At 28.2% G+C, this 72089-nt stretch overlaps 5 protein-coding genes across 7 annotated transcripts in view; 3 read left to right on the top strand and 2 right to left on the bottom strand.

Annotated features, from left to right (window-relative positions):
* LOC113857970 overlaps positions 1–6955 on the bottom strand; it is an 8145-nt gene extending 1190 nt beyond the window's left edge. Inside the window, exons 1-6 of the mRNA XM_027490333.1 lie at positions 6514–6955; positions 5511–5665; positions 4917–5165; positions 483–617; positions 225–407; positions 1–43 (exon numbers count right to left, since the gene is read on the bottom strand). The exon at positions 1–43 is cut by the window's left edge and continues 119 nt beyond it. Coding sequence (XP_027346134.1) covers positions 1–43; positions 225–407; positions 483–617; positions 4917–5165; positions 5511–5665; positions 6514–6931 — 1183 coding nt within the window. The 5' untranslated portion in view covers positions 6932–6955. The remainder of the gene's footprint in view (positions 44–224; positions 408–482; positions 618–4916; positions 5166–5510; positions 5666–6513) is intronic.
* A 2067-nt stretch (positions 6956–9022) lies between these two features.
* On the top strand, positions 9023–11927 carry LOC113859425 (probable serine/threonine-protein kinase PBL15). The gene is made up of 5 exons (XM_027492204.1): positions 9023–9427; positions 10093–10228; positions 10517–10650; positions 11109–11232; positions 11461–11927. Exons 1-5 carry the CDS (start codon positions 9023–9025, stop codon positions 11925–11927), a joined length of 1266 nt encoding a protein of 421 aa, XP_027348005.1.
* A 15885-nt stretch (positions 11928–27812) lies between these two features.
* Positions 27813–30786, top strand: LOC113860121. Its single transcript, XM_027492775.1, has one exon. It carries the CDS (start codon positions 28756–28758, stop codon positions 30271–30273), a length of 1518 nt encoding a protein of 505 aa, XP_027348576.1. The 5' UTR covers positions 27813–28755; the 3' UTR covers positions 30274–30786.
* Positions 30787–30900: 114 nt separating this feature from the next.
* Positions 30901–35513, bottom strand: LOC113858949 (protein NUCLEAR FUSION DEFECTIVE 4-like). 3 transcript variants are annotated; one of them, XM_027491759.1, is made up of 4 exons: positions 35096–35498; positions 32289–32901; positions 31973–32192; positions 31068–31836 (listed from the first exon to the last, which is right to left on the bottom strand). In XM_027491759.1, exons 1-4 carry the CDS (start codon positions 35402–35404, stop codon positions 31356–31358), a joined length of 1623 nt encoding a protein of 540 aa, XP_027347560.1. In that variant the 5' UTR covers positions 35405–35498; the 3' UTR covers positions 31068–31355. The 3 variants fall into 3 exon arrangements, with proteins under 3 accessions (XP_027347559.1, XP_027347560.1, XP_027347561.1); XM_027491758.1 differs by having other exon boundaries at positions 30901–31836; positions 31973–32901; positions 35096–35513; XM_027491760.1 differs by having other exon boundaries at positions 31611–31836; positions 31977–32901.
* Positions 35514–54955: 19442 nt separating this feature from the next.
* LOC113859424 (zingipain-2-like) lies at positions 54956–57442 on the top strand. Its single transcript, XM_027492203.1, has 4 exons — positions 54956–55433; positions 56684–56919; positions 57013–57141; positions 57221–57442. The coding sequence occupies exons 1-4, from the start codon at positions 54956–54958 to the stop codon at positions 57440–57442; spliced, it is 1065 nt and encodes a 354-aa protein (XP_027348004.1).
* Positions 57443–72089: the final 14647 nt, after the last annotated feature.

Here is a 72089-nt window from a genome sequence, read left to right as displayed (position 1 = left end):
CTCCAAAAGCTTTTAAATAGTTTGAACTATCAAAGAGTCGAATCTACAAATACATTAAGCAAAAATTGTTACTTAAATTTGTTATTTGGAAAAATAGAAAAATGAAAAATATTATTTTCTGTCAAGGTCAACTATTGATTTGTAAATCTTTGCACCCCCATTCCAAAATAATAACAATAATGAAAAAAAGTAGCAAAGGTTGAGAGATCATCCAATAACAATACCTGTTTTGCTAGCAAAGCCAAGTTATGCTTAACAGCCTCTCTCCCACCATTAACTTCTGTATCAATGTTATTTGTATTGTAGGAAGCCCCCATATATTTCAAAACTGCACCAACAACTTCTCTAGGAGAATCAACCATTGAAATCCTCCCTGCAAGATCAGGCCGCCACAGATCTGCCCAGTCCTGAAATTCCAGTTGACATACACTCACAAATACTTTACAAGAGTTTTTTTAAAGGCCTACTAAAAAGCAACTTACCTCTACAGCAGCCAAGTTATGCTTTTGAAATTTATTTGTCTTGTATGCTATCACCATGCAGCCCCATCGATATGGAGCAGCCCAAATATCACCTTTAGGATCTATTTCTCCCTCACAGTTCCTGCGTAGGTATACCTGGAACTTTGTTAGAGAAAGGAACATATACTATTCAATAGACATTCCAAAAGGATAATAACTAACTAAAGATTGCATAAGCTATAATTAAACTCAGGCATAGAAACACAAATCAACGAAATACAAATACCAGGTTCTTACTATGGTGACTATCAAGAGACGTGTCAAAAGAATGATAACTAAACATTGTATACTATAATTAACCACAGGAATATGCTACACGAATCAAAGAGATATATGCCAGGTTCTTACTATGATGACCATCAAGAGACATTCCAAGAAGATAATAACTAACTACACAATGTGTATAATTTATCACAGGCATATGCAACATGAATTTGAGGGGGCTTTATACATATTAGGTTCTCACTATGATGCCTTGTTATCTTCAGAGGCAAATTTAATTTTGCTTGTGTTAGTTCAGATGTCACTTTACCCTGTCAGCAAGAGCTCAGTATGAATAGTATTCAAGTTGTTATTCCGTATTATAATGGCTACTGTATACTGAGGTTCAGAACAAACAGATGCCACCATATATATAACTAAATATAATAGTGGCAATTCTCTGTCTAAGATTAACTATACTCAATTTCACTCTTCTATTAGCAGATATCTTACCTATTTTGTGCTTCTTCAGAATTTCAAATGTTTTTCTCTAAACCCTACCTTTAGTTCACATAAAGGTACCTTTAACCCTTTTTTCTTTGAAAAAAAAAAAGGAAAAAATAAAAGAAATAAAGCAACAGCAACAATAAAGACTTATCCCCTTTTGGAGTCTAGAGTCAAGGTCTTTTGGTTAACATCTCTTGCAAAATAAGCTAGGTAAGAATCCTCTGTTCTGTACAAGGAACTTAACAAAAAAAATATCGTGATCTAAGCTCTATCAGTTTAGCACAAGCCTAGAATTATTTTTCATAGACCAAATTGAATCAAGTTTAGTATAATATTCTTTTTAACTTAATTCACTCAAAGGATTACAAGCATATATACACTAAACAGAAACAACATTACCTAACAGAATAACAATCTAATAACAGCTGTATTAAACTAACTAATAATGAGTAACCTATACAGTCTTATGAAAATAACTAATATAATCAAATCAACACCCCTTTGAAGCTGGATATCACAAGCACCCAGCTTGCCACAAATGTATGCTATCTGAGGCCCGCATAAAGATTTAGTTAACATATATGCTAGCTCATCTGTTGAACCCATAAAGGAAGTCTTGATGACACCTGAAAGAATCCTCTCTCTAATAAAATGACAATCAACTTCTATATGCTTTTGGTTGTATCATGAAAGACCAGGTTGGAAGAGCGATGCAACAAGGCTGATTGGTTATCATGTGCAAGCTCCATAGAGGACTCACAATTTTAACTCCTGTAGCAGATGCTTTTGCCACAAAAGTTCACAAGTAATGTGAGCCATTGCACGATACTCAACTTCTGTGCTAGATCTAGCCACAACAAGTTAGTTCTTGGTTTTCCACAAAATCAAGTTTTCTCAAATAAGTATACAATACCATGTACTGGATCTCCTATCACTAGCATCACCAGCCTAATATGCATTTGAGGGTCCAATAACATTAGTATGACCTTTATCCAAAAAAATAAGTGTTTTACTAAGTGATCCTTTGATATACCTCAAGATCTGAAAACTTGCTTGCCAATGACTATCACATGGAGAATTAAGAAATTGACTCACAATGAAAGCTGTAAAACTCAGAGAATTTGAGTAAACTCGTGAAACGCCTGTAAACTCAACTCGTAAACATGTAAGAATTTACCCGGTGTAATAATTTTCATCATCAAGATTTTAAGCTCTTCAGGTACTGTGGCGAAAGGTTTGGTGTCTTCTTTAGCTCCAACAAGGTGATGCTTAAATTTAAAATTTCATCTGCTAATAATTTTTAAACAATAATTACATTTTAACTCTTCTAGCATGTTATCAACATCTATCCTGTGTTTCCACCCAATATCTGATCTATTTCCAACAACATTATTTCTCTACAAAATGCTTGTGTTGCTTGAAAATTTTGATTCATCAACTTGAGACATTTTATAACAAATAAATTTGCAAATTTTCAAGTTAACAGTCACTCAAGCAAAGCACAGTGGAGATTTCCTTTGCTGCTGCCTCTACCACTTTTACAAACACATCCTTGGGCTCCTTGATCAGATGAATCAGAAACTAAAACTGAAGACCTAGAGCCTGTTTGAGGATCAGTTCCTAACGAAGCAAATGGAGAGGGAACTAGTAAGCAATCAATGAGCTCCTCTAATGTAGGAACAGTGGGATTTGTCAGGTCGGATTCTGAGAAGGTTCAAATTCCTTGTGCAGACCATGAATAATAAACACCATAAGCATGTGTCAAGCTTAGCAGTCATCTTCTTAGCATCATCACTTACCATCATCAACATGATTTCCTTTAAAATAGATTGCACTTAGTTCACATAGGAGGGAAAATCAAGTCAATCATTTAAAGTGTTGCTAAAATTGTGAACTGACATCTGACTCATGTTCATGTAGTCGTTGGATGTCATTGGCATAAGATTTGAGGACAAATGCTTCTCAAGAAGAAGGGAATAATTAGAATATCATACGAGCAGTCCAAGTTTAGCAAGGATCCTAAGATCCATTACAAAGCTTAGGAAGACCCAAGAAACTCTCAAACGTGCTGAGCTCTTCATTGGAAGCCCAAATGAAGTCCAATATTTGAAATTTTAGAATGTACACATACATAGCTCACTTGGAATGAATGGAGAAGAGCCTATGGCGTCAATCTGAAGACTTTTAATTATTTTTGAAAAATAAATAAATAAGATTTTTTTTTCTACTACAAGAAACTCAAGCACTTGAAGCTAAATATGTCCCCTTAACCACTGGAAAATATCAATGATGCTGGGGCTAAAGGCTTTAGTTTTGTTAAGTTCAAAAGACAAACTCTTAAACTAAAATGTACTAAAACACTTGGAGATCATTTCAGGTCAAATACACATTTTTGGAATAAAAATAGAGTGAGTGTTTCCTTTGATAAGGTTCTTCCTTGCAACCATTGATCTTATCAAGAATTTTCCCATTCTTGTGGCTATTTTCTTGGCCTATCAAGCATCCTTGTTTGTAACACTATTCTATCCTTATTTATGGCAATTTCCTTGAATTATCAACCATCCTTGTTTGTTACCATCTCTCCACCCTCTATTTTGTTCTTAAGTTAGTAATTTTGTTTTTCCCAATTTTGAATTTTAGGGTTCATAGCCTCTTAATCTTTTCTGTCCAAAATAATTCCCAATCATATCTCGCACCATATATATCCCTTTTTTGTGGTTCTTGTACCAAATTTATAGTTCAGAACGTGAACTTTTACCTCATTTTAGAATCACCCAAATTCAAGTTCTATAGCGCAAGTTACATCCTAGTTCTAGTTAGGTCCAAATTCAAGAGGCTTAAAGCAATCCTCATCGTTAACAATGGCAGAGCTCTATTCACTGGACACAAACAGTATGGGTCAGTGCTTACAGCAGCTAGAACCCTAACAGAAAAAAGAACAAAGGAAAAAGGAGGGTTCTTGATACCAAGTACAAGTTGAACAGAGTTCAATATACACTTTTTTACGTAGTTCAATATACACTAAACAGAACAGTACCTAACAAAATAACAGTCTAATAACAGCTGTTATTAACTAACTAATAATGTGGTAACTATACAATCTTATGAAAAATAATTAATATAATCAACAGCCCCAACATTAGCTTTATAAGCCATTATGCAAACATGGTTTGGAACTTGGAAGGCATCTTGCTGCTCCCCTCTCTATCCTGGTCTCAAGGTAGGCTGGAATTCTCTCTGTTCAAGAAATTTTTAAAATATTTCTCAAGCATGGAAATTTATACTTGTATTTTAACCTATAGTGAAGAGTGCAATATTCATTCTAACGATATTTTTGCCCCTTTCTTCTGTTTCTCTCTCCTTGTCTGTTTTAGTTGCACCAACATTTTTATGCTCAAAGAATATTCATATAGGAAAGGAGATCAATATCACAATTATGATTTCTTTGTTGGCCTTCATCTTATGCACTGTAAGACTTGTAAACGAGTGAAAATACAAATATGTCACATAGTCAAATGCACACAAAACAACTATGATGTCTTTGTTGACCCTAATATCAATTATACACCTAATGATGTAAGTAGATATATCTAGGTTCAGAAAATCAATGCTTTTGTTATAAAAGAAGCAGAAAACCAATCCTGAGAGACAAGTTCAAACGAGAAGAAATACAAAGCATAGGGTTACCTTCCATTTCTCATCTAAGCTTTTAAACCATTCTTGATCTTCTACATCTCTTATTGGCTCAATTATAGCTTTGTTAACAGCAAATTTGAGCCATGAATCGCCAATTCCAACAATATCTGCTGCCAAAGCAGATGCTGGGCCAATATTTCTTTTAGTAAAGGAAATTGATAGATCAGAAAAGATATTCTCAAGACTTGCATAATACTTAATGTTAAACTTCATTCTCCTCCCTTGACAATTTATGAAGTCCTAAAAGTGAAGAAAAAATTGAGATGACAAACTATTAAATAAGTTACTGCAAATCCAAATAAAAAATATTTAGCATCTATAAGTACGCTGAAATGACATGTCAAATTCAAAGGAACCTCCAATATGAACTAGCACACTCTAGTAAATAAACCACTAGATGATAGAGAAATTTTTATAACAAGGCATGACTTTATCCATAGATTTCAGAGAACTTTTGAGAAAACACATGGAGAAGAAAACAGAATGACTCTTCACAGGAAGCAAAGGAAGAAAATAAGGTGCATTCAGCAATTCAAAACAGTTAACTAATCACAGATAATAACTTAACGAATATATGTCACAGACCTTGATCCATGAAGGAGGTATAGAGCCACGGAGAGCGACAACTTTCAAAGGGACAGTCAACGCATATGTTTTAGATTTCCAGGTGTTAAAAGCTGCTTCTAACTCCTTATCTACTACCGACTCTTTGCTGTCATGCTTTCTTCCATCATGATCATCTGTGACCATAAAATAACAGATCACAATATCAGCCAAGCCTTTTGGAGAATTCTATTTTCTTTTGATAAAACCTTATAGTATCTTCCTGCAGAAAACCCACAACAAGAAAAAGGATAAATACGAGTGTAAAATGTATATACCCCTAACCCAGGTAAGTGGTTACCATCATGACTTCTCTCAACCTATCCCAAAACAGTCAAAACAACTGATAGGTGGCAACCGCTATTTGAATTTGATCACCAGATAGAATTATGGGGATCATAGTAAAATTTGTAAAACTAACTTCCTTGTTAAAAGGAAATTAGCTAACAAAATTTCTGAAAAGTGTTGCAATGCAGGAAAAAATAAAAACACAATTAAAAATGAAAATATACCAGAAAAGAAAGAAGAAATTAAATAAACAAGACACTCAAAAACCCTCCCCATTCTTTGCAGGAAATTAGCGTGTTTGTTTTGAAGAAATAGGGGATGCTTTCCCGTTTGTAAACAAGTTCTGTAGGATTTACTTTAAATCAAATTCAAACAAATTAAACTCATTTAGATGATTATAGCGCCACCTTAAAGGGAAGAAATTCTGCTAACATTAAGAATCCAAAGGTGCGTTATCTTTTCGGGAATATTTTCAGTTGCCATTTTTTTTTTGCATGAAGAATTACAGAAACATACAAAAATGAAATCACAGTGAAATTTTCATAAAGACTTGGAAAGTTTAAGAATGACAAAAAAAAACGTTCTAAAGAATTTAAGAAAGCTAAAAACCGCACCAGTATTCACCGAATTCAACTGTAATTAATCATAACACGAACAATAATATATCAGACATTTGAAGTGTTCATTTGCTTTGAACCTTGAACAGTTTGCTCCCCCATAACCGAAGATGAACCGGCGGCAAGAGCTGCTGCCGGCGATGAGACCGAACACACGCGAATGCCGAAGCAGAGAAACAGCACGGCGGAGACGGCGAAGGGCACGAAAGCCTTAAGAGGCGTCGTTTCCGAAGGTGGCGGTCGGTGGGAAGCGAAGGCTGTGGGTGACGCCGGCGAACGGTGTGGGAGACTCCGGTGACCTGAGAATCGAATTGTTGCATTGAATCGCACTAGGGATTTGGTGGATGTGGCGGGGCTTATAAGAAAAGAATGGTAAGGGTTAGTAGGGTTAGGGAATAGATAAGGATAGCGCGGTGAGTGTGGAGAAAGAGGGTGATGCGTTTGCAGCAACACGCCCATTACTGAGAGAGACCCAAGGTCAACCTGTGCAGTACCCATTTTGATATGGCATTTTTAACATCGTTATAGGGTTTTCTTTTTTTTCTTTTTTTCTAGCTTGGTTAAAATTTTAAAAAAAATACGAAAATAGAAGTTTTATGAAACATATTTTAGAGTAAATTTTTACATGTGACATTAGTATCATTTAGGTAATTGTTGAAATATATTTTTAAATATAAATATTATTAGCAATACTGTCAACACTTTAATTGGTTGAGATGCATTAATGATCAAGGATTGATGATAATACCTGGCAAAATCTAGTAGTGTCTGATATGTAAAGACAACTCTTGTGTACACACTGTTTGGGACGATACTTGTTATGAAAGTCTACGCAGGTCTTTAAATGGTTATGTGATAGTCCTCACTTTTTCCTTCTCCTTAATCTTTGTACTCCGCTTTGTCTTCATTTTTTTGTATCGATCGTTATTGGAGAAAAACCATAAATTTTTCTTGAACCTTTGTTTTAATTGCGAAGAACTAAGTTTTCATTAAAAAAAAAAAACCTACACAATCCAAAAATTTTGGGTTATAGTTTCTACATTTTAAAAACTTGTTCCTTAACTTCGTTTTAAAGTGCATGGACTGTTTTAAAATGTCTGAAAATGTTTTCAAATGATACTTATTAAAAAAAATTATTAATTTTACAAGGAAAAACATTTTAAACATATGACATCATATCTTTTTTATTATATTTTGCATGTTTAACTTTCAACTAGTTTAGTTTAATTTACTATTGAGTACGTTGATTTAGTTTAATCTATAATTTTAAGTTTAAATTTTAATGAATACAGTTATGATAAATACTTAGTTTAATTTAGGAATGTTAACTAAATTCCTTCAAGTTTAGGAAGTTTTAGAATTAAAGATTGTATCATAAAAAAAATTAATAAAAACTTTTTAAGCTACAGTATTTAAAAACATCCAAGAATACAAGTAAGAAGGTTTCATGCTCAAAATAATTCTCGAAAATTTGTTTACTTTAAAAGTTTGGTAAGTATTTATGAAATTATAAATCGTTATTTTCAAAGGTGGTAACAAGATCAAGAATGTAGTAACTTATGTACTAATATTATGCTTCAATTCACTAGTACACATATTTATGGTTAAAATATGATTAATTGCTCTCAAAATATAAAATTCAATTTTTTCTATAAAATTATATAAACTTTCAAATTTTTGTACAAATATCTTTGTTTATATAAAATTCATAATACTTAATATATTATTTCTGTTATTTTAAATTAAATTATATTTTTGAATTATTGTAATTTTATTAAATCTTTATATTTAATATATTATTTGTGATTATAGAGTTAAATTAAAATAATTTTTTAAAAAATAATATTTCAAATAATTTTATTGTATATATATATATATATATATATATATATATATATATATTATTTTAAAATAAAATACACGCGGATATCTAATAATACTAAATTCCCACTCGTGATCAGATCAGGTTCTATTAATTCATTCACAAATTTAATATTAGTCTAAATGTATTTGTTGCCTTTTGACACCTCATCTATATATTTAAATTAAGTGGAGAAGGTGTGATTTCAAGTTCTGATAATAATAATTTTGGAGAATATCCAATATATTGCAGAACTACTAAAATCTACTACGACTGGAATATAATAGAAAATCATAGAGAAAAAGATACCTGTGATACAAATTATAAGTATGTAAGGAGTTTACATAAATATGTATTAATTACAAGTTTGTTTTTTGTTCAATCAGCAAGCTAATAGAATTAAGTGCAGTAAGTAACAAAATGAATCACATACTTCACAATGAACTTCTTAAAATAGATCATAAATTTCAAAAACTCTGGTTAAAGCAATTATCTACATGGAAAAGGTAATGCCACAAGAATAACTTAATTAGCTTTACTTTTAATTAACTAAATAACTCAATTATCCTAACAAAGCCAACCAAGAGTGAAGTAGTTGAAGAAAATTTAATACCCTCTTCATACCAATTCCATAGTCTCTAGCATTCAATTAAAAAACTTATATACAATCTTTAAATTAAGATCTTGGTAGTCATTTGGCACCACCAGCTTGCTAATCTCTTAATACAATGAAACACCCATCAAAGCCATGGAGGCCATTGACCACAAACTGCTGCGCAATTGAGGACCAAACTATCTTTGAGAATTTTAGTGGCTGCAGGTCCTCAACCAGTTCCTACATGTCAAAGGATACAGCACAATTACCTTCATTTCATTGGTTGTCTTTCTCTGATCTTAGTCATTCCAATGAAGATCTTGCACAGTCTTTTGGCTCGGATTTGTACGATTTTCAGCTGAATGAGCTGCGTGCTGTTACTCAGAATTTTTCGAGCAATTTCTTGTTGGGTGAAGGAGGGTTTGGAACAGTTCATAAGGGTTATATAGATGGTAACTTGAGAAGGGGTTTGAAAGCTCAGCATGTTGCTGTTAAGGTTCTCAATACTGAAGGCTTACAAGGACACCGCGAGTGGCTTGTAAGTATATAAATATTTCAACTTTATATAGTTTCTTTATGATAAACAAAATTGAATTAAATTTTATTTTTTTTTACCCGATTAAAGTTTTAATGATTCTTTATTATAATTTTCGATGGAGGGTGTTGATAGAAACAAAAAGGTTTTCTCTAAGATATCCAATTTAGAGAATTATAATTTATTTATTATATAAATTTAATTAATTATAATTTTATTTGTTATTATTTTTAATCTTTTGCTTACCTAATTTTAATTCTAAGATTTTGAATGAGTAACCATTATCTTTAAAAAATAAAATAAAATAAAAAGAAAAAAAGTTGTAGCATCTTCATCATCAAAAATGATATTTCAAATTCAAGCAATATTTTTAATATAAAATTATATTAAATTTTTACTCTTACTTAATCTTTAACGTAAAAAATATATTTAAATATTAAATTAATTAACTTAGAAATATTTCAAAAAAAAATTGATAAAAGTAATCTTATAAATAAATTAATCAAGACAGATTAAAGTTTCATAATTTTAAGCAAATCAAAGTAGATTTCAAAATTTAGGTATTAAAATTAATGAACCTTTTCTTCAACAGTCAACTTTAAATTTGAAGTTATAAGCTTAATATGACTTGTTTAGCATCACCTACTTGAATTTTAAATTGGTGACAGGCAGAAGTGATATTTCTAGGGCACCTAAGACACCAAAATTTGGTCAAGTTGATTGGATATTGTTACCAGCATGAAGAACAGCTGCTTGTATACGAATTCATGCCCAGGGGAAGTTTGGAGAATCACTTGTTCAGAAGTATGCATTATATTATTACTTAATTTTTATTATTAGTTAAAATTTATTAAAACTATAAAAATTAAAAAATCTTACTCTTTTTATTTTCAATTTAATTGTTTTTTATAGTTTTATAATTTTTAATAATTTTTCACTAATAATTAAAAATGTGTTAAAAAAATACATTACTAACTCATGCTATGTGAAAGCATTGTTTAGTAGGGAGAGATTATTTGTTGGAACCATGTTTCTCTTTCTAAATAGATCATATGATGTAACTCAGTTAGGACACACTACATGTAATTGCAGGAAGAACATCACTTCCGTGGGCAACGAGATTAAAGATCACAATAGGTGCAGCTAAAGGTCTTGCCTTCTTGCATGCAGCTAAGAATCCGGTCATTTACAGAGATTTCAAGACTTCCAATATCTTGCTCGATTCAGTGTGTAATCCTTTTTCTTTTCATAAAACAGTAAAGGAACCACTTAGAATTTGTTAAATGTCATAGGCAATTTAGACTCGTCATTCTCAATTTTAACTAGCTTTGGACCCTACTCCAAGTCACAAATGTCTCTGTTCTTTTATTAATTGGACTTATGCTCCTTTTCCTGAAATTTTAGGTGTGATTCTGATTCAATATTAGGAAAAGAGTGAATTTTAAAATTGAATGACTTGTTTGTCTACGTGAAACTTTTATTACGCAATACTTGGAGTCTATTTCATTTAAAGTTTGATAAAATTGATTTTAAAATGTTAAATGTAATTAATGTGCTTAAATTAATTTGAACTACATATTTGTATTATAATGTGTTTTTCCTAATTAAAAAATGTGAAAATTGATGTTGTAAGTTTAAAACAAAAGGACTTGAGTATCATGTGGTATGGTTCTTGTTAAAACAGGACTTCACAGCCAAACTTTCAGATTTTGGACTTGCAAAAATGGTGGCAGAGGGATCAAAGTCACATGTTACGACCAGAGTTATGGGCACCTATGGATATGCTGCCCCTGAATACATCTCCACAGGTAATTGTTCATGTAGCTTATTTTGTGACCCTTTTTAGATCCTGTTACCCTCACTTGGGAAGATTAGTAATTCACTAATACACCAAGAGAAATAACCATATGATATTTGACTTCTAGGAAGAAAATTAATTGTGAAATTCAATAATTAATCAGTGATTGAGTCATTAATTATCATTTTTTGGCTCACATCGCTCTCTACAAACGCAATTTATGATGAATGGTCCACAGGGCACTTGACAACAAAAGGTGATGTCTATAGCTTTGGGGTAGTCCTTCTAGAACTGCTTACAGGAAGGAGAACAATGGACAAGAGAAGACCAAAGACTGAGCAAAACCTTGTAGATTGGTCAAAACCGTACTTGAGCAATGGCAAGAGGTTTTTGTGCATTGTGGATCCAAAGCTTGCAGGCCAATATTCTGTCAAGGGTGCAAAGGAGATGGCTTTTTTGGCATTGCAGTGCACAAGTTTGAATCCTAAAGACAGACCAAGAATGCAAACAATTGTTGAAACTCTTGAAAGGCTACAACAGTTCAAGGATATGGCAGTTTCATGGAGACACTGGCCATCATCACCACAATGTATTAGAAATAGACCATCCAATAATATAAAAATTGATCTTAGAGGCGGTGCAAACCACAGGCAGTTTTCTCCTCTAGTTTCAAACAAAACAACTGTAAGAAAACAGAGTATTTGAACAAGAGTATATTATCATACTTTTCATTTATTTGTACATACTTTATATAGATACAATTACATTATGTAAAATAGGAAATGTCCTGTTTTAAAGAAAACCAAATATCTCTACTATAAATATAAAGAATTTGTTAACTAATCAAATTAACCACAGCATTATTCTAACAATTACAGCAAATCATAATAATGATAATATATACAGCTCAGGCTAACAACAACTTGATTTTACCAATTGAAATGATTGCTTTTGAAGTTTGTATAAATTGATCTGCCCACACAAAATGACTATTGGCCACCCTGCATATAAAGTAGCATAAATTCAACACCATTTTTATGATCAATCTATTTTGTAAATATTTAAAAGTAATTTTTAAAAGGTGATCAATTTACAATGTAAATGTTTTGACACTTAAAAAAATAGACAATTTTATAGAATACATTAAAGGTATATTAAAAAGAGTATATTGCTAGCATTTATTAGTATGATATTCAATTTAGACAAACTTTATGTATAACTTAAAACATTGCTTATGCAATTAAGGGCTCCTTTTCAATTCAAGATAAAAAAGAGTAGATAATGGATTTGATCTTGAACAACATTTAAATGCTATTATAAGTATTGTTATACTGTATTTCAATTACGATTAGAGCTTTACCTCAATAATATATGTTGACATTTAATGTTAGTGTATTAACTTTTAATGTTAATCTTTATTACGTAAATTATTGAGGTAAAACTTTAAATTTGATTAGAGTAATACTATGAGTATTAATACCCTTAAGTTTTCTCTTTTACTTAAAATGACATCTTTCTAGCTTGTACTCAACATGTAACAAAGGTTTTCATCTAAATCAAAGATGCTTTCTATTCCCATGCAATTAATTATTAAGGGGCTTGGCATTAAATTGACCGTGTGGGGAGTTCAAGTTTGGGTGATGAACTTCCAACTTAATAAAGAATGAACTAAATGATCACTGATAAAAAACTTGACACAATGAAATTAAAAAATGTAGACGAAATCCTACTTTTCTGAGGAAATGAGACTTACATAAGACTTTTGATTTTTAAGGTTTTGGGTCAAGTAAGATGTAGACTTTTTTTCGGTTACATAGGTAAGAAAAAGAAAAACAATTAATAGCTAATATTTAAAGCTAAGGTTGGAAAAACAAAAAATATAGATTATTTCAAAAAAAATTGTAAAAAATGCTTTTTCGAATCAACGCAAGTTAAGTTGTCAGTTACGCATTTTTTACTCTTTGGAATAAGCCTAATTTCCACTTTCCATTTTCAAAAGAGCATGTTTTGCACATATGAATATCAAACTAGAAGTAAGTTATAGATTATTTGATTATTGCCTTTATATATATATATATATATATATATATATATATATATATATATATATATAAGTATATAATTTATGATTTTTTTCAATATCTTTGGTTACGAATATTAAAAAATTTATTTTATACTATGTTTTTTCATTTATTTAAACAAAACTATTAGTCGAATGATATCTTAATAATTTTAAAATATTTATTTTTGTGATAATAATATTAGACATTGTTGCTGTCAGAGTTACGATGAGAAACAAAAACAAATAAGAAATAAAAACAAGCTACTATTAATGTTTTTTTAAACAATTTTAATAACTTAAAAATTTGTATGTTAAGTCAAATTTAAATATGAGAATCTAATTATACATGATGTTAATATTAGAAAAAATAGATACACTAATTAATTGTGTAAAAATAAAGTATTTATTTTATTTTTACAAAAATAAGTTTTACTTGTAAAAATAAATAAAAATAATTAACATATAAAAATATGTATAAAATATTTATATATCTTTAAATATTTTGAAATAAAAGAAAAAATTAAAAAATTAAAAAATAGTTAGGTTCGATGAGTTTTAATTGCCACTCTCAAATGCAATGAAAAGATTTTTTAGTCGTGTACTTCTTAAATGAATTTATTTTAAAGGAATTAGTTTGAAAAATAAAAGGTTTAAAAAACCTTTATAGAAGAAGTGTTTAAAAACAAAATGAAACTTTTCAAGAGAATGAAAGAAATTTCTTTGAGAGTATTAAAAATGACTTCTATAATTTTTAATCCTCTTCTATGTATTTTTAATTGTAATAAAAAAATAAAGTTACATAATTTTTTTAAAAAAATTATTTTTAAAAAGTTTATCTTGTTTTAAAAATAAAAAGTAATTTATATATCACTATTATAAATTCTTGTATTAATAAAAAATTATAATAAACTAATTATTTATCTTGTTTTGAAAATAAAATAATAATTTTTTAGTAAACTTAACCGTAAGACTAAGTTTAAATATCTATAAATAATTTTTATTAAAAAATATAATATTTATTACACTTTTATATTCTTCTAATAATAAATATTTTTTAAAGTAAAAAACTATTAACTTTAATTTCGTATCCTTGATCTAATGTTTTTCATAAAATAATAATATAGGATTTCAATGTAAAATATACATTTTGATTTTTCAAAATAAGAAACATACAAAATAATTATTTATTTTATTTTTGTAAAATAAAATAAAAATATAAGAAAATTAACAATTAAAAATATATTTTGAATTGTCAAAAGAATTTATAAAAAAATATTTTTTTATTTTATTTTTAAAATAAAAATATAAAAGAATTTATACACTTAACTTTATAATGTAACAAAATAATATATTGATCACTATTTTTAATCATTTCAAGAGTATTCTTTAATCTTCAATTAATTTATATGATATACACAAATTAATTTTTATAAAATATTGTGAATCATGGAGCCACACACCTTAAAAATAATAAATAATAATTTAATAACGATAAAAAAAAATAACATTCTAATTACTGTTTTACTACTATTATTATTACTATTTAGAAAAAAAAAGTGGCCTAATTATCACAACAAAGGTTATTAGTTATGTGTTAATAGGTAATAAAAATAGTTATTATTATTTTTTTAAAACATAAATATTTTATTAAGGACAAATTTAGAGTATAAGGATACTTTAATTTGTTATAATTTTAAAAAGAATTAACAATACATGACAAGGGATTATTAATCCAATTTATATATACAATGGATCTTTTCAAAAACTTAACTACAAGACACTTTCGAGAACGATACTTAATAGAATCAAACATTTCACTAGCATTTAACATACTGTTATTGAAGAAAATATTATTTTGCTGAAGCCAAATTGTCCATATTAAGGTAAATCACACCATTACAACTCCCCTTCATTTATTGGATTCCACACATGCTTAGTAACTTCTCGTTAAAATTTTCAGATAAGCATAAACTAATACCAAATCATTCAAACAACATGTACTATAGTTTCTTAGAGACACCACAATGTAAAAAAAGATGCAATATGTTCTCATCTTTAGTATCACACAACCCACAAGCTTCCAAGAGAATCGTCAATCCACGTTTAGTCAAGTTCTTCTGCACTGACCTTCTAAATTTTGTGTAAGACCTGCACTAGACCCAACTCCAAACCGCTACCTGCAACGAAGAAATGATGAATATAGTAATGAGTGGATAGCACACTATATTTCTTGTTACCATCACACTTCTACAACAACATGTCATTCACATTTTCTCTCAGTCTCTTACCCTCCATAGTTTCTCACAACTGTTGTTGTAAATTCTCCTCCCATGAAAACAATTGCATTCTCCAAAGAATTTTTCACACCCATTGACCCATCTCAAATCGTTCGTTATCCATCACCCGCATCTCCTTATTGGTTGTTGCTAAAAACAACTTTCGGTATAAATTTGCCAATACTGTTTGTCTTTCCAAAAACTAAAAGAACAACCATCACCAAGTACTCGTGTGACATTAGAATTTATACACCCATCGACTTTCTTACAAACTCACACCACGTCCCTCCACTAATCTGAAGCACTATAAATTATCCACTAATCTGAAGCACTATAAACTATCTTCAAAGAAATTAACATATTAGCACATGATCCATATAGTGCCCGTAACACATCAAAGCATAACGAATTTTGAGACTTTAATCCTCTGCAAACCCATTTACCCAACAAACTCCAATTGAACCATTTCACATTTCTCACCCCTAAATTGGCTCTCATTCTTTGGCATGCATATTCTTTCTCATTTAACTCAAGCTATTTTTAATAATTTCTTCACACCACTCCAAAGAAACGGACGTTGAATCTTTACTACCTCCTTAATTACACCTAGTGGCATTTTTCAAAATGATAAATAATGTAGTAGAAAACTATTTAAAATAGCATTGATAAGTGTTACTTTACCCCCAATAGAGATGTATTTGTGCTTCCAAGATGCTAATTTGTGATTAAACACCTCAACAAGTTTTTGCCAAGCACTTTTTCTTCTTGGTTTATCCTCATAGACGCCTAAATACTGAAAAGACGAAGATCTCACCTTTCAATTTAGAAATTGAGATGTTGTGTCTAGAAAATCACTTATTACATTCATCCCCATAATACAACTCTTATGAAAATTAATTTTAAGCCTGAATATAAGTCCAAAATTTTGTAGAATAGCCTTTATCATCCACAAATTCTGCTTAATAGCTTCGCCTATAATCAAAGTATCATCTACAAATTATAGCAACGAAATTTATGGTCCATTACTAACTTTGACCTCGGAAAAAGACTCTTTGAGACAACACTTTTCATCAATTCCCCTAAACCTTCTATTGCTAATAAAAATAAGAAAAGAAATAAAGGATCGCCTTATTTGAAGCTTCTACCAATTGCCACTTCTTTTGTTAGGTTCCCATTAACAAGGATCGATAAATGATCATCACAAATACAAGCTTCCATCCACCTTACCCATTTCTCTCCAAAGCCAAACTTTCGTAACATATCTAACATATATTTCCAATCCACCAAATTGTATGTTTTCTCATAATCTACTTTCAACACAAAACATTTTTTTTTTTTGCTTTTCTTAGCATAATCTATCACCTCATTGGCAATAAGCATACTATTTAACATGTTTCTTCCTAATATGAATGTTGATTGTTGCTCATTTATTATGTCTACTAGCAAACCTCTCATTCTATTTGCAAGCATCTTTGAAAATATTTTATAAAGACATCTTGATAAAAAAAAATAGGTCTATACTTTCTTACTTCTTAGAGATTCTTCATATTTAGAATGAGTGCTACAAAATAAAAGAACAACTATTTGGGAATTGCGACATTCATATGAAATTCCATAAGAATCTGCATTACCTCACCCCTCGTTAAGTCCCAAAACGATTTTACAAACATGAAATTGAATCCATCAAGACCCGTGCTCTTACCTCCCTTACACTCCCTAATCATACTCGACACTTCCTTTACAGTAAAAGTCTTTTCTAATTTCTCCTATCTTCTCCAGATATGCACAACATATTAATGTTGTCAATTGTTGATTTGTTCCATTCATGAGTGGCAAAGTGATCATGAAAAAATTTAGAATATAAGATTTTACCTCATTTACATCCTCAAGCCACCTACCCCCCACTTATAGCGCCAATACTTGATTACGATATCGTCTTCCTTTAATACAAGCATGTAAGTATTTGAAATTCATATCACCCTCCACAAATCACTTCTTCCTTACCTTTTGTCCCAAGAGAACATCTCTATCTTCTTACCCGCTAAATATCCTAAACTAAGTCTTTTTGCCGAATTGTCTCCTCATCTACCAAGTCTTGAATTTCATTTTTTGCATCCAACTACGCAGGCTCTAATATCATGTCACTAATTTTCTTATCCACATCTCCAAACACTTCTCAGTTTCATCCCTTAAGAGCAATTTCTACATTAGTCATCCTTCTCTTAATGCGCTTTGTTGCCTATGACTCATTAGCATTGTCATTTCATGCCTTATTAATCACCTCGTGAACATCTAGATGTTTCATCCAACAATTGTTGAACTTGAAAGACTTTGGGCCCTAGTCATCCACCTTGTGCGTTAACAACAAAGGATAGTGATCAAATAAGTCTCTTGATAAAACTCGAACTACAGCATTCTCCCACACATGACACCAATCGTCTGAGACTATCCCCTATCCAATTTGCTCATTACCTCATTGTTCCTACGCATCCAAGTGAACTTTCTTCTCACAAGTGGCAAGTCAACCAATTACTTTAAGGATTATGGTTTGAGGAAATTGGACCTTCACCATTATCCTATACTTTGGAGAGTATACACAAGCTGCTCTGATAAGTCAGTTATACAAGATAATTATATCACAATGTACAACTTCAGTTCCATATTGAGATTGGATGTGTGACATTATTGGACACCTTAATGCCCAATAGACTGTGCAGATCATACTCAATACACACTTAGTGGACCACATAAGAACAGTTCCAACACCATAACACCTCTGCTTGGGTCACGAGCTAATGCCACTTAGCTCAACAAAATAACCATTGTTTATTTTCATAAGTAGTTTTAATTAAATCTTGTTTATTAGCAATTGATCATGCTTATTATATGATTATAAAACATAGTATTAAGTTAGATAAATTTAAAAGGATAATTTTTTCAAATTAAAACTCTCAAGAAATCAAATTATTTTAAATTCAATTAATAGAGTTTTGGTATTTTGTGAAGAAAATAAATAAATTTTTAAATATATGATAATGAAGATATTAATTATATTATAAATATTTTTAAGCAACAATCATGAATGATAATACTTGAATTATATGTTAATATTGAATTAGTTTGTAGTTTTATAATTATTCCTAAAAAAATATTAATAGTTAAAAATTGAAAAGTATATGAATACTTATAAATGGATAATCAACACTATACTATAGTTCAAACCAGATGATAAATAAAAAAATATTCTAAATTTATTTTATTTTTTATCAAACTTTTATGGTCAAAATTATAAATCAAAATTAAACTAATAATTTTATCACAAAAATATTATCATCAACCTTTCATAACAGACATAAACAAAAATTTAAACCAAATAACAATTTTACCTTTTTTTTTTTTGGTAGTTTGATTGTTAAGTACAACACCTCCCATGCTTATCCATAAAGAATAAATTTTATGTAAATAAATATAAAATTTACAAAAATAGAAACTTAAAATTAAACTAATACAATTTTATCACTAGGATAGTTATTCACATGTACTATTTTCAAGTTCTAAATTGAAACTTAAACTAAAAAATTAGAAGTAAAAATTTAAAAGTACAACAACATACATGAAACTATGACAAAAATGGAACCAAACCCGTAACTTAAAAATTAGAACATAAACCAAAATTCAAACACCTAAACTAGTAAATTTCTTTTGTACATTGGCTATCATCAACATAATCTCAAGCAGGAAATCTAACGAAGAATGATCAATAACATAACATCTTATAGTACAATTTTAAAGTAACAACACAAGAAGAAAAACTTTTTTCTATTCATAAAAATAAGAAAAAAAACAATAACTATAAACTCTAAAACCTAAGACAATGTGCACCAGTTAACCTAAGACTATATGGACTAAAGCATGAACCATGACACTAAACTTAAACTATATAATAAAATATATTTTGAATCCAACCTTTTCAACATACTATTTAATAAAATGGACTAGCTTATAACTTTAGTGTGGAGTTGATTTTTTTTTTTTGGTCACTTTGTTGTTTTCAATTCCATAATCCATTCATCCATGGTAGTGTGGACATGTTTTAGTACAATTTTATAGAAATCACCCCAAGTACTTAAACGTATCTTTTTCATATGACAGTTTCTTGGACTTATCTCACCTGTCTACTTATTGTATTGAATATTTCTCTATTCTATAACAGCACTTAAATTGATCCAATTACTGATATTTGAACTTTTGATAATGGAAATTTAATCCTTTTTGTACACTATGCTTTTGGACATAAATTTTTATGGTGTTTCAAACTTTGAAGTCATTATCTTATTTTTACATGTTAATAATATTTAACATCTAACTAAAGTCATGCTAGAACGAGAGGGAAATAATATCTCTCATCCTTAACCTTGAATGGAAGAAAAAAGAGGAAAAAGAAAGGTTATGTTGAGTAATTATAATTTTGTTAAAATGTTTTACAGTAACATCTCATAATTTTTGTAAAGCCGTTATTAAAATAATATTTTTGAGGAAGTTTATTGTCTCTGTTGTCACAAATCTTTCTATCCTACATGTTTAGCTTTTGAATCCTCCTTCCCCCTTTTTTTTTTTTTAACAAATGAGTTGTTGGAGAACTGCAAGACTTTTTTTATGCTAAGTTTAATTAAACTTAAGCAGGGCTTAAATTTTAACAATTGGAAAATATATAGTTTTATGGTGTTTTCTTTGTCATATATGTCCATTATGCGCTGATTAATGTTATCTATGCTAAACTAGTTCAAACTTTCTTAGACTTGCAAATTAAATGAAAATTCTCTTAGTCCCCTTCTTTCTTTATCATTCTACTTTTAAAAGAATAATTTCTTACTATTAAATTTCACTATCTATAATATGTATGAATCTGTAATACTAAATATAGTAGAAATGGAATCTATAATACTATATATATTATACATGAATTTTAGTGTGTATGTGTGTGTGTTTTTAAGCAAGTGTATCTCTCAAAAAATAATAAAATATTTTTAAATTAAATTTTTAAATTATTGTCCCAAAAGTATTATTTTCAATTACTAAAAAAATTTTAATTTAATTGTTTGAGCTTAAAGGATATGAAATTAAATAAATACAAAGATTCATCTATAAATTCAATTATCAATAAAATTTAAAGCAAGTAACATAACACACTTCTTGACTGAACTTATAGGAGAGGAACTTAGGATATATATGTTTACTCCTCCAATCATTTATGTTATTCTTCTATTTAACTATAAATTTAATTTCTTTGTGATTACTAATCATTCATATAAATACTATCAATATCCAATGGTCGTGTAATATTAATATTCTTTTCTCAGAAAAATTAGTTTGGTCCACCTAATCCTTTGTCTCGTTTTATCCTAGAGATTTATTAATTAATTGTGGTATGGCTACCTATGATATAATTAATTAGGGTTATGTTATGAATGACAAATTTACAACATACAATTATGCGCAATACGACAAGCACTAATCACGGATGAAAATCAAACTTAAATTCAAATATCAAAATCACATAAATTTATAACTAAGAGTTCTCATAGCCTAACTATGGACTTAGTCACTCAAACTAAAGAAAAGAACTAAAATAATCATAAATAAAATCATAGTTGAAAGGAAATAACAAACTAGATTATTCTCAAGAAATTATGATGAGAAAAGTTCACGGTCTTCAAGTACGATAGCTCAAAGTTGCAAGTTCCACTAAGAATGTGCTAATGATCACGAGTAGAGTTATGAAAAAAATGTGTAAAAGGAAAGGAATGAATGATGAAAATAGGTTGAGAAATAAGATGAGAAACAGGCTGCTTAGTCGCTGCCCCTAAAGTCTCTTTAATATGATTTAAAAATCCTAGAATTGCTTAAGATTTGGACTTCTTGCAAGCATAAAAAAGAAATAGATATTGACACGATTTGCAACGTAAAAGTTTCCAGCCAGGGGAGACCCAATAATAAAGAAAATGGATAGAATTCACTTAACAGAAAGACTCATTTACTAAGTCAAATTCGTAGTTTGACTTGATTAAAAAGACTAGTCAGTGATTCATTCCGAAGGAGACTATAAAAATACAAATTCAAGAAGATGAAACAATTGATAGTCAAGTAAAGCATTGTACAACGTAAAAAGACATCTCTATTCATGTAATTTTTGATCAGTGGTTTCAGACTTGCTAGTGCTATTATAGCTAAGAAGGGCTATTTCAATAGAATTGTACTCCATTGGAACAGACTCACTAGAGCGATCGTGCAAGGCCATAAGCATGGTTGTACATGTGGTCAAAGCACTCTCGTGCTGGTTACTGGGATCTGGGCATGCTAACTATAACGAAGCCTTATTTTCCAATCAATTTAGACTCAAAATGCACCAAAAACCCAATTGTGGCCTTCTCATATTAATATGTACAATTAATATAAAAATTAGTGTAAAATTCAATTAAAATAATGGTCACATAAATATATTGGCTATAAAAGCATACCAAAATACAAACTTATTAGTGTGCATAGATCATTAAGTTTAAATTCACTTATGAAATGTCTATTTAGTGCATTACAAGTTAACACACCAATAATATTCTAGTAATAGTGTTAATTTAATATAATTTTATCAATTCATAATACAAATAACAAATAACTTGTTGTTTTTTCTTATCTAACTTTGACAATTTAGCTTTCCTATGCCTTTTACCTTCTCCTTTCATGTCTGTTTTTCTTTGTCTATCTATTTGTACAGTAAAAAGAAACTTTCTTTCTCAATATCATAACAAAAGATAGAATTGGTCACCTTACCACACTCACCTTTATTTTTGTATTTGTTTTGGCAAATGTCAAAGCTTATTTACATATTATATTTATGGATTATGTGATAAATGTTAGTCTTTTTGGTTATAAAATACAATATAGGCATCCCACAAAGAGAAATACATTTAGGAATGCAAACAAAATATCTTTTTCATCATACACATCGAATGGATATGATATTACCACACCAAATATAAAACACATTAAAACTACATCATTGTATATAGATTAATCAAATATTGTAAGATTCTCAATTTTATTGCCTTTATTTTTTGGAAAAATAAAAATTTGATACAAGGTTTCTTGCTGTAGTGAGATATGTCTCGCTCCAATGAGACAAATTATCCATGATTAGGCTCTCTGGAGCGCTTTCGCTATAGCGAGAAGTGGATAAGGATAACTCAATAACTCTCGTGCTAGAGTGAGAGAGATTCTTACTGCAACAAGAATTTCCTGTTGTAACCAGAATGATAAATAACAAGAAGAAAATATTGTCTAGTTTTCTCGCTATAGTGAGAATGTCGTGAGATAAGGGATATTTAAGAATTTTCAACCTAAAGAACTTGGATTACAATCCAAGTTTTGGACTCTCCTCCATTCTCTCTGATCTCTCGCTATCTTCTCTCATAAAATCTCCCTTAAACCTCAATATTTCCTTGAATCCGAACTTGAATGTTCGTTCTAATCAACTCTAAGCAAGTTTCTCGGAACTTAATTCTCCAAATTCTGTTCTATTTTTCAATTTTTTCTCTTCTTAAAAGTGCTATCTTTTAGTTATATCTAGGAAGAATCTTAGTCCTTGTGTAATATCTCATGTCATAACATTGCATTTCTTTTAAATCTCGCGAAGAACGTAGTCTCAGAGACCTATTTTTAGGTAAGGAGAGTTAATCTCAAACCTTAACTCCCACTTATGTGTTTTTGCTTTTCAAACCCAACTTTTCTACTATATTTCATAAAATCCTAGTATTTCCTGAGGTTTTAATACTAAGAATAGAATTTTTAAGCATGAAAGATTGATAACTTGATTTAGAAATTATCTAGACAAAATTTTATAATAGGAGTTATGAGTAAACCAAGTTTTTAAGGAGTTTTTATGATATTATTATTATTATTATTATTATTATTATTATTATTATTACGTGTGTACGAGTAATATTGAACTAGTATTTTGCATGATATATGGTAGAAGATACTAAACTATAGGATATACGATTTTATTAAAATTGAGAAATGTGTATGTTAAATTGTACACCTGGGTTGAGTCTGAAGATGTCTGATCTTTGTCACATTGTATTCATCTATATGATGTAAATAATTGATGAGGAAATGTATTTTATTATGTATATGTGAATTAAACTAAGTTTGAATGCATGAAATCTTAAACATGTTTTATTTAATCGAATGATGGGAAGGAAAAATATATTATTAGAGAATATTATGAGAATGTTGAGAAAATAATATTATGGAAAAATGTTGAGGCAAGTATGGACCTTTTTACTATATCTCTACACCAGTATAATATCATCTACTTTGGGCCTAAGTTCTTATAGTTTTGTTTTTGGACATCATCCAAAAGGCCTCATACTAGTCAATGTGGGACTTTGTTTGCAGACAATCTTTCCCTCGAACGAAGTCCTCTAACACCGGACCTCTGACACCAAAAGCCCACCTTGGAGGCACTCTCGCCTGCTCCTGGTCCTCGAGGTGCCCTTGGGCCATTAGGCCCTCCCTGACCTTACTCGAGAGATTCATCACATAGGGTTCATTATGCATCATCCATGTGGCACTACTTGGGATCTAAGCTCTGATACCACTTGTTAGGGTTGGAGAGTTTTTAGGTAATGAGCTTTACAATGAGTAGAATACCACAATGCAATCCCAAAACTTTAAGGCAATAGGCACATGGGTCCATCTCTTTATACACCCCTAACTTGCTTATATCTCATTCCATGTGGGACTAATTCACACTTGACTCCAACATTATGCCCTTGATCCTCCCCAATTCTAGTCAATGTAGAACTTTGTTCGCACATCCCAACAATATATGTGCTACATCAGCTAACCAGTAACTATCTATACTTATGGAAGACCATAAGGGATCCTAGGAGTAATGATTATGAAATTGTGATGGATGTGATACAATGTAGTAATTGTATGATTATAATATATGTATTGTAATATATCAATTATTATTATTATGATACATGTATTGTAATACATTGACATATATGATTAGAACACGTGTATTGTAATATATTGATTGATGTGATATAATACATATATTATAACATACAGATCGGTGTAGAAATATATGTTATGAACTTTACAAATGTGATTAACTTCATATGTGTGCTCAATTGTGATAATTATTTGTATAATCTGTGAGTCATTATTAACTAATGTATATATCAAACTATGTTAAATAATATTTTCAATATTATTCAAATATTATGTCAAATAAGGGATTTAGTGGGGTAGAAAATACTCACCCTCATTAACTATTTTCAAGAAATGAATTTTAAAGAAAATTAAAATAAGGTTGACCAGATCTAGAATCATATTCTCAATGAGATTGTAAGGAATGACTATTTTGTTAGTGTTTAAAGTATTATGAGAAATTGTAATATTTTATTAAGATTCTATTTTAAATCGACAAGGTTGTGTAATTATTTTAAATATCAATTTTTGAATTTATAATACTTTGATAAGTTTGGTTATAAATATTAAATTAAAGTGTAATTGTAATATTAATAGTTATTTTAACTATAGATTACATTTATTTTTATAGAAATTTACTTTAATTAAAGACTGTATTGTTTGTGTTCCAAATTTATATGTGTGTGTTATGAATTAAGTAAATTCTTGAAACGAAAATGTTAGTTTTAACTCTATTACAAATTTAAATTTTATAAAATGCTTCCTTTGAAAATTTTGAATATTTTCAAGTTTATTTTTATAAATTGAATAATAGTAATGTAAGTTTGATTTTCTTTTATTCTTTTAAGCTATAAAATAAAAGTAATTACTTTATTTGCCTTCCTAATTTATAATTTATTTCATAAATTAAAATATAAAATAAAGATGTTATAAATATACTTAAAAAAAAAAACTAGTGCTACTATTATAATAAAGGTACTGTATTTCTTCCCTTTTACAATATATATATATATATATATATATGTGTGTGTGTGTGTGTGTGTGTGTGTGTAGATATATTAATCTAAAATATATCTAAACACATGTAGTTCTCATGTGGTCTATTTTATTTCTTTCTAAAACACTCACATTCAGTTTTTAGACATGCTTCAACATGTTCAAAGGCACAACAAAACACTAGTAATATTTTTGCAATTAAAAATTTAAAATTAAATATCAATAGAATCACTATATAAAATATGATTATATCAAAATATTATATGTAAAAAAAATACCTTTGGTATTGACCAGTTAAAGATTTATCCATTTCTTCAAGTCTTATATAACAAACTTGCAATAAGAACAAAAAGAGAATCAAAACACAACCATAAAGAACCATGCATTAGGAACTTGTAAATATAATCAACTTTTGCATGTAAAGAAAACCCCAAATTAAGAATTCAATAGACAAATTATCAAAGAGTAAAAATCTCACCTTTTCTTAGTTTCTAATTTTTCCTATTAACTCTGCAATATTAACGAATTAGAACAACATTGAAGTTCAAATATATGATGTAAAATTTAGATTGAAGTTCAAACAGGAGATGAGAAAATGTGAAAATGAGAATGAAGTACAAACAGCGAATAAAAAAATGTGAATATCAAATTGAGGTTCAAATAATAAATAAGACAACGAGATGAGTGTTTTACACTTTAAAGTTGATAAATAAAAGGATTTGAGTATGTGATGAGAGTGTCTAGTATGAAAAATGAGATTGGGTTTATGAAAATATCTTTACAAAGTTAAATTTACAATGAATGTCAACTACAGCTTAAAAACCATAAAAAAAATTGGTAGAAGAATAATTAATTAGGATAGAATTGTGGCATGTAAGAGTAATAAATATTTGCATAAAAATTCAATGAATGATAGTTAAATAACAACTAACATTAAAATTATTTTATTTACCAACAGTTATATAAAACTGATGTAAAAATTCTAATTTTTTCCGTCAATAATAAATTGACATTAGATGTCGTAATTATTGTAGTGAGTGGAGCAACAACAAATAATTTTATTTGTAAATTATTTTGTTTATAATTATTTGATTACTTTTATTTTCTAGTTATTTATTCATATTTTTAAAATTGCTATGTTAGAGATGTAAAATTTATCGAATGATGCTGATTATAATTTGCTTAAGCAATGATATTGGTGACGAAAGTGATACTACTTGTAGGGATGAAAATAACACTTATATTAAGGGTGATTTTTTACTCAATTGTTCAGTTAAAGTGAGAGAACTAGTCCAATTACTTTTAATGGTTTACTTTCATTACAAAATTTAGTTAATAAACATCCTATAGAACAACATAGTTTAGACTGTACACATATGTGCCGTAAATTGTATTGTTATATATTATGAAAATAAAAATGTATTATTATATTAAAAAAACATTTTGAAACTCTATCTCTCCATTACCAATACATTAATAAGGATCATCACAATAAATAAGAAGCTATTCCTATGTTAAATAATACATTTAAAAATAAATTCAATGCAAGAACTCTTCAAACAACTCTAAACCATGCAAGATTAAGAGCTTTTTTTTTTAAAATAGAGTTTTTAGTTTTTAAAATTAAAAAATAGAAAAACTTGCTTGTTAATGTAAGTTTTAAAAATTAATTTTTATTTTGAGTTTCTAAAACTAAAAAATAGAATTGTCATTTAGATGTTTTTATTTTTATTTTTCTGTTTTTCTTTCTAAAACTAACAAAAATTTAACTAAAAACAATTTAAAAAACTAAATTATTAAACAATTTATTTTTTTATTTTTCTAAAAATTGTTTTTTAAAATTGTTTTAAAATATAATTTTTAAAAATTAAAAATCAAAACTAAATCAAACAAACCCTAAATGTTAAGTTTTTTTTTTTCTCAAAAAATAAACCAAATAGGAGGATTAAAGGGCTTTTTAAATTTAAACTGAGCCACACAAGGCACCACGTGTAAACACCCGTGTGTAGCGCATTTTCATTCACACTCCCTTGTGTTAATAACACGTCATAAAAGGGAGTTTTTTTTTTCCTCTCTCTCTCTCTACTTTTTGACTTCTATGGTGCTATTTCATCTTAGTCAGCATGTCACATGTCTGTAGTATTTTACACATTTTATTTTTGTTTTTTTATCACTCTTTTACTAATCAAATCACTCATTTTTATATTTTAAATTCAAACCATACAATTTTAAAAATTTGTTTTTAAAGTTTCCCTGTTACAATAAAAAACCACCAAACTTCCGCTTTCAAATAATGTACGCAAATTGCAATTCAGCCAAACAATCCAAAAAGGGATCCTCGAAGTCACAATGTAGATGCTGATCGGTCCTTATCAAACCAATAATTCTCGTTGATTTATTTCTTCCATTAGTTGGTTTCTTAAGAAAGTTGATTTAAACTTTCACTTTCGGTATATCTGACTTTAAAATTAGTATATAATAATGCGATCTCACACATATACTTTCATACATAATAATATGGAGGTGGAATTTATAATTATATGGTAAATTCAGAAGGGTCAATGCGTAATTGGAGCAAACACAACTTCTTTGACTAACAAATACAAGTTGGTTGCATGAAAATCCACTTAGCTGGTCCAATATAATTAAAACGAATATCAACGGTCAACAAGAAGCAACCTTAGACAGGGAAACTGTGTAACGTAGGCAACTCCGCAATATAAAAAAGTTGAAAATCACAAAATGTTTAATTTTTAAAGTCAAATTCTTGTAATAACTTTGTAACGTCAAAATAAAGCTAGTTTAAAAAGGTACGAGAGTCACAAGATGCCGTGTACTTGCGCTTGAGTTTCTCTCTGCATAACAAAAATGAAGAAAACTTAACCAGGAATTCAGGACATTGATGATTCTTTATCTGAAGTCTATACTGGCATGGATGTTGGAGAAGGCCTAATTGTGCGTGCATGTTAAATCAGAGTATCGATATATTTCAAATACTTACAAAACCCGTCTCACATGAGTCCCCTTTTTGGCCTCAAAGTGAGGCGTGAGGAACGCACCAAGAAGAAAACTCAAACAAAAACGCACTTGCTTCAGTGCGTGCCTACCTTCTCAATGCCCCACTCAGTCTTCTCTCCTTTCCCATAACATTGAACACAAACGCCCCACAACTCAAACCACAAAAATTCGAAACATCTCTATGCCCATATCCTCAGAACTCCCTGAGGAAATGGCCTTGAACCCCAAGTCCAAAAAATCGAGTTCCCCATCAAATTTTTATTTTTGCACCACCCTTTTCTTCATTGTCCTCTTCACCATACCTGCTCTTTTCCTCCTCCACACCCCAACCACCACCTCCATATGCACCACCCTTGCTTCTTCTCAAGCCATAACTTGGTCAGGTGATCTTCGTGTAGCTGAATTTGCATGGAACCGCCTCTCATTTTTCGAACACAGCCCACCACCCTTTGCTCTCAAAATTGCTGTCTTCTCTAGGAAATGGCCAATTGGCACAACCCCTGGTGGCATGGAGCGCCATGCTCACACCCTTCATACAGCTTTAGCCCACCGTGGCCATCAAGTTCATGTCTTCACATCTCCACCCCAAGATGAAAGCACTTCAATCTCATCATCCTCAGAGGCAAACAAAAACAACCATCGAGAAGGTGCACCTTCTTCCCCTTATATTCATTGCCATGAAGGTGAGCCTGGCAGGTGGCGCTATAACAAGGCATGGGAACAGTTTGTGGAAGAAAACCAGCGAGAACCATTTGATGTTGTGCACTCAGAAAGCGTGGCACTTCCTCACTGGCTAGCACGCAATATTTCAAACCTTGCAGTGTCATGGCATGGCATAGCCCTTGAGAGCTTGCAATCAAGCATTTTCCAAGACCTGGCTCGCAGGCCTGATGAGCCTATGTCCCCTCTTTTCAACCAAAGCTTGCAGGGTGTTGTCCCTAAGGTGCTGAATGAGATTAGGTTCTTCAGGAATTATGCTCATCATGTTGCTATAAGTGATAGTTGTGGTGAGATGCTGAGGGATATGTACCAAATTCCTACCAGAAGAGTGCATGTAATACTGAATGGCGTTGATGGGGATGAGTTCAAAGAAGATTTAGAATTGGGTAGGGAATTCAGAAACAAAATTGGCATTCCAAGAAATGCAAGTTTGGTGCTTGGTGTAGCTGGAAGATTGGTGAAGGACAAGGGTCATCCTCTGCTTCATGAAGCATACTCGAGGCTTATAACCAAGCACCCTAATGTGTACTTGATTGTTGCTGGTTCTGGACCATGGGAGAACAGGTACAAGGATTTAGGGAGCCAGGTTCTGGTTCTGGGATCAATGAGTCCTTCCATGTTGAGAGCTTTCTATAATGCTATTGACATTTTTGTCAATCCCACACTTAGGCCACAAGGGCTTGACCTTACTTTGATGGAGGCAATGATGAGTGGGAAGCCTCTTCTGGCATCAAGATTTCCAAGCATTAAAGGGACAATTGTGGTTAATGATGAATTTGGCTACATGTTCTCCCCGAATGTGGAGTCTCTGTTGGAGGCACTGGAAGCAGTGGTAAAGGAAGGACCGCAGAGACTAGCAAGGAGGGGCAAGGCATGCCGGGAATATGCTGCTTCAATGTTCACAGCAATAAAGATGTCATTGGCTTATGAGAGGTTATTCCTATGTATAAAAAATCGTAAATTCTGTACCTATCCTTGAGGCTAGGCTAGAAACTCCCTTTATTCCTTTTCTTCTTTCATTTATTTTTCATTTTAGTCAGTATGATATAATTATATTCAAACTTTTAAATAATCAGATATAGGTTTTTCATAGTTAAAATTTCTTGAATAACTTTAATACTTAATGGCCTCGATCTTGGATGACAATGCTCTGGAGTATCTAATATTTGATGGAGAGATTAAATAAAGGTGCTTTACTAAAAGTAAAAACAAAATATAATCAATAAACCAGAAGGCAAACCGAATCTCATAAGATGTGGATATACAGTTGATCAGTCGTTGATACTTTAAAAGAACAGAGACTTTGTATGTGTCAACAAAGAAGGATTGCATGATGAATCTATATCTGCCTCAACCTTAGCAGGTGATGAATAATCAGAATTCTCATAACAGAACCTTGGGAAAAAGCAGAGTCCCATTCAAGGTCATCGGTCAGATGAAGCCTGTATCTTGTCTTTCCTGAACTACAAATTGGTTTTCCTTTGGCAATGAAAGAAGCTGAAAAAAAAAAAAAAAAAAAAAACAAGAGTGTAGAACTGGGGCACTTGAGCCCCGTTCATTGGAGATCTTAAAAGACATCAAAATATTGAATAACTATAGCTTTTAAAATGTCATCTCTTGGTTTATTAATAAATCTCTTTTGAGAGCTACCAAAATGGTGGCCGCACCTTTGGAACCAAAATGCGTCAAGCATGGCCAAAGCATAGCTCCTGCTTCTACAGCTGAAATATCAGGTCAAACGTAAAATTTGTTCAAAGTAGAGGAATCATTTGCAGAGACCATTTTTTACTTTCTTTGAATTATTTCCCTTTACTCTTTTCTTAATACTTTGTGCACTATGCAAGAGTTAAACAAAATCTTTATGCTCTTGCTTCTGAATCTTCAACTCTCCTCTAGTATCGACTACAATACATATGTTCCCCAAGAATCACCCTAGCTTTAACTTTGCTTCTCTAGTATCCACCCCCAAATGCATATTTGTCCCTATACAAGTGAGGCTTCTACAGCTGTCCAAATGAATTCAGCCACATTATAATCTTCATGTCTCATCCATAGCAAAAGTTAAGACACAAATGATTGAGTTGAAATACGGTGTTTCTCAAAATGATAGTATGCATGTTTGGTTCTTGAGAATAATAGCACGCTTGAAGCTAGTCCCAGGACAGATATGCATCCCCACCAGACAAATGTCCAGAAGTAGCACTGCCTTCCCATGCACACTACTGAGTCGGACATTATCAAGCTTTCTGGTGTGTTGAGTGCATTGGCATCATAAACCAGTGCAGCAAGAAATCCATAGAGAAGAGATCCAATAGGGATATTTGTTATGAGAAGGTTGTGATTGACACCAACACTGTTTGGTCCAAACAGCTCAGATGTAACTGACACTGCAGCTGCAAATATAAAACCAGAACTCATCCCAATCAGTGCAGTGCCTGTCTGCAGTGCTAGAGGACTATCCGAAGCAGCAAGCAAGATAAATGCAATTGGGGTTGGTATAAGTGCAATGGATAGCCAACCAGTCCTTGCAAAGTAGAATTTACTGCAACGCAGAAAATACTATCATCATAACTACTACAATTTTATTTCCAAGATTCACTCCCAATTCAGGACAAAAGCTAAAACTTTATTGAAAGCTCCAAAAATACAATACATTAGAGATTGAAGAGAATACTTACTTACGAATATAGTCTGGTCCAGCTGAAAGCAAGCGGCCAAAAAAGGAAAAGGATGCATAGAGTGTGACCAGTGTAGAAGTATTTGAACTTTGGCCGAGCGATTGGGCAATCTGTCCCAGATTATTGCTATAGACTAGACCAATTGTACCTCCACAGAAGTATGTAATATAGTATAGCCAAAAATCCAATCTTCGGACAATCACTGCAGCTGGGTGCTCTTCTCCTAGCATTGCCAAATGATCCTGGCCAATCATCCTATCGCAACACACATCACTATCTTTTGCTTTCTGATTTCCAAACATGTGTCCATTTTCACCCAGTAGGCTGTAAGTATCTCCGTTGCTAACAACACTATTGTGACGGCTAAGGAGTTCTTTATGCATCTCAAGATCATCATCATGAACAAGAATGAAGCTGGAGCCTTCCATCCGAAAGCTGGAATGGATGGCATGCCGAAACCACGCACGAGCATATACGATGCCCGGGATACATAATGGTAAGATGAGGAGGAGAATAGCCCCACTGAAATATAGCCGAGCTGAAGTCACACCAGAAGCAGAAGAGCCAAACAGGAGGAGATAAAGGCCAGTTAAAACTGCTAAGAAGTTCAATATTAGAAATATCACCGAGTCCCGGTTAACTGCATCAGGAGGGAGAGGGTCTAAAACTGGTTGGCGAAGAATAGGAACAAGTGCTGCTATGCAAATGAGAAGAGGAACAACAGCACTCAAAAGCAGATACACTGCATCAGATGAAGGGTCTATTGAATTGGCAGCAAGGTTGTAGAGTGCTGCACTAACACCATTAAAACTCACAGTGAGTGATAATGCAAGGGCTCGGTTAACTGGAAAATTCCTAATGCAGAGAACAAAACATACTGTATTGAACCAACAGATGCTACAGCCACCTAAAAGGGACAGAAGAAAGACCTGCCAATAAAAATTAAAGGGTAGTCAATGCAACGCAGGCTATGATCAAACTTTCTGTATGTTACAATTCAGTGACGTTTAAGAGTTAATCAGTCACGGTTTAGTTACCAGATGTAATCAAGAATTAATTGAATCCCATTGTTTTTATCTATTTCCATTATCTACAGTTTTATTATAGAATACAGTACATCATTCCAGAGAAATCATGGAAAACTGTCTTAAATCTAGATGATCGCAATTTAACATATCTATAGCAAGAGCTTTTAGATACTTCCAGCTTACATCAGATAAATAATACCTATTTATTTTTACATGAAAAACCATGTGAGATTGGCATTGATTAGGAGCAAAAAGATGCAAGGCGCAGCTAAATTTATCAGCTTGCCCCTTGCAGCGCGTTCATAGATCTCAGAATAGTGAATAATAAATGGATTCAATCATGACATCTCCATGTGAGTTTTTGCAATCAGATGAAAAAACATTTTGAAGACATGTATTAATCACTCTATTAATAATTTGGTAACAGGGAATATAGACTAATTTAACACTCATGATTAAGGAATATAGATCCAATATTATATTCATCATCATCACTATAGGTATGTTCTAGTGCAGGTTGATGAAATGAGTTGTTGTATAATTGTACTTTCTAGCCTCCGTTTGGTGTACCACATCCATGTGTAGTCATGTGATTATGGAAAATAATAGGTTTGTGGAAATTTAAACTGTAGAATTTTATTTTTTTTTATGTATCTTACTAATATATTTAAATGTGGCTGTTGTGTTGTTTCAAAGAACTGCTTCGTTTTGCTTCTGGAACCAATTGTAATGGAATTGGGATTTGGGACCACGTGTATAAACAACGAAACAATGATGGCTAGTGGAATATCGCGGCAATGAAAACGAAGTATATGGAAAACCAGACCGCAAAACACAACACGCAAAAATACTTGGAGAATTCCAACGTTAACATTTTCCTTTTTCCGATGAAGTAACAGGAATCATCCCTAGAAATATATAACAGTATTTCGAATACAGTTCTCTTGATTTAACAATTAAAAGTTGACATTATATGTAATACCGAATATAATTATTTTTATCTTTGTCATAAGTTTAATTTAGATAAATTTATCAATAAATAATTAAAATATAAAATAAATTAACTTATCTCTCTATTTTAGAAATATTTTTGTATAACTTATACAAAATTTAAAGTGATAACTTGATTTAACTTTAAAAAAATTATTTATTTTACTTCTTTATTTCTTCTTTAACCGAACCTTATCTCCTTTTTTTTTTTACACACACGTATCAAAAATTCATCTATATGTATTAATAAAACACCAAAAAGTTCCCCAAATAGTAAAAAAAAAAACTTTCAAATAATGTGCATAAGATACAAGATTTTATCAAACAATAAATTGCTTTCCTCAGATCAAATCAATTATTGGTTCTATTTTAATTAATCTATTGCCTTCTAGATGCATTATCATTTAACCAGAACCAATAACAATAACATCATCGCTCAATAGTTGAAAATCGTAATTTTCAACAATGCGTGATGAGTGTTTAGTGGAACAGAGAAGAAATCTTCCGAGAGAGACAACAACTGGATACTCGGCCAAGGTTTAAATGAAGTGAACTTATTTTTGAATTCTCAAATAAGGATATATTTACCTAAGATTTAATTTAGAATATCACTGAGATCTAAATATAAAGAATACATCCTTTTTGAAATCCATGTTTTTTTAGAAATGAGAAATTCTTCGAGTTCTTTAGAATGAGTTACTAGACAAATCTTGACATCTACTTTTAGAATATGTAAATTAATATTCCTTGAAAAAATAAAATGAATATTCCTATCATTTAAAGAAAAAACTCAAGTGGACTTAAGTGTAACACTATAAGTACTTTTTAATTATACTTCTATTAAAATTAAATTTTCAGCTAGATATATCATTAAAAAAAACTACTGAAGTAAAATTCTAATTTTAATTAAAAATATTAAAAATACCTATAATATGCTACATCTAAACTTTATAAAAAATAAAAACTAAACATGATACCACGTATAATGTAACAATCAAAGGTCATTCAGAACTCAGAAACGCAAGCGTATAATGACTAATCACAAGTCCAAACACATAAAACAATCAATAAAACAATCAACATCACTGAAAAATAAATAAATTACCAGAACATAAGGCAAAGCGATGACACGGCTGAGAAGGAGCCACTGGAGTCCGTAGCCAAAGAAACCCATGAAAGCAGCGAGGAACAAAACGAGAGAGAGGGGAAGGTGCATGAGAGCAAGACCAGAGGACCAACCGAAAACCTTTCCCATGTCGTTGGCGGTGGCTAGGTAGTTCAATTGTACCTGCGAGATGTCGAGTGCGGATTTCAAAGACGACGAGTATTGCGAGAAATTGAAATTGGTTCCGGTGAATGCCTGAATCCAAATTGTGGCTACAAGGATCATCCACTTTCGCGATTGCCCTGCCATCGCCAGAAAGAAGAACTTCGGTTTTCGCCGCGGCGATTCGGTGTCAGAGTTGGTTGATTGGAATTGAAAAGCGAATCTGCGTCTATCAGTGTCTCTGCGTGGCCTCATGTTACGTGTGTGTGTGTGGGCGCGCTTACATATATATAATATAAAAGTGGAATTGAAATCGAAATCGAAATGCGTTTTGTGAGACAGAGAGGTTTTTCAATAGCTCCAAAACGGGTCTTTGTGGAGCCCCTCTTTGGACCAGTTGCGTTGGGCTCTCATGTCCCCTTCCTTTCGCCGTAGTATTGAAGGCAGTTTCATCGGGCACAACTAAAATAGTTTTGTTAATTGAATAGTTTTTTTAAAGGTGTGTTTAATGATAATCAATAAAAATTTACATATAATTTTAATTAAAAAATATTACAAATTCAATCCATTAATTTTAATAAATTCAATAATTTTTAAGAAAAAATTATAATTTGTTAACTTTTTATTGTATCTTCTTAGGTACATGTAACAAATAATTAATTTGCTTTGTATTTTAAGAATAATTAAATATTAATACATTGTGAGTATAAAAAATTTATATTGCTAATCATTCAAAAAAATTTATAAATAAATTATTTTAAATATTTATCATGAAAGTTATAATAAATTTTAGGTTAAATTAATAGATTGATCTTTTAACTTTTAACTTTGTTTCGATTTGAATATTTTTTAATTTTGGTTTTTCATCTCAAAATTTTTTCAAATAAATTATTTTCACAAAAAAAAAATATGTTTTATATACAATATGTTTCACATTTAACCTACGTAAACAATGAAACGAGTAAAGTACTTCATGATACTTGCAAAATTTATCAACAACAATAAATTTACCTGCTAAATGCGTACGAGAAAATACTTGTAAATTTTAATGAAAATGAAACAAGTATAAATAATTAAATATCTATCCCGCCTATGCTTAGTAAGAACAAATATTAACAATCAAGTTATTTTCAACAAAATTATGTTTTATTTTCTTTTTTTTACTGTATTTTTTATAGAATGTGTGTTTAGATATATCTTGTATTTTAAAAAATATAAGATGAGAATTTGGAGTGTTATACATAAGTGTTATCTCTACTATATACTGACTTCTAAGATATAAGATTATTATTGTTATTAATTTAATTATATCTAATCTTTTCTTTGTCTTTCATATCTTGTCTAGATTTGTTAGAAAGAATCAATCATCACTTAAAAAAGTCTTAAAATATTGAAGCTAAATATTATAGTTCTATCCATGAAAAAATCAAGTTGTTGTATAAAGTGAGTTACTTTACAATGATCAATAAAGTTATATGCATGTAGTGAACAAAATTTATTAATATTAAATCTAAAATGTTAGTATTATAGATAAATTATAAATTCTTAAAAGTTATAATAAAAATCACATTCATATTATTTTTTTCATATATAATTTCCTATTAAAAAATATTTTAGAATTAATTATAAGAAAATTTAAAACAAAAATAAAACACTAGCTACTAACTATTTTTCTTTAAATACAAGTGAAGTTTAAACGAATGCAACTAGAAGCATCATATTGCTTTTTTACTATGTTTAGATGAAATAGAAAATAGATAGAAAGAAAATGAGTAAAAAAACAATGATGAAAAAAATATATGATAAATGAAATGAAAAATATTTGTTGTTTAGATGGATAGAAATAAGAGAGAAAACGGTAAAAGAAATACTTTACTTATTTAGATGAACGAAAAATAGAGTAGAACAAAAATACTTTGTACATAAAAATTTATAATGACAAAAAAAATTTAATATAATATTTTTTCTTAATTATATAATTATATAATATTTTTATATTATTTTCAAAAAATAAGAATAAATGAATAAAAAAACCCACAACTTTTTTTTACATAAAATCTCACCAGTTTTTGTGATAAAAAATAGGTGGTGGGTCATATGAAAATTATTCTGTTACTCTTACAAAATAAAATATCCAAAACACATAAAAACTTTTTTTTATACTTTTTCATTTCTATGTCATTTTTTCTACCGGAACAAACAACCCATTTGATTTTTTTTTAAAATATTTTTATCAACAAAATAAATTTATTAACGAAGTACCCCAGTTCTTACATCATAATCTATAGCTAACAGCCCATATTGCTATTAAATTATCTTTCTAAAATAATTTTTATAATAATTTAAAATTGTATAATAAAGATTAGGAACCTCACGCGTAAGTGAACTGGCATAAGATTTCATGACAACAAATAATGATAAAAAATGACAACGATTTTTAGGATGACGACAAAGGTATTCTATAAAATTAATGTTGTGTTTTCTTAAAAATTTATTTTGAGCGAATTCGTTTGAACTCTCAACTTGCAGCTTTATTTTTTTATTTTTATCAAATTTCCCAAAATATATGATAATATGGGTGATATTGTTAACATGCATAAATTATTCACATATAATATCCACGTAGCTAGAAACCTCGAAAATAATCATGATGCTGATGCAGACTACAGTTCATAGTGTAGCTTTTTTTTTAATACATAGTATTCAAAACCACTAAGTACACATAGAAAGTGATAGTTGTAAGCATACACATACAAAATTAGGTTATTAACAATAGAATATGATCTGCTGAGTTTAAAAAATTTTATATTTAATTTGAGTCTTTTATTTAACTCATATTTAATAAATTATAATTTATTATTTCAGTAAATTAAATAAAAACTTAAATTAAATATAAGAAATTTTACTTATATTAATATAAAATATTATTTCTATATATATAAATTATTTATAAAAATATAAAAATAAAATAATCTACTTGTCTCGATGATTTTTGCTACATATGTAACATGTATAGTTAATATCAATGATGAAATTAATTAAAAATATTTAGATTAAATAACTTGAGAATCGCTTGCACAATAAATAATTATTTTTCACAAATGTGTCAAGGCACTCAATTTTTTGTCATAGTATATTTGCAGTTGTATTTATTAAACTCCACAAAATCACATTATAATAATTTTTTGGATGCGTTGTTTTTGATAAAATATTAGGGATTTGCAGTGACTTAAAAAAAGGAGGAAAACTCTTCGATGCCGCACCTACTTGAACAATCTGGGTGCAGCACTTCGTATCAAATGATTGGAACTGCAATTTATTATAATCAATATTATAATAAAAAATGGAGAAAAACTCCATTCTTAAATGTGGGAAAGCTTAATATGAGAAAAAGAAAAGTGCATAAAAATGTGGGAGCCAGCGCCACCAGTTCCAAGGAAGTTTTGCCGCGCTGTATTTTGTGTTGTATTTAATTTTTAAATAAGATGCTTATTAAGGTGTTTTTAAATTTGAGGAGGTATTAAATACTTTTTTATAAACTATATTAAAATATTAAAAAATATTTATATTTTTTAAATAAATTATTAATCCTATTAACTATTGATATAAAATAAATTATTATAATTGTTTTCTTTATAAAATAACACAAAATACTTTCTTATCTTACAAAATACTGTAGAATTTATCTTTAAATAATTAACACTAAATTTAACAGAAATAATGTCTAAATATTTGTAACTAAATTTAAAAAAGATTGATATCAAAATTTATTGTTATCAAGTTTGCAATATTTTTTTATTAACTAAATTTTTAATTGTAATTAATTAATTTTCTTGTCATGCTAACTTCATCAATATATTTAAAGTTAAAGTTATTCACATTGTCCATGATATAAGTTACCTTAAGAATAAAGATACATATAAATTAGAAAATAGTTTAGATCATCAATTAAGACTCTTAAATGAACACTCATTGATAAAGGAGTTAGAAATAAAGAGATAGTTAAGAGGTTTGCCTAAGAGGCTTAAAAGCAGTCACCCTTAAAGGAATATTATGCTAAAGATGAACGAATTAAGATCTGTTGAAACTGTAAGATATAAAAATAAATCGATAAAAGAGTGTTTCGCCTACAATTTAGTTATTAAAAAAATATAAAATCTAACAATAAACTAAATAATGAGAGTTAAATATATTTATTTTATCACTATTGATATTTATAAAAGATAAATTTAATTAAAAATAAAAATTATCAAAATTCATAAAAAAAAATTATCAGAATTAATCTGATAAATTTAAAATATTATTGATATTTATTGCAGCTATTTAATATATCCTATACATTTATAATGAAATTTATAATTATTACAAACTAAATAATGATAGTTGAATATTTTTATTTTATAAGTATTAATATTTGTAAAATACAACTTTGAAAATAAAAATAATGAAAATTGATTAGATTTAATTTATAAAAAATATTATAATTAACATGATAAAATTAAATAATTGCTGATATTAAATTCATAAATACTAATTTCATAAAAAAATTATAAGAAATAAAAATAATAATATTTGATTAAACTTAATTTATAAAAATTTATTTCAGAATTAAAAAATTAATAAGAACTAATAAAATAAAAAAAATAAGATACATATGAAAAGATAACTTCATAAATTATTTATACTATAACCTTAATATAGCATTAAGTAATATATTAACTACACTATAAATTAAATTCTTAATTATATTGATAAATAAAATAATGTTGTTTTATTTTTTAGAATAACCCTCTTAATAACGAGGAGCTGTTATATAAAATCTTTATTGATGTTGATTATTTTTCTTATTGTTTCAGGAGTATTCAAAGGAGCATGGATTTTGCAGTTCATGGTGACTTGGTAGCCCCTCCTGAAAATCAACTCAAACTCAATACTGACAGATCTGTTTCTTTTTCCCTGAACCTGGCCAGTTGTGGTGGGTTGATTCGGGATAGGGCTGGAGGCTTTATTGTTGGGTTTTATAGAGTTTTGGAGCTTTGTCACCCTATTGTAGCTGAATTATGGGGGATCTATTGGGGTCTTTGGTTGGTCATTGATCATAGCATTCAACTTATTTGGATTGAATGCGATTCTAAAAATGCTATTTTTCTTATTGTTAATGTTTAAAACTGTAATTATCCTTTTTATTTTGTTATTAGCAAGATTAGCGAACTTTTAAGATGTGTTAAGTTTGTTAGATTTCATCATGTTCTTAGAGAGACAAACTAGAGTGCTGATTGTTTGGCTAAATTAGGTTTATGAGTTTAATTTGTATTCTGTTGTTTTTAGTGAAGCTCCCTCTTCTTTGGAGCCTTTTCTCAGACTGAACTTTTTAGAGTTTTTGTGGCCTAGGTTCATAGTCTAGTCTTGTTTTGTTGGACTTTCTGTCTCCTTTAATATCAAATAAATAAATGTTTAAATTTTTTATTTATTAATTTATGTAAACTTATATTAGTTGTTATAGTTTTAAATGTATATTATAATTTTTTAAAAGGTTGATTTTGAACCGATAATTTTATGTAAAATTAATTACACTGAATCATTAATATGACATAAAAATTACATTAACTATATGATAAATTAAAATATATAATTTATATTACATTTAAAATGATAATTTAAGTTTTTATTTGTATTTTTTGTTAATTTATAAAAATATTTATCATCTATCATATTTTAAAATCATCATTTAGTGTTTTACATTTTATATTTATATTGAAATAAGCTTATTATTTATAAACCTAAATTATATAAGTAATTTATAATTATTAAAGTTCATAGAAACATAAGTAAAAGAATTGACGATAGTTGATTGACTTTGATTCCTGTAATCAAACCATGTGATGGTCATAAAATCTTGAAAATTGAAAGAAGTATACTACACATTGAAAAATTAACTAGAATTATTATATTTAACAGCTTTACGTCAATTCTCATAAAATATTAAAAATAAAAAAATTATTGATCATGAATTATATTTAATTAATATTTATTAAAATTAATTATGTATAAAACAACAAATCTAATAATAAAATATTAAAAACAAAAAAAAAATGAATTAATCTCCTTGATTGAAATAAATTTATTAATCAATTTAATATCCTAACTAATAAATAAAAATGAATTAAAAACTTAAATATATTTGAAGAAAAAATAATTAAAATTAATATATAATAAATAATATGTATATTTATAAAAATATTTATTTAAAATATATAATCATTGATTGATCAATAATTAAGTGTAACATCCTTATTTTTTATTTAATATAAATAATAAAATATAACTAGAAATTTTAACACACATATATAGTTTAAGAATTGAAAATTTAATGAAACTTGTATTCTATCAAATTTTGAATGTAAGTTGAAATCAAAATAATTAACTATTAATAATATAAACATTTCAAATCAATGTTTACAACAAAATTTATTAAAGTAATATAAATTCTAAGTTTAATATGAAATAATTACATAACCTTATTAACTGAAAATGAAAACTTAATAAAATATTACATACTTTAATTAATTCAAATACTACAAAGTAGTTTTCTCTCACGAGGTCACTGATTATGACCTTAGAACAGATCAATCATCTTTATCTCTTCACTTTTATTACTTGAAAAAATTATTAGTAAGGGTGAATATTTCATGTCACACTAAATCTCTTTTATGATAGAATACTTTAAATGAAACTGAAATTATTGTCTAATACCCTTTTATATATACTCATTACTAATAACACACAGATCACACCAAAAATCATCATAGCAGAGCACATACAACAAATTAATAATCTTTACAAATATTTATAACATACATTTTCACACTAATCAGTATGTCATAATACATGTACCATATTACACCTATTAATATGTTACAATACATATGTCCTAATCGCACTTGTCGATGTATTACAACACATATATCATAACAACATCAATTGATATGTTATAACACATATATTATAATCACACAATTTCTATACTATTTCATATCCATCATCATTTCACAATCATTGCCTTTGGGATCCTTTGAGGACTTCATAGCATATATAGTTGTTGGATAGCCACTGCACACGAATACATGTACCAACTCGACCCCTTTTAGTAAAAGTGTGATAGATTTAGGTCAGGAAATAAGTTTGAGGCTTGTAGTGTCTTTTCTCTCTATTTTTATTAATCATGCGCATTTTATAGAAAAACATCCACTACCCTCATTTCCTCCAAATTTTCATAATCGCCTCCGTCTTCCACACCTCTAGTGTATTTCTATGACTATCTATACTTATTCTCAGCATTTCTTATATCATCTCTTTTCTCAACATTCCTCATTTCATTTTTCACATCTTTTTCATCAATTAACATGTCATGATACGTGAGTTATGATTTATATAAATCTATATATTACAATACATTTATTATAAGTACACTCTTAGATGTATTACAATACCTGTATCATAATCACACCTATCAATCAGTTATGACTCACGTATAATAATTACACATCTCATAACTCCATAATCATGTCATATTTGTTAGCAATTTTTGGTCATACATATATATTACATTATTTAAATGTGTTAGGGCCATTATTATATTAGCCAAAATATTAAAGTGGTCTAATTAATATAAGTTTATGGCTAAGGGCATATATGTCATGAAAGGTTAATTGTGTAGATAATATTAGTGATATTATAATTTGATGAGGGGCCAAATTATAATTATCAATTTTGGGGTAACTGATGGCAGTTACCAATACAGGGGTTATGGTCCCCATTTGTAGAGCAAGTAATACACGTACAATTATAGTTATTTTCTCTCTTCATCCCTGTCAGAAGAGAAACCAAAAAAAGGAAAATCTAAGGTGCTCTACATTTGGAAGATCAAATACCCGTTGTCAATTTCATAACCTTCGTTATTCCCAATGGCAAATTCAGGTACACTTCCGCATTCTATTTTCATAATAAATTGGGGTATGGGTTAACAATAAATTCTATAATTGTGCTGTAATTTTTATTCTATATGGATAATAACAAGTGATTAAGCACAATTATTGTTTGATAGAAAACTCTAACAATATTATCTCCTTTATATATCACATTCTTTCAAAATCAATCAATACTTCCATCGATAATATGAATTCACCTATTTTGGATACACATTAGCTGTTAAACAAAATCTATTTTTATTGTATCATACCAGTCTAAATCATCAAATAATGTCATACCACACAATCAAAACAATATGCCAAAGATCAGATACTTCCAGACTCAAACCAATAGTACAATTTTAATACATACTTTCTCAGTATTAATAAAATTATTTATCCTAAAGTTTGATATAATCCAATATTCACACAATATCTATCATTTCAAAATAATTAAACATGCAAATCTTAACTACCTTTGAACAATGTTTACTAGTAAAATTATAATATTTCTTAAAATAGTTTTATTCAGAGCTTTTACTACAATTATATTTAGGTAGTTCTGAAAATAATCATGAATTTTTTATGTCAAAAAATCTCAACTCCTACACGTGAGATTTTAAGAAAACATTAGTGTTCTATAGTTCTTATAAAAAACTTAGTATTTTCAAAGCAAACCACTAAAAAGGAGTTGTCGCAACCGTGTGGTTGCAACAGTACAGCGAAAACATTTTAAGAAAAAAAAATCTTTTAGGAGTAAAAATGTTTTCTAAAAAATCAAAGGAGTCACCAACAAAGTTTATTAAAGAAAACTTTGAAAAATGATCTTTGAAACCAAAAAAATGAGTGCGGAAGTCATTTACATGTAGAGAAGGTATTAGCACCCTACAACGTCCGGGAGATATTTACCTTAAATTAATTGTGCAAATTTATTTTAATGAAAAATATTTATTTAACCACTAAACAACAATTATTATTATTATTTATTTTAAAAGAAGACAAATTATTTATTAAAATATTAATGGATACCTTAAAATTATTTTAAAAATTATTTTGACTTAACGGGTCTGGTTCTTGCTCCTATGTATCTCCAAGTGTAATGGAAAACTCAAAGTCACGTAGTTCTATCTAAAAATTATGAAGTTGGTTAATTAAAATTAAGTTTAATAAATAAAAAAAATTTTTAGATTAAAATTATTTTCATAAAATTATAATGTTTAGGATATAAGATAATGTGGTTATACATATATCCTCCGAGAAACAATATAGAAGGTGAAGGAAGATCACATAACTATATTACAAATCGTTAAAAATATTTTATTCATAAATAAAGTATTTGAATTTAAATTTTGACTATGATTAATGTTGAAAGAAAATTTAAGATAGCGTAAGTTATACATAAATCTCTTGTAATTATTGGATAATCAAAGACAATATAAATTACACAACGATATTATAGAAATTTGTATAAATAAGTAAGGAAATATTTAGTTATTTAATTTATCAAAATTAGAAATATGACTTAAAAAATTTTAAAATATGAAATTATTTTTAGTTTAATAATAATAATAAAATAAATCTTTAAATTGATTAAAGAAAATATTTATTTAATAAAATTTAAAAACTTCATTTGATAAATTTATATTATATAAAACTTAAGGTAACGTTGGTACACATAGATTTTGACAATTTATAACACACAGAGGTAGAGTCGCTACACATTAGTATTATAAATTGTTTCATTAATAAGACAATATAAATTAAAATTAGTTGATTGATTCGTAAGTTAGTATTTAGAAGTGGAATATATCTTCATTTATTATTAAAATTGTTAGTTAATTAATTAAATATGATAAATTAAAATTGCATAAAGTCTGAGTAACATAGATACACATAGACTTTATCAATTTATAATATATTACGATAGAGAAATTATATATCAGTATCATAAATTGATGCAATTGTATTATTATTTGTTCATTGATTATATAAAAAGAAGTAATTTATTATTCATAATATATAAGAGAAAGCTAATCACAAATGTAAGATTAAGTCACATCAATATTTTACAAATAAGATAAAAGATAATAATCCTAAAGAATAACTAACATAATAATTAAGACATAAAAAAATCAAGAAAATTTTATTTTTTTAATGTTAGAATAAAATAAAATTTATAAATAAAAATAGCTTAAGTATAATAAAACAAATTACATTTAATCAATTTTAATAACTTATTATTATTACTTACCAAAAACAATAAATACAATTATGAAAAACTAAATTAAAAGTATATGAAGATGAGAAGTTAAATATATTTATTTACAATAGTAAAAAAATGAATAAGATATGGAATAAAAATAATATAAGCAAGAATCTTCATTTTCAAACCAATATAATAGTAATAACAAATAAAAAGGGCTAAAAATGTATATTGAGCATATAGCCGATTAAACACTTTCAGCCGATTAGGATTTTATTGGATTCCATAATGAAATAAAATGAATAATAGAAATCCAAAAAATTAATTAAAAAAAGGAGAAAAGTTGAAGTCAAATCAATATCAATACGTTAACTTACTTGCCGCTGGACATCCACAGTTCTTCTCAGCAAATTTCAATGGGTCCAAGTAAAGTAATAATATTGAATACGAAAAGTAAAAATAATTAGATTAGAGGTCAGAGGTAGCGTGTTTTTATTTACTAGCAGTTTCACGTTCTCACATCATGAAAATAGCAATTAAAAATAAATAAAAGCTTGACAAATTAATGAAAGCAGGCTAGTTCGTCGTGTCCGACACTAACTATTTTTAACTTCTCACTCACTCCAACATTTGAACTCGTAGCATGAAACACAAGCACAAACATAAACACTAATTAAAAAGAATACCTTTAATTTTAGGTTTGCAAAGGTGGATCTGAACAGCTACGATTGAAATGGTGACTTACGGTGTGTTGTTCTACTGCTTTTTTTTTATCTCTAATTTCCAATCCTTTTTATGTTATCTTTTCTTTTCTCTCTTTTTTCCTCTCCTTTTATATTTTCTTTTGAAAACCATTTTTATCTGTTCTTCCTTCTTCCATATCTTTAAAAATAAAAAATTTAAATTTTTAGAGATCCAATGGAGAGGCACAATGTTCCAATGGAGGATATCGTCTTAAGAGTTAGGATTTTATTGAGTATTTTAAAATATAACACCTTAGATAAAAGATAACTAAAAAATAGGAAAGAAGTTAGAGAACCAAGCTCAAAGAAACTTATTTGGATTAGGATGGAATAGACGTTTGAGCTCAGATTTAGAAAAGATTGAGAGTTCAGAAGAGCTTTATTTGATAAGAGAAAGTGAGAGAAATTAGGAGAGAAAGTTATTTGATGAGAAAAATAAAAGTTCTAGTGCTTAGGTCCCTTAAATACCCATCCAGATTTGCATGTTCTCGCTTGAGTGAGTAAATTCTCACTTGAGTAAGCCCTACCCTCGCATAGGCGAGAACTTCCTTGCTTGGGCGATAAAATCAAATAGTAGGACTACTCATTTTTTTGCTATTATCACTTGAGTAAGAGACAATCTTGCCTGAGCAAGCTACTTCTTGCCTAGACTAGAGGACAATTGAAATAACTTTATCCTATCTCACTTGAACAAGAATGCTCAAAAACACTTTTTTTTCAGAAAATTCTGTCTTGCTTAAGCGAGATATAGTGAGAGGCTATGCACTAACCTCCCTTTTTTTAAAAAACAAAGATAATAAAATTGAGAGTATTACAATTAGTAAATTGATCAAATTTAAATGTGATAAAAATAAGTCTAAATCAATAATTCAAACATTATTGCAAGATAAAGTTTATTATATTAATTCTCTATTTTTATTATACTATTAAATAAGTCTTAATTTATCAATAAATTTTTTTATTACCTTACTTTATTTTATATTTTGTAACTATGTCAATTCTTAAAAGTTATTCAAAGGAGTAAGTGTATGTATTTTTTAAGTTGATAATTTTTATTAATTATTTTTTATGTATTTTTAAGATAAATACATCATTCAATAAAATCAATCTCTTTATTTTTATATTTTTTCTTTCTCTTGGTTATATTTCAATATAATTATTTATAACCAGATAACCATTAATTGTATTAAGTATAGGCATATATTACATTGGTCATAATTAGTACTATATTTAAATTTTTAATAGTTAAATTGCACCAAAATTATCAATTTTTATTTAATAATTCAATATACAATGACAGAAATTTAAATTAGATCAAATCAGATCATTAAAATTATATATGTTCATATTTTTAACTTTGTATTTATAAACAAAATTCAAAGTAATATTGACAAAAATAATAAAACTTCATGTCATGAATATATTTATATTTTTTAATAAATTTTAAATGTATTGGTGATGAATAAAATAAAAATAAAAAATTATTAATTATTAATTAGATTTAATGTGTTTATGATATTATGATACTATAATAGATTCGCCAATCATAGTTTTCTTAATTAGATTTAATTATAATATCTGAATCAAATATTTTTTTTCAAATTAATTTAGTCAAATTGATACATCAATTCAATACACGATAATTATATGTACCTATTTATTAGATTCAAAATATATATATATATATATATATATATATTTGACATTAATAATTTTTAATAAATTTATTTAGTTTTGAAGTTTTATTTTCTTTATAGAAAAAAATATATTATCTAATCAAAATTAACTTACTTTTCTTAACAATATCAATTCTACGACAAATAATTAAAAATAAAAGTATATTCATAAATTTTTAATTATTATAAACGTATTAGTGACAAATAAAATATAAAATAAAAAATTATCAAGTTTTGATTGGGTTTAATATGTTTAAGATATTGTGGTACTATATTAGATTTGATAAAAAAAAAATCATGATATAATTCTTTAAATTAGATTTAACTATAATATTTAAATCAAGTGAATTTAATTTATGAGGATCATATATTTATTAAATATATTTAAATAAAACAAATATTTTTTAAATTAATAACGTTTAATAAATATATTTATTTTTTATTTTTAGAAAAAAAATATATCATTTCATAAATATCAGTGTATATTCTTTAACTATCTCAATCTTACAAGTAGATAACTAAAAATAATATAAATATAAATATCTTAACTGTGAAATATTTATATATATATATATATATAGTCGTAATTGGGATAATGATGGGACGACGACCATGGAGAGAAAAGGAAGAATTGTAAAAAAGAAAGGTTGCAATTAATTTTTTTTTTAAAAAAACTGATAACAGGGAGTCGCCACCAAAATTTATTAAAAAAATTCTAATAAAAAAAATCTTTGAAATAAAATTTGGACTCGGGAGTCATTTACGTCTAAAGATTATTAACACTCCATGATGTCCGTTGATTAAAACAGTTACCTTCTAATTAATTGTACAAAAATTATTTTAACTTTAAAAATATTTATTTCACTCTAAAAGAAAATAATTAATATTTTTTACTATTTTTAATTTTTTTATTTATTATTTTTTAGTTTTATTTATAGTTTTTATAATTTTTTGAGATATTTTAATTTTATTTTTTAAAATAAGAAAATATAATAAAAAATTATTTAAATTAAAGGAATGAGTTATTTATAAAATATCATTCTTTTTTTGTATTAAAGAAATATATTATAAAAAAGAGAACTTATCCTAACACTTTATTTTTTTGTTTTTTATGAAATAAAATAAAATATTCATTTTTTATAAAGAAAATTTGCTAGAAATTACTTCTTAGTTTAAAATAATTTTAAAAATATATTGAACCTGAAATTTTTTTTAAAAAAAAATTAGACTTGACAGGTCAGGATCTCACTCCTACGTATCCTCCATGTTCAACAAAGGAATCAAAGCTGTCACATAATTTTTTTAAAAAAAAATTGCATTTTGGATAAGTGTCAAATAATTTTTTCCTTTTTTTTTATAGAAAAAATAAGCTTTCTTTATAATTATTTTTAACTAAATTCACTTTTGCATAGGGTTCAAGTTAGCACACATGTACTCAATAAATCCTTACGATCCAAGCAACATTGAAGGTAAATCCTCCACTCTATCAAAATCATGATTTCTCTTTTATTTTTTAGATAACGAAAAATTGATGTACCTATTAATATGAGATTTTTACATGCAAAAAAGAATAAATGAAAGATATATAGAATAAATAAACAAATACAAGAGCAAACAAAAATGATGAGGAAATAACTCTTATTTGATTTAGAAATTAAGTTTTTTTTTAGGTTAGGATTTGCAAAGAAATTAGGATTTTAGAATTTATGAAAAGAAAGAATTTTTAATATTTGAAAAAATAAGTTTTTAAGATTTGAAAAAAATAAATTTTTATAATTTGCAAAATTGTTAGGATTGAAAAATAGTTTGTTTTAGAGCTTGCAAAAAATCAAATGATTTTTAGGTTAGAAAAAAAATATTATTTTTAGGATTTGAAAAAAAAAATAGAGTTAGAAAAAATTAGTTTGTTTAGGGTTTGCAAAAAAAGGAATATTTAGGGTTAAAAGAAAAAAAGAAATTTTCATGGAAGTGCCATTATTTGAAAGTTTTTCTTTTTCTCATGGTTAGGGTTTAGGGTTCTCTGTAATATTTAGGATTCTCTGTAATCGATCTCGAGATGTGTTTTAGGATTTTAACGTTGTTAGATAGCTTTCTATGATCCCCTTTCCTCCTTTTGCTTTTTGATTCCTAGACTCTCTCTAGAACTCTATTTCAAAGATGTTTCAATTTTCTCTTTTTTTTCTCTCTATCTCTCTCCCCCTCAAAAAGGTCTCAATTCTCTCTTTTTTGTTTTCATATTCAAAAGTCGTCATCTTCTCTGAGGACTTAAGCTTTCTATTTATAGGCACTTTCTGAAACCCTAGATCTCTTTTAATATATAATTATTTATTTATGTTTTATTTTAATAAAGACTCCAACATTCATGACTCTTTATTTTTCGATGACCAGTAATCAATTTTTTTTTCTTATCCATTCTTTTAAAAATTTACAAACTACTTTGACCATTTCTAAATTTGATTTTAAATTTAAAAATTAAAATTTTAAATTTTAATTTTGAATTAATTTTTATCTATTTTCTTAACCTCTTATAAAATCAAATTATTATATTTAGTTTTTATTTTGAAATTTATTTTTGAAAAAGACCCGGATAAAATATTTTATTACTTTGAAAAATTATCTTTATTTCATCGTTTATGTGTTACTCTATATAAATTTTTTTTTTGGTTCACTTATTCTTTTATTTGTTAGTTGATTATTTTTTTCTAGAAAAACTATATAGATGGTTCTATAAAAAATGGTATTGTTTATTGATTTAAGAGTATATATGTGATAATGTCCGCGAAACCTTGATGCATATTTTGAGGAATTGTTACTGTACTAGAAGTATTTAGATTCATTTTATTTTCTGTTATCAATGGACCTGATTTTTTTTTTCTGTAGGTTTATTTGATTGGCGGTAATTTTTTGGATTTACTTTATGGCACCTGTGAAAAGATAGATATACTTATGTGTTTCATAATTCTTTTGACCAAATTTCTATTCTAATTCATAAAATCTTTCAGGATACTGAATATTCTAATTTTTGTTGCAGGAACAGGCAATTTTAGCTCCCCAATCTGGCTAGGGACCATGCTAGAATTAAGTGGCTCTTTCCTTCGAGGGGCTAGCAAAAATTGAACACTTATGGAGCTGTTTGTGCTCATCTGCCTGAGGTTACTTGTGGAGGTATTTTCCATGACTAGAAGGGTGAATTGGTGGTTCGTTTCTACAGGTTTCTGCCCCTACTCCCTACTAGAGGGGGAACTCTAGAGCATTTACAATGGCCTTCAATATAGAAACTGATTTTGGAGATGCATTTAGAAACATCCAATCTATCTCTGATAGTTCTTACTACTTGTTCCTTGTAATTTGTAAAATTAAGGACAATTTACGCAATATTAGTTATTAGAATGAGTCATATTATTAGAAAAACTAACCAATATACTGATAAAGTAGCCAAAATTAGCCTGAAATTTCGCTCACCCTTAGTCACCTTTAACCAAGTTCCTAGTGTTCTTCTTCTTATATTGTATTTGGATACTTATGATATTTGGACTCCTAGTTTTATCCCCTAGTTTGTGCGATTTTCTAAGTTTTTAGCTCTCTTTAATAGCAAAAAAAAAAAAAAAGTATATAAAAGAATATATATATATATATATATATATATATATATAAAATTAAAAAATAATTTTACTTTAGTTAAACTTTCATGTTGCACTTTTATAATATAATTTTTATGAAGAAAATATATCATAATGATAAAATAATTTTCTCACCATATTTTTTAGTTTAAAAATTTAAAAATTATTATCTAAAAAATAATTTTAATATTAAAAAAATTTAATTATTGATAAAAAACATATTTTAATTTTAATTAAATTATTTGTTAAAGAAATAAAGCAAAATTAACAATTTATTATAGTTATATTGTTATGTTTGAGAAAAAATAAAAAAAATTGTATATAAAGTTTCAAAAGTTAATGTTGCTTACATTTATAAAATTTTTTAAGATATCAACAATTATTTTTAATTATTTATTTAAATTAATTATATAAATTTAATACATATCTAATTTTAACATGTATGAGCACTGATTTTAATATATATATATATATATATATATAATAAATTAATTATATATAAATTTAAATATGTATTATGTTAATTTTGATGTACATAAATAAAAAATTAAATAATTTTAAATTGATAAAAAATTATTAAATAATATATAATATAAGATAATTTAATCATCAGATAAGTTAATATGTATGTGTATATATATATATAATTTAAGTAAATTAAATTTATAAAATTTTATATAAAAATAGATATTAAATTATTTTATTTTAATATATAATATGTTATTAAAGTATAAATAAATATCAATTGTTAAATTAATAAATTTTATATTATATAAAATATTATTAAAATATGTAAATATTTAAATTTAATATTTCAAGTAAAGAAATGATGAATTTTTTTTCTCTTAAAATTATTAATGTGAAACTTTTAACACTTAATCTTATCGTATTTAAATAGTTCAAATGAACTTCACGTTTAAACATATTTTTTTTAACTAAATATAGAAAGTTGACGCAATATTTAACAAATTTAAATAGATTACAAGTATCTCAACTTATTTAAACCTTTAACACCAGATGACCTCGGCACATAACGCGTGCCATGCCATCGTGAACTTCACGCAACTCTTATAACAGTATAAATTCATTCCAAATGCACACTGATTTTGTTTTCCTCATTTGCATTTGGCGGAACGCTGATGAAACATTTCTCGGTTCACGGTTTTTTGGAGCTAATTTTTATTATTTAAAGGTTATAATTTTTGTGAAAATATTTTTACTATTTTAAATATATAAAATAGATAAATAAAAATTAATACTTTTAAGTATATCTTCAAAATAATTATAATAACTAAAGATATTATTTTTAATAATTCTCAATTTATCTTTCTCTTTAACAAAATTTATTCAGAACACAATACACGTTTAGAATTTAATTAGAATATATTGACAGTAAAATAAGTTTTTATATTATCATCTTATTATAAATTGTCATGTAATTAAATATTATTAATTTTTATAATAATAATATTAAAAGCTTAAAATAATTTTGAATTAATTATTAGTATAAAAAATTTTATATTAATGATGTATTGAAATTAAACTCTAATATTAATAAAATAATATTCATATATTTTTTTCTTATAATTTTGACATGATATCAGACATGGTAATTATATTGAATCATTTGCAGTTTTTTTTTCTTGCCCAGATTTATGGAGATTTTATTGAGATTTTAGTTTCAATGACCTCACGATTGCTTACCAAACCATCACAAGAATAAACTGAAGACGCTCATATATATTAACAACTATATTCATTTAAATAGGTAGATAACTCCGTGCAATATGTGAATTCTTTCGTATTAAAATTATATTTGATAAAATTAGTAAAAATTTATAATTGATAAGTTAGTCGAAATTTTATAATTTATAATAAATTAAATAAATTGATTTTTTTTATAAAATTAGTTCTACAACTATTTAAAACATATTAGATGACTAAAAAATCGTAAATTATGTAAGTTAAAATTATTTGTATGGATGTAAATTATTAAAAAATTTAACTACAAAAATATATTAATAATAACCTTTCAAAAATTAGGGTTTAGGGTTTAGTATATTAAAAATTAAAATTTTTAATAGAAATTATTTTTAAAAAATTTATTAAATTTGATAAAATATTAATTTTATTATTAAATATGATTTATATTTTATTCTATTATTTTTATTTATTTCAAACATTAAAAAGAATGACAAAATACTATCTATTTTACTATTATGATATACATTAAACATAAGATAGGACAGAAGAAGTTTACTCTTATCATATCATTTATTTATTTCCATATCTTATTATTTGTTATTATATTATATTCATCAAATGAGTCTAAAAAATTATATATCTATATATATAAACTATTTATTAAAATAATATTTTATATAATTAGTATTAATTTCTAATATTTATAATAATAATTTTGTTTTCATTAAAAAATGTTAATAATATTGTATAATTTAATATTAAATTATTAATAAATAAAAATTTTACAGTGACGTGTGGCAATCATAAAAAGAGAAATGTGAGTTGCTATAACTTTTGGATCGTTCTTTTTATGCTCTTTGTAAAATGTTAAATCACTTATAACGGGAGAGGAAAATACAAGGGATTTATTTTGTAATGAATAAAAAAGTAGTGAAATCAAAAAGGAAAAAAAAAAGAAGTAATGAAATCTGAAATGAAAAGATTAATATCAGCAATTTGCTTGAGACGACGCAACATGATGGGATTGTTGCTTGCACTTAGGTCCTTTTCTGTTAGAAAAAGGCACGCATAATAAATAGACATTATCTAGATGGAGAAATATATACATATACAATTATAATTTATATATGTTTCAATAATATTGTATATATTTAGGATGTTATGTCATAGTAGAGTGTGGAGATGGGTAGAAAGAAGACAAACAGAGAAAGAAAAGAAAAGATAAAAAATTAATACAAGAATAAGTAAGTGTGAAAATATAAATATTTTATATTTAATATATATTATAATAATATTAAATTATTTATTATAAAGTAATATTTTTTTACAATATAAATTTAAAATTTCTTATATTTGATGTGAGTTTTTTATTTAATTTATATTTAACAGGTTATAATTTATTAAGTTAAATAAAAAGTTTAAATTGAATTTAAAAGTTTTTAAACTTACACTGGAAAAAAAAATTATTTATTGTTTATTGTTATTATTATTATAATATATATATATATAATTTATTTTTCTCTTCTTATTATTGTATACATTGATTCATGGGTTGAAACACTCTTCCACAAATAGATGAGCCTCGTGGGACATGCTTTTTTTTGGGGTCATTTAGTGACATACTTATCCAATGTATTTTTCGTTTACTTGTTGAACAGAGCTGCATGAGAAATTCTTAACATTTGATTCCTCTTCAACATTCACACACTATAAATACGTAAAATCATATACTAGGGAAGCAGATAAAAACTTTCTTATAGACAAAATCACTAGTTTGAGTAAACGATGATCTCTCAGACCTCAAAGTTTTGTCTCTTTTTCATCATATTCATTTCATTCCTATGCCTCTCTTCAAGTTCTAGTATCCAAACCCAGTACACCATATTGGGCCCTAACTTGGACAAGGTTCCTTCACAAGACGAAGCAATGCAACTATTCCAACTATGGAAAAGTGAGCATGGACGGGTCTATAAAGACCCAAAAGAGATGGCACATAGATTTGAGATATTTTTGTCCAATTTGAACTATATCGTTGAGACAAATGCAAAAAGAAGGTCCCCTTCTGGTTACCTGCTTGGGCTGAACAATTTTGCTGACTGGAGCCCCAGTGAGTTCAAAGAAACATACTTACACGACCTTGAAATGCCCAATAATAATAGTGGGTCGAAGCTGAATGACAATGATTTATCATGCACTGCACCTTCATCGTTAGATTGGAGGAAAAATGGGGTTGTGACTGATGTTAAGAACCAAGGGAGTTGTGGTAAGTTTGTATTGTTTCAAGACTTGTGTGAATAGTATCTTAACACTGCATGCTTTTAATTAAGCTATCAGGTTCACAGTGCCTCCAATTAATGTTTGAAAATTTCTTATGAAGCATTCGGCATGTTTTATTAAAGTAACGTGCAGTTTATTTAATTTTTTTTCGGTGAAGGTGGTTGCAAATTTAAGATTAGCGGTCATGCAAAATCAAATTGGTGGCTTCTGCTTCAGATTGTGCTAATCCTATTATAAATTGCATTATGGACTCGTGTGCTATTTTTTGTTTTTTGTTGTCTCTTTTATGAGATTGGTTTTTTAAAAACTGGCTACCGATGATCTAATTGATATTGGATATGTTGTTAATTAATAATAATAATAATAATAATAATGGCATTTACTTTTCTGTTTCTTGATATTTATTATGATGACAAATGCATTTTGATGGTACAATTTAGAAGATTTTGAAGTTTACAAGATTTGAAAAACGACAAAAGCTGCATTCAAAACAGAAAAATATATATAAAAAAAGTCAAGTTCACACACCTGTATTCACTTTTGAACAAGTTTAAGGAGATACAATATAATTTTGATGGTTTCTAATATCTTAAAAAAGTGTAAAAAAAATAAATCAATTCAAACAATTTTTTAATTTTTATTATAATTAATAAATTTGGTCTCTTAATGATTTTTTTTTCAACTTTCGTCGCATAATTGTTTTAATTACGACAATCAAAGTTCTTCTGTCAGTTTTACACTCAAGTAATTGGTAATTTTTAAATGGGTTTAAGGCAATAAATGGTTTGTAATTTGAAAATTTGTAAAACTCGTAAGAAATAAAGTTGAAATTTTGAAGAGGGAACAATTTAGGATTTGCTTGTTATATTTTGAATGAAATCTATTATTTTTACCGAGACTTAAAATTTTTTATTCAATTTAGTTTATGGTGAATGTTTAAAATGTTAAATGATCACCGATGGAGGGTAGTCCGATGATAAATGATTTAGTATCGCTTATACAATGTCTCATATTCAAATTTTTATATATATAAAAAATCTCTAGTAAACTCACCCAACAATTTAAGTGTGCAATCCGAGTCGAATGAAATGAAAAAAATATTGTAGCTGAAATTATCTATTAACATTATATATTAGTCATAATAAAAAGATTAAAAATATAGTTTAGTAAATTATTATTATATAATTACCTTTAAAATAACAATAAAGTAAAATAAAAGCTTATAATTTGTTATAGGAAGTTGCTGGGCATTTTCAGCTAGTGGAGCCATTGAAGGAATACATGCAATAACTACTGGAGAACTTATAAGCCTATCTAAACAAGAACTTGTTGATTGTGACCATTTAAGCTATGGTTGTAATGGAGGATTTGTTAACAAAGCATTTGATTGGGTTATAAGCAATGGAGGGATGACTTTAGAAGCCAATTATCCATATACAGGAGTGGATGGTGGTAATTGCAATGCCAACAAGGTTTTGTTTCTATCAATTTCTTGTTCCTTCCATAATAAAATTCCCACTTCTTTTTATTTATTTTTTAATTTTCACAACTTTTGCCCCATGCAGGTTCCAATCAAAGCAAGCATTAATGGGTATGGACAAGTAGAACAATCAGAGCAGGGACTCTTGTGTGCTACAGTTAAGCAGCCTATCAGTATTTGTTTGAATGCAACCGATTTTCAACTATACAAATCTGTAAGTCTTTTATATTAGTTTTTACAGATTCAAGAGCATCATTGTTCATATATTTTTTTCCTATTGAATGGATTGTTAGGGCATATTCGATGGTCACCAGTGTACATCATCATCAAAATATACTAACCACTGCGTGTTAGTTGTGGGCTATGATTCAGAAAATGGTGAAGATTTTTGGATGGTAAAAAATTCATGGGGGACAGAGTGGGGAATAAACGGTTATATATGGATCAAAAGGAACAGTGGTTTGCCATATGGGGTATGTGGAATGAATGCTTGGGCCTATTACCCGACCATGTAAAATGCAAGAATAATGAAATCTTTGTTACATACCCATGATATGTCTGTTTCCTATCTGTTTGTAATGTTCTGAACACGCAAGTTATCCACACTAATGTAATAATTGTCGTGACAGTAATGCCCGGTTGTTGCATTGCGTATCAATCATCACCAATACTCCAAACTAATCTTTGTTCAACATCTATCTCAAGAAGAATATCTTTAGGTGTATTTTCTGTATTTTGGATAATATTAAGTGAGATGCAAATGTAGATTCTCAAGTAAATTCTCAACCGCATTTATTTTAAATCACTATTTCAATTTCAGTAATTTTTTTTTAATTTTTCTTTTCTCTTATTTTGTCTTTTTATTTTGCAATTTGCTTTCTTAGTCAATCTTTAAGATTTATTTATTTTTCCTATCCAAAAGTACTTATTTATTGAAGAATCTGCCTATGTGATCTCCTTCTCTGAATCGAGATCCAGCACTAAATTTAGATGAAAATTATAAAAATTTCACGTAAACAAATATTCATTATAATTAATAATTCGTTATTCTCTTTTTTAAATAAATAAATAAATTTTGATGTTGTAAGCATCGATGTACATTTGACACAATGCATGAATTAATCTAGCTGCATGGTCATGTTTGTGTTGTACAAAAATAATAATTTAGTAAAACAGAGGTTGGCGGAAAGTACAAGGGTACTTTTACACAGCAAACAAATGTTTGACACGGCAAGAAATATATTTACTATGTTGACTATTAAGAGAGTTCTTTTTAAAAATATATATATATTTTATAGACTAAAATTATAAAAATATATAAAAAATTATTAAACTGAGTGAAATTTAGATAATTTTTAATACATTTCAGTCAATATTAAAAATTATGTTGTATAACATTTCTTATTGATGATTAATTTAAATAGTTGGCAAGAAAGTCTTTTACATAATAGCGTAAACTTTACAATTTATAAAAGAAAATCTTGATAAGTTATTAATATTTATATTATAGTGGAGATAGCTTTCTCAACAGAGATTTTTTTATATATTCAAAGCTCAAACCTTAAATGGTTATGGTCCAACTAATTAAGCCTCAAGTTCAAGTTTTGTATATATAAAAAACCTTTGTCAAGAAAGTTAGTTCTATTAAACTATAAATGTTTCTAGGTCAAATAAAATTATTTTCTCATAAATTTAAATACGATAAGTATAATGTTGTCAAAATGGCCCGAAATAGCTGGTCAACAATATAGTCTGAGACATGTAAAACACTGTCCTTAAAGATTATTTCAGTGTAGTCAAGAATCTTCTAAAATACAATAGACTCTTCTTGTCTGCATGAACAAGATTCTAAAAAATTAGCAAACTTCTCTTAATTCATAACTCAGAGAAATAAATATAATACTTTTAATTACTATAATTGATCATCTAAACGTTATATATAACTGAAGATATAAGTAATAATAACAATTAAATTAGAATAATAAAATAAAATAAATAATTAATAAATTCTTTTGAAATATAATTATATTATTTCCAACAATCCCTTTCTTATTTCAAAAGAATGTAACATAATAAAATAAATTATTTTTAAAACTAAGTTACACCATGAATGTAAATGCTTCGAGTCTGGTGTTTTCTAGACTATGAACCAAATCCAGATAAATAAGACCTTAATTAATAATGTAATCGATGAAGTAAAACTTCTATGAACCAATAATTTTTTTTTTATGTAAATTAGAGTCCTATTTGATCATATTTACACCATACATTTCTTTTGTTGTTAACGCTGTGTTATGCTTTTCGGCTATGCATATGCCTAGATGTTCATGAGTGCTCTAGAGACTTGTTATCATGTAGATAATTCTATCATGTGTATACTGCACTATATACATAACCCATAAAGGATATATGATTCATTAAAAACTCCTGCTTATCCTCACGTTGTAACACCTTAAATTTAATTTCATTAAATATCAAATTTCAGAAAAATGGGATGAAATAAAATTTCTTTCGAATTAGTTTTTTTTTTTTTTTCCTTTCTATACATGGTTCATTAAAATATTTCAAAATAAGGATGGTTACAACTTGCATCAAATTGTTGCTACAAGACTTAATGAGTACATCAAAATTTTCAAATAAATTTCTAAGTCCTATAGCAGTTTCATTCATCCTTCACTGAATCCGGTGTTGATCATCTTGATTACCTAAAAAATAAATGTAAGAGTGAGTACTCTACATTATCCAACACACACACAATTAACTTAGAGTCTCACCTCACATATACTTCACATTATTCATAATACATTTTACACAAGTATAATTTCAAACAACAAAGTTTAGCAATTCATTTCAATTCATGATCAATGCACTCACGGCACCAAAACATTTGACACGTGTGCACTCACCGCACGCAGCCACACTCATTGTGTCATTATGATCACAGATTCACACCACGAATGGTCGTTGGTTACCCCGCCTCACGGATATCGTGTGGGCAGTTACAAGTTGCTCGACAAAGGTAGTGATCAGAGGTCTAGTCAGGAGGAGAGTGTGTGGCCTGTGGTGCACCCACGCTCATTGTTGGTTTCACCACAACTCTCTCTTCCCCAAAGTATTTCTACCATCCTCATCTTCCACACCTTTAGTGTATCGCTGAGCCATTCATAGCATCATTACAACGACATTCAACATGCCCCACTCACACGCATTTCCAACAACATTTATTCACAGTACACGACATAATGCCTATAGTCATTCACATTACATAGTACATAAGCCCACATTCATTTATAACACTTGGCACGTATGCCTTTATTACATCACACATTATTTTCAACAAAATTTACATTTACATTCAACATGCCATCTACACCTATTTCTAACCATTTACGTTATTCAATTATTGACATTCACACACACACACACATTTACTCATATTCTCAATCAGGGGTATGCCAACCCCATAATCAAACCACATAATAATTTCCATCAACACATATTTTCTACCCTCCACCTCAACCACATTACAATATTTAGCAATATAAATAGTAAATCATACATAATGAGATAGGGTAGAGTCTCCCCTTACCTCAGATTGAAGACTCACACACGGATCGACAAGGAAAAAGACTTCCACACGAATTTCATCCCTAAAACACATGAAAAACTCCATGAGAACTCAAAGAAGACTCAGAAAACATAGAAGAGAGATGAAAACTGAAATCCTAACCATTAAAACTCATATCTAAGCGTTCCCAACACAAATCCAACCTTCAATCTAACTCACGAACGACTTTGGAGGCAATTCCTCACTGCTGTGACACTCTCTCTCGCTACAGCGAGACTGCACCCAGAAATGCACTCCAAATTGTCGCTTTGTAGCTACAACGAGGGACCTCTCGCTACAGCGATAAGGCGATAGTTTCACACCTTCCTCCTATGACCCTCTCGTTATAGCGAGAATACTCCAATATTACACCCTTATTTAATATTTGACTTTTATTTGTTGGTTATCCAGTATATATGTGTTGCAATGCAGGGATTTTTGTTGCTGCTTAACTATGTGCCAGGTTACAGTCTTAAATATGCTTTGTGAAATTGGGCGGACTTGATTAATAATTTCTTTAATTCATAGATTTATTGTTGTTTTTATTAGGAGTGACCAATTCAAGCCAGTTCTGAAGGGACTTACTCAGGCATGATTGGAACAAGCGAGGTGATACAGTCAAAGCATAAAATGGAAATCTTATCCATCTTCGTTTCCATTTGTTGGCTGGTGAGGGTCTTTTTCACTCATAATGTCGAATACTTGAGTTTTGTGCATTTGTTGTTCTTTTATTCTGTTATATTTTTCTTTAGCTTTGAACCTTTGTAATATGGTCTCAAGGGATTGCTTGGATGACAGACCTTCAAGGTATTAAAGATAACTTGGAAAGAATTGAAAAAAATAATTACCAGGTGATCTTCACTGGTAAATTTAGTACATTTATTAGTTCCTTAGCAAGACAAGACGATCACTTTTAGATATAATGTTATAGCATAATATGGGAAAAAGCAAAAAATTCAATCTATAAAATGGTAACTAAACTCACATTTGTTCTTTTAATTTTAACTGTAATTTCATATGCTTTTCTGTTTCTTGCAACCCCCATCCCCAACAACCCCCCTAAGTTACAAAAAGAAAATAATAAGTAATTCAACAAACATGGATGTGTCTCCACCAATCGATTTTATGGTATTTTAAGGCAGAAGAGGAACATAATGTAGAAAAAGCTATATTATAAATGTAGAGACTCTGTCAAGTATCTACAAGACAAGTGGACACACTTTCTGGCTTGAAAGTGGGCATTTTTGTTCTATTTATGGTTTGATTTAATTGGTCTTATGCAATATAAGTTCTTATTAATTTCTTTAGGTATGTGTTGGTGGCAAGATAACTTGGTAAATTTCCAAAGTTTCAAGATTCCCTGCATTTAAGGTGCATGTGATTATAATGATGGGTAGTTTACAAATTTACAATTTGGAAGTGATAATATAAGCTCTGGATAGAGGTATGATGTATTAAATTTCTAAATTTATCATACAAGTTAGCCAATGACCTTTTGATTCTCCACTTTGTCCTTTTTGAATAACAAAGGAAGAATTCTGAAAGATGGAAGGAAGACAGAAATAACTAGTAGAAATATGAAAAGGTAAGCTTCATCATAATTGTGGATATATACAAACAAGTCGCTTTAAGTGTGGCTTTTTCTAACGAGTTACAAATGTAGATAAAATATATCTTCTTTCTTCTATTTTCTTTTTAAGTCTAATTTCCTAACTTTTTTTTATTTTTTATTTATTTTACTTCAATAACTTATATATATATATATATATATATATATATATATATAATGTTTTATTTTTTTAACAAATCGTTACAAAGAGTAACATTATAATCAAATATGGCATAACTGAAATTTAAAATATCTTATCTAACATCAATCAACATTGATCCAATATGATACAAATAAAAAATTAAAGTGTTTGTTATAAGCTAAGGTTCGTGTAATGGGTTAGTGTTGTCTTGTTCATTCCTTCACATGGCTTCCTAATGTTCCTTAGAAGATAGTAATAAACATATTACTAGAGTTGTTTACAAAGTCCATTTTGTGATTGATATAAAGCTATTTACTACATTGGAGGCGCAAATAATAACTAAGAAGATTTCACGGGTGCCAAAATAAGAGGGGACAAAAGGGGTGGTGACAAAGAGAAGATTCAATGTTAAATATTTTTTAATGCTCAAATCTACTGCTATGTAAGATCTAATTTTATTTATTTATTTTTTTGTTCAAAAGATATAATTTTATCATACCTATTTGTCAATCTCCATTATAATTTACTTTATTATACTTTTTGAGCCCAACCACTCCAAAAATTTACCATGTGCTAACACTTTTTTGTTTGATTAGCTTATGTTAGTATAAAGTGCTTCTAATAAAAATAAAATTGTTAGTAAAAATTTGAGTTTTTGTATTAATAATATGATATATTATACTAACAAATAATTTTATTAGGATAGAACATTGATATACAATAGCAATTTTTTTTTTGTTGGTAAATAAAAATTATTTTATAGAGAACCCATACAATGTTCGCAAGTCGCATTTCTCTTTAAATTTCTGATTGTTTGTAAATGGGTGATGATATAGCCTTTTTGCAAGTCTCACCGCTTATATTAACTTTTTGAATTGAAGTGACATAATTGGGAGACATAGAGCTCTCAATCCTTGTCTTGTTTTTACGTTAACCTCTAATGAAAATAGAATGAATGAGAAACTTAGAACTTCATGACCTTTATGACCATACCATTCTTGTTATTAATAACCTAAAAGTAATTTGGATTATTTCATGGTTTTTATGTGCCCTTAGATTTAATTCATACAAGATAGTTAAAATTCTTACACTAATGTAAGTTTAAAAACTCTTATACTTGGTCTGAGCTTTTAATTTAACTTACATCTAACGAGTTATAATTTATTTATTTATTAACCGTTAGATGTAAGTTAAATGAAAGACTTAGTTCGAGTATAAGAGTTTTTATACTTAAATTGAATATATATATATATGAAGTGACATTAAAACTACAATATTGTAAGTTATATTTACTCTTATATTATTAATAACTTAATGTATAAGAATGCAATTAGCAGTTTTGTACTTTTATATATTTTAAATTTATATATTTACATTAAATTTGATGCATAATAATAATATACTTGTTAAATGAGAGAATATGTAAATGAATTTGTATGTTTTAACTATATAATAAAGCATATATTTGTATTAATAATCACAATAATTATAATATATTAAGTTACCTAACTAACATAATTATATTGATAAAATTATTCTATTAATATAATTACATATGTTTAATACTTTCTTTCAAACTTAAACATATAGGTCATATGTACTTGTCACATTTATAACTAATACAAGGACCTTTTAATAATTTGGTGAAGAAATTTGTCAAATAATCATTTGAATTAATAATGCTAGTGATGATGTCTTTGGATCAAATTTTTTACCTAATCAAATGGCTCATGACTTCTTGCTTAAGCAAGCGAGACGCATTCTTGCATGGACGAGACCTTTCTTGCTTGGGCAAGAACACTAGATAAAAATTTTACACAGGTTTTCTGATAATCTCACTTAGGCGAGGTGTCTTCTTGCCTGAGCAAGAGCTAATCCAGAGAGTTCCTTATTTTCTTGTGCCTTTTTATCTGGGTGAAGGAACAGTTAGGGTGATATTATCCATTCTCACCTGGGCGAAACTCATCTCCCTTAAGTGAGAATGCTCTATAGCGAGCGATCCAGAATGACCAGTCTCGCTTAAGCGAGATCTTTGCAATTTTTTAAAAAAATTATTTAAATTTTTTTAATAAATTGCAATAACAAAAATAAAGGTGTTACAATAATTGTTATCTTTTTCTAATTCAATGATGATGTATTAAAATATTATTGTTATTTTTTATTCAAAAATGTTGGATAGGTTAAGATATATTTTTTTATTCGCTAAGTTAAAAGGGGAATTTTTTTCATCTTCTCTCTGTTTTTAATTCAATGATGGTGAACTAAGATATTTATTTTCTCCTTTGTTTTTATTCAATGATGTTGGATTGAGATATAATTATTGTTTTTCTAATTCAATGATGCTTGATAACTTGAGAAATGATTTTTATTCCCTAAGAAGAGGAATTATTTCATGTTCTTCTCTTTCTTTGTATAAATTAAATGGATGACTAAGAATATAAGAAATATCTTCTATGTCTTTTGCTTTGTATTTCTTTCTTATCGTTGTCACATTTAACTTTTCATGTTAGGATTATGAATTGAAGACAAGTTGTTAGGGCTGGGCTAAAAAGTCAAACTTGACCAAAACCTCTGGACTTGGAGCTTCATTGGATAAATTGGACGGATTAGAAACATGTTGATTTTATTTGGTAAAAGTGAATGAGTCTATATTAAATCCACATTTAATTGGATTTTTACTTGTCTTTTTAGTGTTCTCTTATAAAAAAAAGTAGACTTAGGAAGTGTAAATAATATAGAAATATCATTTTGGTCAAATATCATAGGTTTCTTAATTTTTGGTTAATTTACATTGATTTACATATATATAATTTGTAATTTAAATTATTTGAATAATTGTGCAGGAATTTCTAGACTTATTATATGAATTTTTAGCCTTTGAGAAAATTTGAGTCGAAAGTGACCACTTTCAGAAGTGATAGTGGACACTACAGAGACCCCATATTGCAAAAGGCTTGCACATAACTACTTTGAAATCTATAGTGACAACTATAATAAGGGCCAAATTGCTACAGCGCTGAGCATAGCCACTTTCAAACTATAATAGCTACGTGCGCTGCGCATAGCCACTTTCAGATCCCATAGTGACAACTCCAGAGAGGAATGACAGGACTGGGAGGCTATGTGTAGCTACTATGATTTTCATAGTAGCTATTATGGGTGATGACTACTTCACTATAAATCAATTTTTGGAAATTAGGGTTAAGAAGCTTGTTAGACTATTAAATTTTTTCCATTTTGGGAACACTTGCAGCCAAGGACTCAACCTAGGATTTGATTCATATTCTCTCTTTACTTTTCTTTGATTTTTACATTGATATCATTGAATTCTCTTTGTTTTCATTTTGTATTTGTGAGACTCATCCTCATGGAGGGCTAAATCCTTTGTAATCCTTAGTGAGTTCATTTGAATTCTTGAATTCCTAGGTTATTAATGTTAATACAATTCCTTTTCCTTCATGAATTTCTTTTTCCCAATCTTTTGAATTGAATTAATGGTTGAATGAGGGGGACATTGCTTAATTAACTCTAATTTATTTTAATGAGATTCTTAACTTCGGTTGCTTGATTCTGAGTTAATTTCTAAAGTTGTGTAATCTTGGGAAAAAAGGTTGGAGTCCATTGAATTTGGTTAAATTCGTATGGAGTTTTAAGGTTGATTCTCGCTTGTTAAATTAACATAATTGGAAGGAAGAGGAAGAGTGTTAAATGTTGAGAGAAATACATATAGAATCACATGAATGAATTAAGGATTGTTACATCTTATTGATTGAATTTGACAATTTCATTACTTGTTTTTCACATTGAATCTGAAAATTAAACAAACCTCCCTTTTTAATTGCTTTCATAGTGAATGTTTATAACATGTTTAATGACATTTTCAACCAAAGTCATTGGAGACAACCTAGGCTTGCATCCTAGACTACATAAAATTTTTGCATATTTTGATGAGGATTGACGATAAATCTTTATGCAATCTGAACGATCATCAGTCTATTTGGGTTTAAGTGGTCAAACTTAAGTATAAACACTAAAAACCAACAGTACCTGAACCTAACCATTTAAAACAAAATAAAATAAAATAAAAAATAAAACATCTAAAAGTCTAAAAACTAACCCTAATTCCCACATTTTTCTATCTTATTTGTGGCTTTGTGTGAAGTGTCGTCGCTTCTCTCTCCCTCCATATTTCCTATTCTCTATTTTGCTCGTTCTACTTCATCCACCATCCTACCCAGCAACTGTCTTCCTTTTTGAGCCCTCCCCTTTTCTCTCTCAACTACCTTAATCTTTATTAATTTTGGTTTTGTTTTCTCTTGATCTTTTATTACAGACACTGATCTTCTCTTTTTTTTTTTTCACATGTTAATCTCAACACCATTTTGTTGGTGAGTCAAACAACTACTCTTTTAGAGTTTTATTTTTAGATTATTTTTGTTTATATTTCTAAATTTTAGTTTATGGTTTACTTTTCTTTTATCTTAATTTTCAATGTTTTAGTTATGTTGAGCCATTGATGATAGAGATTAAAGTCCAATATAAAGTGAATAGAGAAAGGTAAAAGGTTTCTTTGTTCTTTTATGGTCTTTGTAATTTGTATTTTAGGGTTTACTCTTGTTTTATGCTTTAAGAGTCCTAGTTATGTTATGTTTTAGGTTTTAATATATTAATAAAATTATCATTTAATAATATATTATCATAATATAGTTTTTATTTTTTCTTTGATTGAAGTAATTAAACACATCTTAGACTCTAAGCCACTGTGGATTATTGATAAGTCTATAATTTGATATCTTTTATGACTTATATTTATACAATTATTTTTTTTACATATATTTACATTGATTATGCTATTAATTGTTGCAGTTTAGCTGGAAGTTGTTATCAATGTATTATAGAGATATTCTGGATAAAAATCAGATAATTTTAGCCTTTGTCATGCTATGTGAATTTGAGTTTGAATTTTGAATTTAAACTTTAAACTTAGATAAAGATTTAGAGCAATTTTTAGTTGATATTCTAAAGTTAAGATTCTGAAGGTTAACAAATCAAATATTCTCTCTTAAAGATTGATATTATCTCTTGGAGGCCAAGTCACAATCTTATATCTCATTCCATACCCTATATAAAGAAGTCTTATGCTCTTGAGAGGACACTTCTCTACACAATTTTTTCCCTCTTAGTTCTGACTTATTTGACCATTGAAAGTTATTGGAGATCATTGACACAGACAACGAGCCTCCCTTCGAAGTTTGAGCGAGTGATTGAACACCTCTTGGAGAATGAGAACTCTTTTCATCTTTTTTCCCTTATGAGTTTCTCTTGTTTGAATTATCCTTTGTGTTTATGGATTTGTTCTTCATGCTTTTCGTTGTTCATTTTGTTATGAGTAGCTAAATCCATAGCCAGGGTTATGACGAATCCTATTGCATACTCAATGTGATTTTTATGTTTAATAGTAATGTTGGTTTCTTTGTGTGCTTGGTTCTTATCCTATTGAATTGAATTGTTCATGTTAAGAACTGATCACTCTTAGCATTTCATAGTTAATTACATCATAGGCGATCATACCACATATAATTAATGAAACTATAGGATAAAATGGGACAAAGGGTTAGGCGAATCAAACTTAATCCTTCTCTTTCAACTGTTATTAAATTAATAAATCTATAGGTTCTTTATGTTTTCTCTACCTTTTGTCTTGCATGATCATTGAAGATAATCGCTTATGGAAAAGAATATTAACATTGCATGATTATTGGGTGTTAATAGATTAAGTACGAGTGGTTGGTAAACACTAAATAAATTAACATTGGGATTAAACTAAAGAAAACACAGAAAGGTGTAATAGGTGAAACCCTATGCCACAAGCTCTTCTCATCCAATTTCTGTCAAAAACCTCTTTCATTTCTTATAAACTACATTTGAATTTAACTCTTTTATTTTAATCCATTACGCATCCTCTCTATTTAAACAATTAAATTAAGGTATTCTTGGTAACTGAAAATAATCTTTGTGGGATGATAACTTGAGACCTTAATTCTAAAATCCTTTATTACTTTTCGATGGGTACACTTGTCCACGAACAATTATGGTGGAAGAGTTGGTTAAAGGTGAAAGGGAAAAACTATAACAAGGACAAGCCAAGAAGGAGAAGGTAGTTGGGACTTAGGTCGTGTCGTCTTGAGTCTGAGATTTTAAAATTTTGTGTGAATTATGACTTCACTTACAACTTGTTCTATTTTATTCCTTTTATTGTCTTATGGTTAACTAAAAATTTGACAAAGTTATGGTTAATTTTTTTAATTCAATGATTCCTAATTAAAGCTAATTATGTTTATGATCGTAATTTCTATTTCAAATGTTACTCTTATAGTGTTCTTTGCTTTTTTTAAACTCAATAATTATGGTATAAGATTTTTTATATTCTATTAATGTAGTTCAATGATGCTTGATGGCTGAGAAAGTTTTTAACTCCTATTTCATATGTTATTCTTATAATGTTCTTTGTTTTTTCAAAAACCCAATGATGTTGATCAAAGATTTTTTATGTTCTATTAATTTGGTTCAATGATACTTGATGGCTGAAACATGTTTTAATTCCTATTTTAAATGCTACTATTCTAATGTTTTATATTTTTTTTTAACTAATCATGCTGGTCTGAGACTTTTCATGTTCCATTAATATGGTTCAATAATGTTTGATAGATGAGAAAGGTTTTAATTCTTATTTTAGATTTATTCTTATAATATTCTTTTCTTTTTTAAACTCAAAGATGTTGGTCTAAGACTTTTTATGTTCTATTAATGCCATTCAATGATGTTTGATGGTTTTAATTACTATTTTAGAATGTTATCTTTTTTTAAAAGTCAAATGATGTTGGTATGAGATTTTTTATGTGATGGTTGAGAAATGTTTTAATTCTTATTTCAGTTGTTATTCTTATAATTTTTTTTGTTTTTCAAAACTCAATGATGTTGGTATGAGATTTTTTATATTCTATTAATTTGGTTCAATGATGCTGGATGGGTGAGACATTCCTTAATTCTTATTTTAGATGCTACTATTCTAATGTTCTTTGTTTTATTTTTTTTAAATCAATGATGTTGGTCTGAGACTTTTCATGTTATATTAATGTGGTTAAATGATGTTTGATGCTTGAGAAAGATTTTGATTCCTATTTCAGATGTTATTCTTATAAAGTTCTTTGCTTTTTAAAACTCAATAATGTTGGTCTAAGACTTTTTATGTTTTATTAATATGGTTTAATGATACTTGATGAATGAGAAAGTTTTAATTCCTATTTCAGATGTTATTCTCATAATATTCCTATTTCAGATGTTATTCTCATAATATTCTCTACTTTCTAAAACTCAATGATACTGGTCTAAGATTTTAATATTCTATTAATTTGGTTCAATGATACTTGATGGCTAAGAAAGGTTGTAATTCCTATTTCAAATGTTATTCTTATAATATTTTCTATTTTTTAAAACTTAATGATGTTCATATGAGATTTTTTATGTTCTATTAATTTAATTCAGTGATGCTTGATAATTGAGACATGCTTTAATTCATATTTCAGATGTTATTATTCTAATGTTCTATTGTTTTTAACTTAATGATGCTAGTCTAAGACTTTCATGTTATATTAATGTGATTCAATAATGTTTGATGGCTAAGAAATGTTTTAATTCCTATTTTAGATGTTATTCTTATAATGTTCTCTGCTTTTTAAAACTCAATGATGTTAGTCTGAGACTTTTTATGTTCTATTAATGTGGTTCAATAATGCTTGATGGCTGAGATATGTTTAAATTCCTTTTTCAGATGCTACTCTTCTAATGTTCTCTATTTTTTAACTCAATGATGCTGGTTTGAGATTTTTTATGTTCTATTAATGTGGTTTAATAATGTTTGATGGTTGAGACATGTTTGAGTACCCTATTTCAAATACTCCTTTTTAATGTTATTCTCTATTTTTCTGAACTCAATGATGTTGAACTGAGCTAATTGTTTTTTTTTTTTTTATGTTTTTAATCAATGGTGATGGATTGAGATATAATTGATATGTTTTTGTAATGAATGATTATAGATTGTGATATTATTATTTTTTTAATTCAATGATGTTGGATAGGCTGAAATATTATTTTTATTCCTTAAGTTTGAAGGGGAAATTTTTCCTATTCTTCTCTCCCGCTTTTTTTTATTCAATGATGGTGGACTAATAATTTAAGAAATATCTTTTATGTCTCTTCCTGAATACTCCTTTCTTATTATTGGCATATTTAGCTTTTCATTTTAGGATTATGAATTGAAGATAATTTGTAAATTATTTTGAATAATTTAGAAAATCCTATAAGACTTAGAAGTTGCAAAATGTTATGAATATTTTTTTAAAACTATTTAAACACTTAATATAATAGGTAGTATTGAAGAAATAATGGAGCAATCTAGCCTTAATTTGCCTCTTATTCTAGATGAACAAAAGGCAACCTTAAATGAAAATGAAGAAGTTCTCAATCTTATAAATTTTGCTCCATTAGAAGCAAGTAGTAGGGAAACAAATACTTGTGTGGTACCTGCAACTATAAATTATGTTAGAGAGGGTAACCCTTCACATAATTCAAAGAAGAGAAAACCCAATGCTGGCAGTCATTGGAAAACATCAGTGGCATGGAACCATTTTACTATATTATCTAAAACTGAATCAAAAGAACCTATGGTTGTTTGTAAATATTGCAACAAAGTGTATCAGTGTGATACTAAGGTACATGGCTCATCCAAGTTACTTGTTCACCTTAAAACTTGCTCCAAATATACATATGTTTTAATCAATGACCCTACCCAAACAATTCTTACTTCTAGAAGTAGAGAGACCAATGTAGTTGTTTTTAGTCAAAGTTTTGATGTTGAAGCTTGTAGGAAGGCAGTAGCAATGTTTGATGAACAACCCTTCAGGGTAGTTGAGGGTGAAGGGTTCAAATTTTTATGTAGACAACTACGACCATAAATTACAATGTCTTTAAGGCATACGGTGGCTAAAGACTATTTTTGGTTATATGTTGAAGAAAAAATGTAGTTGATGTTTTATTTTAAAATTAGATTGTAGTAAGGTTGCATTAGCCATTATTTATTGGATATCAATGCAGAATCTAAATTATTTGACCCTCATTGCACACTTTATAGACAAGGAATGAATAATCATAAGAAAATCATTAGCTTCTCAATAGTTCTTAATCACAAAGGAGAAACCATAGGAAGACATGTGGAGAAGATTTTAAGAGAATAGGAAATTAAGGATGTGTTAACTATCATTGTTGATAATGCATGCAGTAATGATGTGGTTGTAACTTATCTTAAAAATATAATAAAGAACATGAATGGTTTGGTATTAAAAGGAGGATATTCTTTCACATGATGTGTTTTGCACACATTTTAAATTTAATGGTGAATGGCAAGTTAAAGGATATACATTCTTCTATTTCAAGAATTTGCAATGTTGTTAGATTTGTGAGGTCCTCACCTCATAGACTATATATCTAAGTTTAAGGAATGAATAGAGTTTGCTAGGATTACATGTCAAAAATTCATTTGTCTTGATGTTCCAACAAAATGCAAGTCAACCTATATGATGTTGAATGTTGCAGACAAATTTCAAGCTACTTTTGAGAAGTTTGAGTTTGAGGATTTAAGCTATTTAGATTGCTTTGGGTTATTGGTACACCTACAAGTGTTAATTGGAATAATGCTAGAGTGTTTTCTTAAGTTTTTGAAAATTTTCTATGAAGTTACTAAAGTAT

Source organism: Abrus precatorius, unplaced genomic scaffold, assembly GCF_003935025.1.
Source record: "Abrus precatorius isolate BTA unplaced genomic scaffold, Abrus_2018 Scaffold2, whole genome shotgun sequence".
NCBI classification, from domain to species: Eukaryota; Viridiplantae; Streptophyta; class Magnoliopsida; order Fabales; family Fabaceae; genus Abrus; species Abrus precatorius.
Note: the sequence above shows the minus strand (reverse complement) of the source record. Positions and strands in the feature narration are given on the sequence as shown.

Bases quoted from the DNA above. Each gene is read 5' to 3' on its own strand.
- LOC113858949 (XM_027491758.1), bottom strand. From the start codon at position 35,512: ATGAGGCCACGCAGAGACACTGATAGACGCAGATTCGCTTTTCAATTC. The intron at 32,902-35,095 runs GTAATTTATTTA...TTTTATTGGCAG, and splicing joins TCGCTTTGCCTTATGTTCTG to GTCTTTCTTCTGTCCCTTTT. The intron at 31,837-31,972 runs GTAAGTATTCTC...TCTGCGTTGCAG, and splicing joins GGACCAGACTATATTCGTAA to TAAATTCTACTTTGCAAGGA.
- LOC113859425 (XM_027492204.1), top strand. From the start codon at position 9,023: ATGAAACACCCATCAAAGCCATGGAGGCCATTGACCACAAACTGCTGC. The intron at 9,428-10,092 runs GTAAGTATATAA...AATTGGTGACAG, and splicing joins AAGGACACCGCGAGTGGCTT to GCAGAAGTGATATTTCTAGG. The intron at 11,233-11,460 runs GTAATTGTTCAT...AATGGTCCACAG, and splicing joins CCCTGAATACATCTCCACAG to GGCACTTGACAACAAAAGGT.
- LOC113859424 (XM_027492203.1), top strand. From the start codon at position 54,956: ATGATCTCTCAGACCTCAAAGTTTTGTCTCTTTTTCATCATATTCATT. The intron at 55,434-56,683 runs GTAAGTTTGTAT...AATTTGTTATAG, and splicing joins TAAGAACCAAGGGAGTTGTG to GAAGTTGCTGGGCATTTTCA. The intron at 57,142-57,220 runs GTAAGTCTTTTA...ATGGATTGTTAG, and splicing joins ATTTTCAACTATACAAATCT to GGCATATTCGATGGTCACCA.
- LOC113860121 (XM_027492775.1), top strand. From the start codon at position 28,756: ATGCCCATATCCTCAGAACTCCCTGAGGAAATGGCCTTGAACCCCAAG.